We start from the raw sequence: 72,089 nt of genomic DNA on the forward strand, positions 1-72,089 counted from the left end.
TTTTCGAAGTCCTTCAATTTCCTAGTACATGCGGTTGGACAAGTCAACAATTCCTCTACCCCGAGGTGTCGTGGCAGCTCTGTCCGTTCTATTGAGCATGGCTGATGTTTATTATTTTTTGTCAGCATCGTCCCTATTTTTTTCTGTAGGACTGCTAAATCCGTGGTGGTCTAAGAGATGACACCGAATGAGTAGCTCAGCACCGAACAAGCGTAGGTATTAATAGCTTTTATCAGATTCTTGCTGTTAAGACCCATTATCCTTCTCAATCTTCGGGTGAACTCCTCCGTTAATTCTTTCTTCATCTGGCTCTATTGATTTTTCTTGCCTGTTTTATGCATAGATACTTGTATGTGTCTCCTTCCTTTAATGATTCAATTTCTGCACTTTCCTTGAGTTTGAACGTACCATCTTCTGTTTTCCCTCTCGTTTTGTTCACCAGTCGACATTTTTCTAGTCCAAACTTCATTTTGATGTCTTCCGAGAATCCTTCCACCATTTTCAGCATCAGTTGCATTTCTTTTTTGGTAGATTAAAGAGTTTCAAATCGTCCATGTAAAGGAGATGATTCAGTTTCATCATAGTTCTACTGCCGCTCTTGATGGCAAATCCGTAATCCGTAGAATTCAATCTATGAGACAAGAGATTCAGGGCCATGCAGAACCACAGAGGGCTCAGCGAATCTCCTTGGAAAATTCCGCGTCTTATTGGAATAGGTCCTGTTGTAATGGAGCCATCTGCTGCTTTCATTTGAAGACTAGTACGCCAGGTTGTCATGGCGTTTTTCAGGAACTTAACAATATTGGTATCCACCTTGTAAATGTTCAGGATAGTCAAGAGCCACTCGTGAGGTATGGAATCGAATGCTTATTATTATTAATATTAGATCTGAAAACCACTTATTTTTTTTATTTCGTCCTCTAGAGTCTGGATCAGGAGGAAAATGAGCGTAACGGAATAATTATGAAAGATATCATAACTGCATATGAGAGTTTCTACAGTTCTATTTCTGAAGCTCATCAACATTGATATTTTTAATTATCGGTCATTAGGAAGAATCGTAAAGTCGAAATGGAACCCACATGTATGAATGACGCAAACCTGAAATAATTAACAGAAGATCATTAGAATATTTTCGAGCTGCCAAATACTAAATTTCCTGCAGTCGGAAACTATTTTTATTTCTGCTTTTATACAGCTATCAAAGTATGAACTGGTTTATATTTAGACGAAGGCTGTAAAATACAGTAAAATACGCTAATTTTAATAACTTCGTCAGTATAATTGTTTTCCTGCTAGTTTTTACTGATTTCAACAGCTTTTCGAAAGCTTGTTTTCATTTAGTTGCCCTGTGCTTAATTAAGTTAGGGCAATTTTCTTGTGAAAGAAAGATGAATGCATTTGTATTTTCGATATGATATTATATATAATATTATATGATTCTCAAGAGACTGAAGTATAGGAAAAGTGAAGTTTTCGTCAATTTGCTGCCAGGGCTTATCTTTTGAGGACCAATAGTCCTCGGAATTTTTTCACGTTTCCAGTTTTTTCCCAATTTTCGATGGGGAGAGTGCAACAGATAAATTCGTTCCTACTTCTTATATAGAGAGAAATAGCCTTCTTAATGACATCAAGATCGTTCGAATTCTAGAAGTAGTTCAGCCACAATCGATTGCCAAAATCTGCTAATTTTTTCCTATTCGGTTTGAAAAACGGAAAAATCTCATCTATTTTCATCAACGCTTGAACATTTTTACAGCTTGGGCAATTCTATAGCCTAATTTAGTTCAAAATAGATTCCAAAAAAAATAAGTCAGGAAAAGAAGAGCTGAACACATGTGTTTACAGTTCAAACAAATACAAATTATTTCCTCACGCCTTCAGTGGGTGCTACAGCAGATTCCAGCAAAAAAGACTGAATAACATTCGACCGCAAATGTTAGAGAAGGTCCTCTCCAAAGCCAACTTTAACGTGGCAAGTATGCCTGCCGCCTACAGGATTAGCCACAAAAAAGCACTCCCTTAGGTCATACTTGCAGGTCACTTATTATGTATCTTCAATCCATTCTAGATTCAATATTGAAGTATATTATACAGGGTGTTACATTGGGAAACGGAAATACTTAACAGGCGAATAGGTGGCACCGAGGTGGTTCTGGAGATAGCACATTTATTGTCTCTTACTATCTTCGTAGCCCAGATACAAGACGTTTAATGAATTTTGCTCGTATCTTCCTGAGGCCATATCAGACGAACCAACAGGTATATTTTCTTCATATTTAGCAAACGTGTTTCTTATTCAAAGCTCAAAGGATCATGCTATAACCGCAAGAAAAATCCAGGTCCGGTCTAAAAAAAATGATGAATCGTTTGAATCCTCGAAAAAACACCCTGTAAATCGAAATTTCGAAAATCTGTTTCAATATTTGAAAAGGTCCCAAAAATTTAAACTGAGGCGTTTTAAATTTTCGCGCAGGTAGTTTTACTGCACAAGTTTTTAACGTAAAAGTTAAGCTTTTTAGAACTTGGATTCCTGACAGTTGTTTGGAGTGACTTTTTATGATACTCATCAAAACTATTGAATTCATAATTGTTTTATAATCACTTTATAATTACTTATTACATTGATTTTTCTTTTTATAGCTGCAGACCATTTCAGTTTGTATTTTTGAGTTCTCGTATTGTTTCGTCATTTCCAGAAAAAAAATTTAAGTCCTGTATGTACATAACGGATTATCGAAATTGATATTGCTTGGATATTTTTATTAAATGTTTCAGAGTTACAACATTATATAATTAAATCTGGCAAAATGGAAAATAAAACCAGCTCTGAAATTTACTGCAATATTCATTATTAAAAAATAATGACTGTCCTCTTAATGGAAACTCAGAAGTTCATAGAGTACAAAGAACCATGCATCGTAATTAGTCCTTTTAGAATTAATAGAGGTGTAATGATATATTTGTGCTCTTTCTTTGTATTTTAATGTTCTTAGATCATTAAACTCCGAAACAGCATTATGAATCTTGCAATTGGCTGCTATTTCATTAGAGAGTATTTCCCTCAACTCAATGAGAAAATTCATTGTGGGCAGAAAAGACGGAAAGCATTGATTTGAAGTGAGAAGCTTTTGCTCTCTTCTTCATATTCATAAAGAGAGCGCCCAGTGCATGAACTCGCCCATCACTGATGCTGGGCTTAGTTTCCCATAAACTACACTGCTACACTGCAAGTTTCACGAAAGATGTTTAAAGTAGCCACCATGAGCTCTAATATATGCTCTACACCAAAGATTGTAATTTCGGAATCTCAATAAAACAGGCATGTTTTTCTTGCTTTGGCACTCAGGTAAACATTTTATTCTTTATACAGAGAGAAATGGAATGACCATTTCGGTGAAATGATTCAATGAAACAGGCATGTTATTTTTGAGCAAAAGATAAAATTTGATTTAGATCTTTTTTTGAAAAAAAAACTATGCATCTGCCACAAAAATCACAACATTCGAGGATATATTGAAAAATTCTTAGCCTACTATAGAACCAAACAAAATTTCAATGTCAAAATATTTTATTACTCAACATATTCTCTTCTTGATTGGATACATTTATTACAGCGAACCTGCAACGTCTCTAGACCTTTCAGAAAAAAAGTTTCTTCTTGCTCTGCAAACCAGACCTACACAGCTTTTATTACCTCGTCGTTGGAAGAAAATTTACGACCTTTTAAACTTCTTTTCAGTTGAGAAAAGAGATGATAGTCGGATAGAACCGAATCTGGTGAATAAGGGGGGTGTTCTAGTAATTCAAATTCTGAATCACGAATTTTCTGCATGGCAACATGAGATTTGTGTGCAGGGGAGTTGTGCTGCAAAAACAAAAGACCTTTGGATAGCTTTCCGCGTTTTTTCTCCTTAATTTTTTCCCGTAAGGTAGTCAGTAAGGTCGAATGGTATTCTCCGGTTATCGTTCTACTCTTATCCAAAAAATCAGTCATGATTACTCCATGACAATGCCAAAAAACTGAAGCAAGAACTTTTCTAGCATTTTTTGGACACGAAACTTCTTAGGTCTTGGAGTGTCGCCATTCCATCGATTGTTGTTTTGTTTCTGGATCGTGGAAATGTACCCAAGTCTCATCCATAGTAACAATTAGGTTTATGGAGTCTACATCGTTTTCAAATCGAGCACAGATCGAACACAATGCGTCTGCCCTTTCACGCTTTTGGTCAACATTAAACATTTGGGGATCCATTTTGCAGCAATTTTTCTAATGGCCACATTGACGTGAACTATATGATGAACGCGTTCGTATGAAATATTCAGTGCTTCAGATAGCCCAATTCGACGGTCTGATAAAATCATGTCAGGAAACTGCATCGATATTTTCGGGGACTGACACAGAACCTGGCCTTCCCGATCGGTCATCATCTTCAATGGAAAATTCACCTCTTTTGAAGTTTGCAGTCAAACTTTCACGGTCACATACGAAGGACATTGATCACCAAGGGTATTAAGCATATCTTCGTAAATCTTCTTACCTCTTAACCCTCAGAAATACAGGTACTTGATGATACTCCAATTTTTCGATTTTCACAATATTGGTGAACATCGTTCTTTTGATTTATTGCGTATCTCTGGTTTATTTTTTTGAACTCAAACGTCACACTGACACTTCTAATGAGTTATTGTTCGTTGCTATGGTAACCCAATGCCAATATTTCTTTTATGCATGGAACTGGTCTAGGCTAACTAGATATCAATACATCCTCTTATATGCGATAGCTCATCTATCCGGGAATATTATCCACAGCAGATTGAAAAAATTCTTTCATTTGGAGTATTGCTTCCAAAACAAGGGTGCAAACAAACAAGGGGCAAAGGGTGTAATTTTCTTGAATTTTCGAAAATCTGCAATATCTCGAAAACCAAGGGACTTTTACTAATCATAAGACATATCTTTCTGAACCGCTACTATGTCCTCTACCTACAGGTGTCATATTATCTATTCATTACGCCACACCCTGTATGTGTGATCTTTCAAAATTCAACCAAACAAATTATTTAATGTAGAATGCTTCATTCTTTCGAAACGACCATAACTCAAAACAATGAAACATTGTTCCTTTTCAATTCATGTATCTAGCTTGTGTTGAAATATTCGTACAACGAAAACAATCAACCTGTATAGAGCGAGGTCTTTTAGCGATGGGTACGGCCGTAGTAGAACCGATTATTGCAAATAGCCCTGTTATGTCCGTTGAAGGATTGTTACTGTGAACATTGAATGAACGGATAAAAATTTCTATTTCCAGTGTAGCGATCGTTCAATATTGTTCTTCATCATTGAAATTAATTAGGACAGAGTATCCAGCTGCTTTAATAAATAGAGTTGATTTCATTTACTGTAGAGTAAAGACATCATGGGGAGTAAAAATTAGCTAGCCTATTCATTTGTTAGTTAGTGCATCTCATTCAACATTAACTTCGTATTCTTAGTTCATTATCTCCTCAATTGATTTTTCTCATATCTGTTCGACGCAATCAGTATGACCAATTCTATCTTCGTTAATTATTTGTACTTAGCAATCTCCATGCGGAAAAGGAACATATTTGCAAATAGAGCAAGAATTATTGGAGAATGTTCCATGGTAACTTGGAGTTTACATAAAAAGCTGTGAAATTAAGGAAGCACACATTCAATAATAATTGTCATTTATGTGATGAACTATGTACTTCAAAAATATTATATAAAAGTTTAATTTTTCTTACTATAAATGTATCCCCTCTAACTCTATTACAAAATGAAAAACATGAATTTCAAACAAAATTCTACGAAATCGAACGAATTTTTCAAAACGAATACGCAAGTTGAATTATATACAAGGTATGAGTCTTTGACCCGTACATATATTCTTGAGGTCAAACGAAACGCTTTTTTCCCATATAATTTTTTACGATTTGGTCCTGATCAAAAGATAGGTATAGCCATTTTAAGTTTGCATAATGAGCTGTGCCACACCTAGAAAAACAAAATTACCTTCAGAATAACTAGCTAAATCTGTGACACCACACATCTGTGGATCTCTTAAACTGAGTTGTATTCAGCCAGATTTATTACTGAAAAACGGCGAATTTACAGAACGTCCAAATACTAATTAGATAGCGTTCAACTTAGTTTCAAGAGTTGGGTTCTTAGAATTTCTGGTATTTTTATGGTACGTTAAGGTTATAATGAGAGAACTGGAACACGTGGGCGATATCTTGTGTTCGAAAAAGATTAATCAAACAAATGAAAAACCATATTCCAAAATTCATTCAATTCGATGAAACCGTTTGTCAGACAAAAAATAACATATTTTTATGGTTTTTCAACAGAGTGTATCTTTTAAACCAATTCTGAATAAATGGTAGAGGAAAAAAGTGTTTCTTTTGACCTCAAGAATCTATTGTTAAAATATTTGTACGAGTCAAAGAATCACCCTGTATATTATGGACAACATATCATTTTTTTTTTTGGCAAGTCCATTCCGCCTGCTCTCAAATATAGTATATATTATATAAAGAATGCATAGTTCCACAATTTTGAAATAAAAATACAGAATACAAGAAATATATTAAATCATCCTAAAATTCTTTATGCATATTAGAAAAATCAACTCAAAAGCATCATTGTTTCAATTAACACTAAACAATTACTAATAACAATGACAAAAAAAGTAAGTCAACTGAAGAACTTGCCCGAAATGGTCATCATTTATTTTGCACAAACAGTGCGCGTCAAAATTATGGAACAAATTCATTTTCTCGGAAGAAAAATATTTGGCAACAAAATCCTGAAACAGGTCAATTTTTGTTTCACTTGTATGCATGTTTGAAGGATTTTTGTTGCACTTTGTGCCATCCCCATCAACGCTTTAAATTTTTTGAATCTGGAAAGTGTGCCACTTTGTTGACAAGGTATATGTATCTTCTTTACAAGCGTGCAGAAATTTTCAAGAACAAAACTGTAATGGTCGACTATCATTCGGTGACAAATTTCATCAGGTACCATTGTCTCAAAGTAAATGAGCCATGACAAAGTGCACATACTGAAAACCTCTTTGAACTCACTAATTTTTCAAAAAAAAAATTGTTTTCTTGAAAATTTCTGCACGCCTGTAAAGAAGATACAAATACCTTGCCAAAAAAGTACCACATGACCCACTTTCCACATTCAAAAAAATTTATAGAGAGTTGATGGGTATGGCCCAGGGTGCAACAAAAATATTTAAAAAATGCAAAAAATTTGGTAAAAGTGAAACAAAAATTGACCTGTTTTATGATTTTGTTGCCAAATATTTTCCTTCCCAGAAAATGAATTTGTTCCATAATTTTGCGGCGCACTGTAATTAATGCCGTATTTTGTTGGCAAAACTATTTGAGAGAGCATTATTATGGTATATATTACTAGCTGACCCGGCAAACGTTGTTTTGCCATATAAATAATTTCCATGTTGTATCATAAAAAATATAAATTAAAAATTTTGTCTAAAAAATAAAAAAAAAATTTAGGGGTGGACTACCCCTAACATTTAGGGGGATGAAAAATAGATGTTGGCCGATTCTCATAGATAGCTGACCCGGCAAACGTTGTTTTGCCATATAAATGATTTCCTAATGATTAAATTACTAAAATGGCTATTAAAAAATAAGGGTTGATCGTAGAAGGGTGAAAATTGAGGATTGTATGTATTTTTGTATGTTGTATCATAAAAAAATAGAAATTAAAAATTTTGTCTAAAAAAAACAAAAAAAAATTTAGGGGTGGACTACCCCTAACATTTAGGGGGATGAAAAATAGATGTTGGCCGATTCTCATAGATAGCTGACCCGGCAAACGTTGTTTTGCCATATAAATAATTTCCTAATGATTAAATTACTAAAATGGCTATTAAAAAATAAGGGTTGATCGTAGAAGGGTGAAAATTGAGGATTGTATGTATTTTTGTATGTTGTATCATAAAAAAATAGAAATTAAAAATTTTGTCCAAAAAATGAAATAAAAAATTTAGGGGTGGACTACCCCTAACATTTAGGGGGATGAAAAATAGATGTTGGCCGATTCTCATAGATACCGGATAAGCACAAAAAATTTCATCAAAATCGGTCAAGCCGTTTCGGAGGAGTATGGTAACGAAAACTATGACACGAGAATTTTATATATTAGATGTTGCTTCAGGGCTAAACAGACATAAATCGTAATCATCATTCATAAAAATAAGGGACAAATAAAACATATAACAGATAACTGAAAAAACGAACATCAATCTAAACTCAACAAAATAGGCCATTACACAGAGTCCTGAAACTCACTCACCCAAGCCAAACTGTGCTACACACGAGGTGTTCAAAAATTGATCGCGAAAGATCCGTAGACACCAAAACATTGAAAATTTATTCTTTTCGTCGAAAATCAATGAATCAATTTTACGAACCGGAATCTAGTTTTTCTCTTCAATATTTTCATTTGTCCTTGATTTATGAATAAAGATAAGGATTTATATGTGATATGTGATTTGCAATTTCCCAATCTTTTCGACATATCTCCGGATTATTTTCCAGGGTACCTACCTTCGTTCATAACTTTATTCTAATGTGAAATGGAGGAATTGAGTTATCAGCTTTAATTAAATCTCTTCTTGAGACAATAAATCGTGTAGTTTTAATGACTGGAAGTATTTATGGGCTGCGTCCGTACATGCGGAAGTTGACCACATAACTTATAGAGGCACAGGCTCTGAACGTAATGAATTAATTCCCATTGTCGCGGATGGCGAGGAGGTTTCTTTTGTGACCCGAGGTTAGTAGATTGGGTGGGGGTGGTAATCAGGGAGTTCATTAGTCACTGGAGAAGAACGATGACTCTGACATTAATTAAGCACGTCTACGTTCTTAATAGAACTGGAGAATTGTAGATATAATCTCAGATGGATTAAGGGTTACAAGTGGAGGGTGGAGCAGAAATTGGAAAATACGCTGAGGAAATTATGCCCTGACTGTCATTAGAAGTTATGATTGCCAAATTTGTTTTGTTGTAGGATTAACATAGAATCCCGGAGAACGAGAATATTTCGGTTAGCCAGACGAAAATTAATATCATGAACCGAAGAAGTATTTTGAACGAATCAAATAATTGAAGTACTTACCAACCAATATAAGAGGGTAATGATATATACAAGTGTTCCAAAAGTTAACTTCCATACGTTAAAGTTGGATTCAAAATCGAAAAGTAAACCAATTTTTTCCGTGGGCGAACAGGTGCCCCATATCTGTACAATGACTTTACATTTTGGAAAGTTACTGAGGGACTCCTTATGATTTCCTGGGTCTTCCTATGACTTCTCATTGTTATACCTAGTCTAAGGCCCGTATTAATAGTCAGATCTCAAAACGGGTCTCAAGACCTATCTCAGTTGATACTTTTTCAAGATAGTGACAGCATCTCAAGATGACGGCTTATTAATAAACGCATATCAAGTCATTATCAGTTTGATACTATCTCAAGAATCGAGACTTGAAACTCAACTGATAAATGTCTCGAGTAATGGTCTTGAGATATACCTACTTGAGACTACAAAACGAAAAGAGAAATTAGTATTTTTATTTTTGCTTGATATTTTTCAATACTATGACTCACAATAAAATGTAACGAAGCAGGATTTTCGATTGCCCATCCAGTACACGTTGTGTGTACCTCTTGTGAACTCCTCTGGACATTTGAAAGATCCTGGAGTCGTGCATGCTTCCTGCCCATCTTGCCAAAAGTTCTCTATTAGGCCCAACAATGGCTTGGACATTAATTGAAAAGTCTGATTTTACGTTGCGATAAACTTCATGAAATAGATTTCGTCGTATATAGTAGACCACATCTTCCATGGATTCAATATTGACTTTAATAATGCCGATTTTTGGAAGCACAAAAGACAATTAAATTACTGTCAGTTCACAAAGCAAACCAACCCAACTTTCATTTCGTGATCATCTTGAGTCAGGGTTCGACCATACTCAAAATTTGAAGTTCCCAAAACCTATCTTGAGATCATTCGAGTACTTGAGTCACATTTATTAATAAGCGCCTACTCAAGTGAGATCGCCGATTGAGACGTCATCTTGACAGAGTCTCAAGTTAAATTTATCAATTAGACTGATGTCTCAAGAAGCTACTCAAGACATTCTCAATACTTGAGATCTGACTATTAATACGGGCCTTAGTTAGTCAGATTAACTTTCTTCATCAAAAATGAGGGACTATTGTCCAGTTGCAGGAAAGTTCGTTGAAATTTAATACTCGATCTGTTCAAAATCGGGGGTGTTATGATTTTGTAAAAAAGAGTAGTGGACTGTATGACAAGATAATTGAGTTGGAGATGGTATAAACATTTACTGAATTTCGTTCACAATCATAAAATGAATAATTTACCTGCATGAGGCTAATACCGTAATGAAAAAAATATTAACAACATCTATAGACTCAGAGAGACATTATTGAACTAAAAGCGGAGATAATCCAGAGCAGTTCAAATGAGAAGTCACTTGAGGTCAGACTTAGAGTTTGAGGAGTTCAATAAATTCAATATTAACACAACGTTCACACAGTAACAGGGCAATCAATGAAAATTGATTGCGAGAGCCTCTTTATTCCATCAGAAACAGAATTTTGATGAGAAGACCTAGTTGTAATCGTGAAAAAGGCCATGAAGTGAAACTAAATTTTCCAAGTCTGATCATCAATGGTAGATCAATACATTAAATATATACAATAATTTTAATTTAACTATGAGCAGAGCATGAATCAAGTTTAATAAGAAGAGCAAAATCAATCAATCTGAGAAGTGCTATGAAATCATAATTAAATGAGAAGATCAAGAATAATTAATTAAATTAGAAGATCAAGCATAATTAATCTGAGAAGAACAAGAATAGTATGATTAATATACATTACGTTGGTCTTGAAGAGTGCAAAAATTCCTCAATGAATACAACATATACAGAGAAGGACTGCTTACAAGTAAGATTATGAGAGGTACAAATCGATAGTACTACTGAGGGAATCCACTAATCGTTGGTTTCGAGAATTGCAGAAGGCTAAAAACTAACATGTATATCGAGCACGATGAATGAATATGAAAATGGATCAATGAGAGTACAATTCACAATGAGTATAAATCATACCAATTGAGTGTGCACGATTACCAGAGCAGGCCTTCCAGGGTGGAGACAAGGACGAGAGACTATCTACAAATATCATGGTTTACCATTGATCGTTGAACCATAGTTGAGAAGTTCACACTGTGTTCTGAAGGAACACTACTAAATCCAGGGTCCACCCTAGAGAACACAATGAACCAAAGTTGAGAAGTTCACATTGTGTTCTGAGGGAACACTACTAAATCAAGGGTCCACCCTGGAGAACATAATTCATTCATCTGAAACTCGACAACAGAAATCAGTTACGTAAGAGATGAACATCAGAGTTGTCTTGAAAAATGAAATGAACTGATTCAAATAAAAGAAAGGTTCATGAGAAGACAATAAATCACTATTCATTATCAATGAAATATAAAGATAATTATTTCTCTTCATTCCTCATAAGCATGGGCGTAGCCAGGATTTTTTCTGTGAAGCTCAATGTTTCATGTTTGCTTTCTCGAAAATTTAGTTGATTTTAGTAGCTAGAGTGAGGGGGGCTCCGATAATTCTTGGGAGGGAGGTGACCACCCTGGCCTATCTGCACCCATACTCATGAGTGTAGCTCTTATAACAACTCCCATCATTGCAAACGAGATTGCAAATGATGGTTGGCTCTCTTCCGTCACAGGAGGGCACACAGTCGCAATTAGACCTGAGAAATTATAGTCTGTTCCCAGGAAACCACCTTTCGTTTATTAAACATATATAAGTCAACTTATTCCGACGTATAAATACGGTTTCATTAGACCAAAATAAGAAGGACAAATGTCCGCGTGGTAGACGTATAAAATCAATCCTGGATATACGTCTCCTATTCGTATTTTATATACGTCTGATATTCGTATTTCATGTACGTCTTTTAGACTACTTAAGTAATTCAGAAATTACGTCGAAAACCAGTCGTCTATAAACGTTCACAACTCATATATTATAGACTATATTTCAACGACCAAAAATAGACGTTTAATAATCGTATTTTGCACTACAATTAAGTATCAGTAATAGACGTCTCTGAACAACGTTAGACCTACTGTTCATGTATACGATATCCGACGATACGATGATCCGAAATTGCATTAATATGTGTTGATCGATTATTTCGAATATAATAAATTAAAAGAACAATAAATGCACTTTGGGATCATCGTTCATACTGTCGAATATCGTATGAATGAACATTAGGCTTATTTGTTGTTAGATATTACTGTTCTGAATATAGTCAATCTTCAACATTTATTATAACAATCTTACCCTCTTTCATACTTATCCTTTTCATAGTTTCGAATAAGACATAACATAGTGTCAATCGGATTTTAGGAAAACTAAATTTTAAACTATTTAGGTCTCAAACCAATTTATTCAGAAAATAATAAAATAGTAGTTTTCAAAATTCAGGTATATACATTGAGCACACCTCTTCAAATAAATATAATGGTCTATTCCTATATTTTCAGATTGCTTCAATCAGATGTACCCACATCAGCAATACGACCTCTGTAAAATGTTATTTCAGTTAGTTTTAGGAGAAAAAAATATGTCGAACAAAATATACCAAATATCTTTTTCATCATATTAGTAGACTTGAAAGTGGAGAGCTTTCTTCAAAATCGGTTATGTCATTTTGTTTTTTAGCAGATGTTTAAACATGTCCATCACTATGTTGAATCAGAATCCATTTTAATCACTCATGACAAAGTACAATTAATTTCCTCCAGACAAAACAAACACAGTAAACACACACAGCTTACGAAACTATTTCAAGATGGACGACAAGGAGAACGAACTACGAACAGCGCATGCCGCATAGCATAGCATAGAAACACGGCCGTGACTGCCACATGCGTGTATTGTAACGATAACTAATTGCCTATTGGCCGGTCGGGCCTGCGTAGATCCTCAATCCTCTGCCTACGTAAACATGGCACCAACGTTGCCAGGCTACTAAAAATGTAGTAGATCTTGAAAATTCTCATAAATCTGCTAGGCTTGTTTGAATTAGAACTAGTAGACTACAATTATATCAAGTGAATAGTAATTGAAGAGGGCTCATTCAGTTTTCCAGATCACAAGATAGACATCAGAATCTTTGATGGTTGAAGCAATCAGTGTATGGACAGGACGTTATTTCATTTCATGTGACAACGCTGTGAATTGTCGAATTGGGGGACTTTTAATCAAAGATATTATATGTGTAATATTTTTGCTTTTAATTGGTTGACGACCATCAATCCGAATGAATTAAACTCCATTTGGCGAGGAAACTATAGAAAAATATGCAAATATGCATTTTTTTCGTTCAATGTATATATTTTTTTTTTCATTTATTGCACCTATGGTTGTACCCTCTATTCAAGAATATCTAGTATGAATGTTATACATATAAATTATTCCTGCCACGGCTCAACCATTTATATACAGCTATCATTTAAATGGTGATTTTTATGGAAAAAGATTAAGTTCGATGTGAGCCGATTAATTAGCTACCTGGTGAAATCAGTTCAAACAATTAAAGCACTTATATAAGCTGAATCGCTTTTTCAACTTCAAAAAACTTGTTTGGAACTATATGTACTAGGTGTATAAAACTCAGAAACATAGATATGACAATAATGAATAAAGGACCAGTATTTTTTTTCTCCCTGATAACTAGAAGTAATGTAGTAGGTATCTACATATGGCTTATAATAATAGTCATATTTGAAACCTTTCATATATTTGTCCAGTGTAGACCTCAATGATGAGTGTTAAAAAAATTCGCTAATAGACAGATTGAAAACCTACCATATATCCGTTTAATATACCTAAGTTCATGGAGTAGGAAGGTAGGTTGAAATATGTACGACTTATAGTCGTATAATTTGTGGAACTTTATAGACCTAGTTTATAAATTATGAAAAATTATTAAAGCTGGGAAATAAGCGATATATATTGTAGGATGCATATTGTTCCAATCGTAAAAACACAACTGGAAGACAAAATAGATCTCATTATGTACATATGACTTCCACTTATAGACATTTCAAAAACCTATCACATATTCGTTTAATATAGGTGTAGGAAGTACGTCGAAAAGTACAATATATTCGACGTATAATTCGGAGATCTTGTAGACTTCGTTAATAACTGATGAATATGACGAAGAGTTTAAAATAATTGAAGTATATAAACAAAAAATAATCTTCAGTTCTTGAAAAAACTATTGATAAGCAAAAAACATATATTGTGGTATATATAGCTAACGCTAAAAGACGTTTTATAAACCTACTACAGAAAAATGGTGTAATATAGACGTAAAATACTCGTACTGTGATAGACCAAAACGAAAAATATACCAACAGGATGAATATTAGACGTATACTAAACCAAGGTGTGTTTCCTGGGTTCGCACTGTTTTTTTGTGTCTTTTTGTAGATTTATTCCATGTGGCGGGATACGGCAAAGAATTAATGACTAATCACTGATTGTTAAATAAGGACAAAAATACAGTCCAGATTATTGTTATCGCGCCTGCTACCGTCCCTGATTGCTGTGCCTTCTTCTTATCCTTCTTATATCCAACATATGTTTCTAATCCTTATCTTACTCTACGTCCTTATCCTCTTCATGGCCACCATAGTGAAAACAGGGCATTTTCGTTCTCATTTCAAAAAATTCGTTTTGAGGTGTAGTTCACAAATCATGCAATGATCAACAGCAACCCTAACATCAATCATGCCATAAACGCTGTCTTTTAAAGTATTTTTCTCAACATCTCGAGTTTCATAATCCTCTAGAAACGAAAACTTTTCTAGTTTTTTTTTAGTTCTTTCATAAATTATGAAGAAATTTCCAGAACTTCCTCTTACATTCCATGACTTCCCAGGACTTCCTATGACTTTCTAGAACTTCCTCATGACTTCTCATGACTTCCTAGGACTTCCTAGGACTTCTCATGATTTCCCAAGACTTCCCAGAACTTTCAAAGACTCTCCAATGACTTCCCTTGGCCTTCTGTGATCAGAACACAGTATTAATGTAATGGGATTCTGAATGATTTATATCACATAATGAAATTGAGAAACATTAACTGAAAAGTTCAAATGAATTATACAGAAGTTGCCAAGAATTCATTTTACTTCCTATGCTTCCCAGGACTTCTCATGACTTTCCATAATTTCCTAGAACTTCCCAAGACTTCCCAATGACTTCCCTTGGCATTCTGCCAAATTCAGCAGAAGATAGTATAACTGTCAAGGATTTTTGAATAATAGCAGCTCAGAGGATCTACAGATAATGTTGGACACCTATAATACGAAGCTTTAGACCTTAGACTCAATATTGACAAAAGCAAAATCCTGGTAAGTCCTCCAGAAAGCCTTCAAACAGATATCAGCCTGGAGGATGAAACTCTAGAACAGGTTGAGCAGTTCGAATACTTGGGAAGCTTCATAAATACTAGGACTAACCTGGACACGGAAATACACAACCATATCTATTCGGCATCACAGGCATTCTGGAAGCTAAGGGTCAAAGTGTTTCAAAATCACCAAGACAGCTGTTTACTAAGCAGTGGTCCTCCCAACGCTTCTTTACGGAAGCGAAAGCTGGACGCCATACAGGCGACATATTAAATAGCTTGAACAAACACAACAACGTCATCTAAGACAAATAATGCACATCAGATGGTTCCACAAAGTTTCAAATGCAGAACCTTGCAGCGCGCGAGTTGTACAACAATTAAGACTCAAGTAACGAGGGCCCGACTCAGATATAAGCGGTTCAAGGATATACTGCATCAATCCCTAAAATCAGTTAATGCCAATCATAACTGGGAACAACTAGCCTTAGACAGATCAGAGTGAAGGTCTTTGGTCCACAGTTATAATAGAGACTCGAGAAGAATACAGCGGCGGCCAGATCTGGTTTGTGACTATCCATGCCCAGAGTGTAGAAGGATCTGTAGGTCATGGTTTGGTCTCTTCAGTTACAGGAGGGCACAAAGTCGCAAGTAAGAAATTATAAGTTTTATCGCACCGATAGTTTTGTCTTTTGTAGATTTATTCTCGGTAACGGGATACAGCAATGAAGGAATGAATGATTCCTTCTAATATGACACATCTGATTTCCTATTCATCTGCTCTAGATGACAATTTTGAAGTTATTTGCAAAGTTGTTTTCAATGAGATGTTCTTCATCTGTTTTTCGATGATTCATGAATATTTTATACGGAACTGATTTGTTAGGAAGAAGAAGGTTTCTATAAGCACCTCTTCGAAAATCCCTTGTCACCATATTTACTAGCAGAATATATGATATTAAAAAATTGCCATTTGAATATATCGAGTGAAGAAATTTGGAATAAATGAAATTTGATATATCGAGTGAAGAAATTTGGAATAAATGAAATTTGATCTTCAGTAACCTGTTTAAATGTTTCGAAATTTGTGAGATTTTTTTTGGAAAAGAAAGTATCATTGTCGAATTAAGATAAAAGGAAGAGATTTAAGTATACCATAGGTTGCTAACCCGCTAAATACGGGAAAGGCTAGTTTTCCTCCTAAATACAACATCAAAATTGAAAAATATTGCACAACAGAACAACTCTAGGACATATTATCGTTTAAAATCCATTCATTTTGGTAGAGGAAGGTTTAATAAGTACCTTTTTTATGAGATTATTTCAATACCTTCTGGTTGACTTCTAGAAACCATTGAGACATTTCCCTTTACCACTGAAACTTCCTGTTCCTAGCAAAATGAATTGATTCAAACGAGTTACTCTGCATATAAAAAAGAATTCCTAATACGAAGAAGAAGGAAAAGAAGCATTAGTACGGTCATTTACATGGTTGCCCCTTGTCTCGTTACACATAGTAATGAGGATAATTATCTTGTTTGAGGTACAATTATTTCTACATTAATTTTACAGAACAGTGAAAAATTAAATATATTTTACCGTCACGCTAAGTATCATGTTCAGCAATTAAGATGATCCGCCGGATAGTTCCAAATGGACAGACAACTGTCTTCTTACTTAAACGAATTAGCTCCCCACGTTCAATTACTTAACATAATGTGCTAATTTGCTTACGGTTTGCTTGACGCAATTCGCAGTGATTGTTGAACTGCAGGGTTGTCAAGCATTCTGAGTTTCATTCCGTGGAAATTCAGAATTCACCTACTTTGTTTTTCGAAAATATGTTGACAGTCAAGTTGTCATAATTATGTGTGATGTTTTTTAGTAGAACTTATCGTGGTTGTCACTGTATATCTTGAAATAAACGTTGGTGATATTAGAAGTAGATTTAGCCCTCAATTGTAAAAAGTACGAGGATGTATTGATATCTAGTTAACCTAGATCAGTTCCATGCATAAAGAAATATTGTTTTACCATTGCAACGAACAATAACTCATTAGAAGTGTTTTAACACTTCTAATGAGTTATTGTTAATAACACAGTTATTTGAAAAGATTTACGAAGATATGCTTAATACCCTTTATGATCAATGTCCTTGGTATGCCACAGTTAAAAATTTGGACTGCAATCTTCAAAAGAGGTAAATTTTCCATTGAAGATGTTGACCGATCGGAAAGGCGTTCAACATAAAATTAACGTCAATTTGGAAATGAGAAAAATTGCTCCAAAATGGATCGCCAAATGTTTGTATGTAGACCAAAAGCATGCAAGGATAAGATCATCGGGTTCGATCTGGGCTCGATTTTCAAACGAAGTAGACTTCTTAAACCGAATTGTTACTATGGATGAGACTTGGGTACCTACATATCTACGATCCAGAAACAAAGCAACAATCGATAGAATGGCGACACTGGTTCTGCAAGACCTAAGAAGTTTCGTGTCCAAAAATCTACTGGAAAAGTTCTTGCTTCAGTGTTTTGGGATTGCCATGGAGTAATAATGGTTGATTTTTTGGATGAGGGTAGAACAATAAGCGGAGAATACTATTCTATTAGCTGTATAGGTTTGGTTTGCAGAGCAATGAGAAACATTTTTTTTAAAGGTCTACCGACGTTGCAGGTTCGCTGTAATAAATGTATCCAATTATGAGGAAAATATGTTGAGTAATGAGATATTTTGGCATTGAAATTTTGTGTGGTTCTATAGTTGGCTAGGTATATCCTCGTACATCCATATTTGATAGTTAGGGAACTCCAGAATGAAGAAACATCAGTCTCAACATAATCTTTGAAATAAAGCTAACGGGGTGTATTTGTAAATGAGGATTTTTGTCAACAGAAGGTAGAACTGGTCAAAATGGAGCGTTTCACCAAAAATGATGAACAAAACTTTCAAAATGACAAAGTTGAAAAAAAAAATTCACAATGATTACTGAAATAGATCCTAATATGACCCTAGACCATTTGTTAGCTGAATTATCTCAAAGCAATGGAAAAAACTTATCGATTCGACCATGTGGTTTCGTTTAGGATATTGGCTCGTTCGATATTTACGTGGTGATGAAAATGCAAACTTAGGATTGCCGAATTGTTCCCATTATTTGTACCTTACACGATTTTATGAAATAACTCATTTCGATACCAACTGACAGAAAAGACTTGGGACACAAGTGAAAAAAATAGAATAATACTTCAAAATCTCACCAATGAAATTCATCTAAATTATTCACGAATTTTTTCACAATAGGAATCACAATCTTCTTGTTCGAACATTCCAACAATCGTCGCAAAAATGGGATGAAATCGGAAACATCATAGCACTTTTTCAACATAACTAACCTAAGCACTGATTTTTTACAATTTTTTTTCATCATAAATAGCACGATAAAACAATTATGATTCTTTTAAAAGTGACCTGATGCATCTAATCCGATGTACTTTGTACTGAACCATTCACTGTCCAGCTATATGTTTATGTTTTGTTTCGTTTTTGCTAACCGAAGTCACCTTCCACAGTCCATTACTTGAAATTCAATGAAATTTTGTCAAACTTCTAAGGGTTATATCTCAGCCATCTTGGATATTTCATACGGACAATTTTTGGTTAAACGACTTATTTTGATGAGTTATACCTTCTGTCAAAAAAAGCCTCACCTTTTAAAACACCTTGTATTCATATGATTAACTCATTCTCATAATATTAAAAAAAGTATTGTCTTTAACTAAGACATGTTGAAGTAGTAGCATTTCGAATAATGGAGAATCCGAGTAACTAGTAGGACATTAATCATGAAGTTCCTGCAATGCTTCCTGAACTGCAGAAAAATTAGTTTATAGTTTAACAAGACCACTGAGTGAAACAATGATCGCTGTCCAACAATGATTAATTTTCAGGCGACGACAAACAAACTGAGAAGCGTTAATTGGTAAAGTAGTTCTTAATTAAATTAGACCTTATTAGAAAAGTCCGCTCCGTGAGTCTGCCTTCCACACTAATACGAAGAAATGAGTATTTGTGGACAAACACGTTCGACGTCGACGTTAATTATTTTCTTCTCTGTTGCTCAGGGGTGGAGTGGATTTCTTGAAGATTCGAAATGATTGATCTGGTAGTTTTTCATCGAATGCAATGCAGTATATGCTAGAGAGCTTAGCAATGGATAAATCAAACTCCATTTTTTGGTTTGCAAACTTCACTATAATGAAATCAATAGCATAAGTGAGAGTGGAGCTTGAACTCAACAACAAAAAAAGCAGAAACTTGCCCAGCACAAGTGTTCTTGTCAGGAAATTTTCCATAATAAACAAGTAACACTGAAAAAACATAAGACCAGGAGTCAGTAAAATCGAATGGATTGTCATTATGTTGAGATATTCATTATTTTTATGTTGAACCAGTAAACCAGAAGATCCACCCTTTCGATACGCCATTCTGAACCATTTTCAATAAAATTAAATAAAATTAAAAAAACTTCCAGACTACATAAAAAAGGTCTCTATGAAAAATTAAGAAAGAAATAGGATTTAGCCAACATGCGTGGGGCTGTGAAAGAATGCCTCTAGCTCTGAACCATTTCAATATATACGCCACAACTTTGATTTTAAGGACTTATTAGACCGAGAAAAGAACTACATTAGAAGAAATATAAGAGAAATGATGCAAATTGAATCATATAAAACAAAAAATTTGCTTACAGCTCGGTTTGTCAAAACTTGTCAGATAAAACTGAAAAATGTATGTTTAGCGTCGGATTCTGTTTGACAAATGACAATAGTTGTGTTAAATGATGCATAGCGAGCATTTCCTTGAAGTTTTTTTTTGATTATTGGCTGATGTTAAGAGGAAGGTGGAACTTGAGATACCTTGTTCATCTCCATTTAGGGACCATAGGGTATAAATAATCCACTCGATTAAATTAGGTTAGTATGATAATGTAGCCGCCCTCAAGTTCTTTTGCTTCCTACTGCCATAGTTTTCATTTGACTTTTCTTAGTGTGTTACATTGTCAGTTTTTTATTGTCGATTTATTAGGCAGCATTTAACAATATTCGTAATTGTGAACGAGTGTATGTTGAAACGAGGATATATTGAAAAATTCTTAGCCAACTATAGAACCAAACAAAATTTCAATGTCAAAATATTTTATTACTCAAAATATTCTCCTCTCAATTGGATCCATTTATTACAGCGAACCTGCAACGTCTCTAGACCTTTCAACAAAAATTTTTCTTCTTGCTCTCCAAACCAGACCTCCACAGCTTTTATTACCTCTTCGTTGGAAGAAAATTTACGACCTTCTAATTTTTTTTCAGTTGAGGAAAGAGATGATAGTCAGATGAATCCAAACCTGGTGAGTAAGGGGGATGTTCTAGTAATTCAAACCCTAAATCAAGAATATTTTTTATGGCAACATGTGATTTGTGTGCAGGGGCGTTGACTTGCAAAAACAAAAGCTTTGGATAGCATTCTGCGTCTTCTCTCTTCAATTTTTTCCCGTAGAGTGGTCAGTAATATCGAATTGTAATCTCCGGTTATTGTTCTAACCTTGGTATTGGTATTGGAGAACCAGAGTGTCGCCATTCTATAGATTGTTGCTTTGTTTCTGGATTGTAGAAATGTACCCAAGTCTCATAGAAAGTAACAATTCGGTATAAGAAGTCTACATCGTTTTCAAATCGAACACAGATCGAACGCTTTTGGTCAACATTCAAACATTTGGGGATCCATTTTGCAGCAATTTCTCCCATGTCCAAATTGACGTGAACTATATAATGAACGCGTTCGTATGAAACATTCAGTGCTTCAGATATCCGTTTTAGCCCAATTCGACGGTCTGATAAAATCATGCCATGAACTGCATCGATATTTTCGGGGACTGACACAGAAACTGGCCTTCCCGATCGGTCATCATCTTCAATGGAAAATTTACCTCTTTTGAAGCTTGCAGTCCAATTTTTTACGGTTGCATACTAAGGACATTGATCACCAAGGGTATTAAGCATATCTTCGTAAATCTGCTCACCTCTTAACCTTTTTAAATACAGGTACTTGAGGATGGCTCGATACTCCAATTTTTCGATTGTCACAATTTCGTTGGTCATCTTTTTTCTTTTAATTATCGCGTAACTCTGGTTTACTTTTTTGACCTCAAACTTCACACTGACACTTCTAAATTAGTTAGTGTTCTTGCCTTCTTGCTATGGTAAAGCAATATTTTTTTTATGCATGGAACTGGTCTAGGCTAACTAGATATCAATACATCCTCGTAGTTTGTTATTAGTTGTTAACGTTTCCCAACTCATTTGGATATTTCCATTTCGTCGTTAAAACCCGAAAAATGTGTAACTCCATTTTAGCTGATTTTACAGGAGAGGCAAAAAACTTTTTACTATTACCCGTACTCCCTTAATATTTACCTTTGTTTTCACAGCAAAGCAGCACTATTTTTCTACTACTTCTTATGTTATCCACTGATGCGATGTGGATATATGCACTGACTATGTGCTGGTGTAAGGGAGGTACACGTATTTCTTTTAAACAATTTCAAGCACGGAGATACACATTATTCTATTTTGCGCGGGAAAAATAATTAACTGTTCGATGGAACTACGCAAATTTCTTAGCATGTAGATGTTGAAAACCGCTAAGGGATGGCATCAAAATCTCTTTTTTGATTAAATCGGGAGTTACACATTTTTCGGGTTTTAACGACGATTTGAAGTTGGAGATATTTTTTTTTAGTTACAGTTCCGCGCACTTATATGAATCATAGTACGTACAATTGAATATTCAAAATAAATGTACCTACTTGAATACGTTTCTACATGTTCCATTTATAAATTATTCGTTCATTAACAGTGCCATGAGTGAATAAAGTGAATTACGTCCAGTTGCAGGAAAGTCCATTAAAATTCAATACCTCATTAAAATCTTAACCCTCCATTTTCCCTGCAACTGGGCCTATAAGTTATAAAAATCTAAAGGTTTCACAATTACCTGGCGAAAACTCCTACTTCAATTTTTTTTCAATTTACATTTCACATTGTTCCTAACGATTAAGTACGTATTAAAACGAAATGCGCAATTACGAAATAATTTTGATCTTATTCAGTCCGTCATTACTTTCCAAATAACTTGTCCATTTTCATAAATTCCGATATACTTTATGGCCAGATGTTAGTTCAATCGAATTTTACTAGGCAGGTCCTGAATTTTAGGTTTCCATGCTATGTCAGTCGATGACGATATTCAATCACCACACTCTCCTTAAAATTGAATAGAATTTACCGAGTGGTTCCGAAGTTATGTATAGCCGCAGTTGAGTTACGTACACTTAACTATGAAACACCCTGCTTATACTCTTACTTTGTCTCTTGTTTATATAGATTGATATAAATGATGTTGAGTTCAGTCAATATATGCTAGAAAAGCAGTAGGCATTCAAATAATCCATAACTTTTTAGTAAAATATGAATTAAACAAAAAACTTCCTCTAAGTAGCCATATTCCCATTTAAAGCAAATTTTGTAATACTTACCAGTTTTTTCAATTGTGCAATATTCTAGAATCGCCAGTTATAGCATCTGGTATGTATATAGAACTTGGTACCAATGTGATTTTTAGACCAGGACATGAGCTGAGATATATCAAACGTATAAATAATTCGCCCAGAATAGAAAATAGTTATTGAAAACAATGAGGACATAGGTGAAATGGCTTGGGAATACCCAACAATATCGAAGAATAGTTCGGTAGTGTAATTCAATAAAACAAAAACTCCTGCTGCAGTAATAATAAATACTTGTATTAATAATAAATAACAATTTCCTAAAATCGGGCATAATCTCCCAAGGGTTCATAGTAATTAACAGTTTTACCATCTTTCAATTTGGAAGATTCTTGATGACTAAATTCTGGAAACGAGTTGATGTATACCGGCATCCTCATTAATGATCCTTCTTCATGAACAGGCTTCATTTTGACACCCACAGGTTGTCCGGTTGTCCTACTCAATGAAGATATCTGATTTTCTTGGTTACTTGATTTCGAAATTGATGAAGTTATTGGTCTTGGTCGTCCAGATTGGCCACCAGAAGTGATAGGTTTACTATTACGATGTCCATGAGCTACAGCTCGTACATTATTTATGGGTTTGATTCGATATGGATTCGAAATTTCGGGCCTTGAATTGATCGAAGGCTTCAGTCTCTGACTCTGAGGAACAGCAGGTTTGTTGCTTGAATTTCTTGAAGGGTACCTAGGGCCCAAGGGAAGATTTCCTGGCATTGGAACAAATGGGGATGGAACCCTCGGCTTCGACTGCCTCGATGTCAGATGAGGTCCATCATCTACATATTTTCTTCTAAGGTGAATGCCAGCAGTTTGTTGTGAAGCAGAAGCAATTATTCCCAATAATAATAAGAATGAAATCTGTAAATGAAATGTTCACAAGATTGACTCAGAATAGAAAATAAGGAAATATATTTCAATAGAAATGATCAAAAAGCAATACTTATATAGATGGAGTGGATAGCAGACAGAAGAAATAGAGGAATACTACCAACTTAATTGGCAGATGATTCAGTATGCATATATCATTTAATATTTGAGATCAAATATATTTTCAGTTGAGATTCGAAGCAATACATAGAATTAATCTTAACACTTATCATCTGAAGATAAGGGTGGACCCATTATACACTAGAACATATATGTATTTATAAGAGTACCTATCTGTTCAATATTTGATGTTTCTTTAGTGTGAAAGACGTCTATAAAAACTGTCTTAAAATAGTGGATCGTCGTAAAGGTTCATAACTCGGAACCCAGTAAAAATCTTGGAAAAAAATTTATTTCTGCGGCAAATTATTTCTTGTATGGGGAGTCCCTTTTCACTCCTAAGTTGTATCTATAAATGGTAGCAACTCATTTTTTTGGTTGAAGATATCATGCGCAAAAAGGTACCTATCTATAGATAATAATAGTAGAGTGATGGTGAGATGAATATTTTGAGTACAGCAATTCTTTTTTTAGGAACAAAAATTAGGTCATGTCCTCCTAAACCATGGGAGAGTGGAACAGTGGGCGAGAGAGACTCATTCATAAGTTTGTTCATCAGGAAAAACGATTTCCAATGACAAACACGATTGTTTATATGAAGGTTTTCATCATCAGATGTATCAGCGTATGAAATAAATATTTTCTATTTCAGAGTCACTTATTTCCGATGTTTTTTACTTTTTTGAACCTTTGTATATTTTTTTATATTTTTTCTTTTATTCAATTTTTGTTTTTTGAAGCAAACTATTATCTAAACTCAGTGCAGGAAACTTGGAACACTGATTATATCTCCCGACCATAGCATGGGTTAAGCTTCCCGCAGTCTATTCAATAGATGTTTTCTTGAATCTTTTACAACTATTATTAAAAAGACTTATCGTTTGTAAAACAATATCAATCGATGAAAGCAATAAAACTGAACACCTCGCAACTTTTCAAACAGTGTAACAAACAAAAATTATTAAATTTTCTACTTCCTAATAACAAAATAACGTTCAACCCTCTCAATCCCGAACTGTTCTGATGGCGTCCAAGATGGAGCCGCCACTAGTTGTGCCTTGTTACGAGTATGACGAAAGCTATTTACGATACCGGTAGTGCGAAATTTGAATTGAAATAATTTAGGTGGATCAAGTCTCCTACCTGAGCAAGTCTCCCCGACTCCCCCTACTTTATTCGACAAAGATTAACCGATAAAATTGTTGCTTCTCATTATTTATTTATTCATAAATAATCTGAATGACTGGATAATTGAACTCAAAATAACCCCAAAGTTTAGGGGGATTAAATTTGAGCAAAAATTCAATATAAAGTTGTTTTATAAAATCAATAGTTCTAGAGTGATTTACGATTGATTTTTCACAGAGAAAGTCACATTTTTGAACAGGTTTTCAGGAATAACCCAAAAATTACAGATTTTATAGAAAAATTTTAGCTTATCAGAAAACAAAACAAAGTGATTTTTGCACGAACTATCTGAGTGCAATGCGAACCGAGATTTGACATCTTTATTGAGTATGAATTCGCAAAGTAGGTATTAAATTTTAAACGTTCAACGTCAAATAGCAGGAGAAAAAAGACCAAAATCTGGAACAAATTTGTAGCACCTTTCTTGAAGTACTTGAAAAGAGCTTCAAAATAAGCAATAAGTGCGAATATTGATGAGGTTATGGTTTATGATATTCAATACTTCAGTATCATTCTGAGGTTCATACCATAAGCAAGTAATATGTCGAATTGTATGCACACATAGTGATACTCGTATAAAAGCACGAAGATAACAGGGTGTAATAAGCAACCAGGTCCTCTAAATTTGCTAAAAATCAGTTTTTGCAGTTGAAAATCAGGATCTTCCCGTTCACGTTGGTTTAGAAAAAGTGGCCTTAAACTCAGTTGATATTTACTGTAATGGTAATATCTGTACAAACTCTTCTACTTCAGTGCAAATTGTCGAGGTAAATACTGTTACTGTTACTTTTATGTTGCAAAAGTGCTAGAAAAGCTAAACAGCATTTAAGAAGTAGGTAAGTATAAATATACTCTATCTAAAATTATTTTCAACTTTTTCCTCGATCATCTTCAAGGTAAAAACCGCTCTTCTAAATGGGGCCCATTTCCTCTAATTCCAAAAAAAAAAATTGAAAATTCGATTTCTCTTGCCAAAATAATGAGAGCTCACTAAAAAAAAAGGCATTCGATCTAGAATGTCAGAGCCAAGTTTGAATTCATGGCATAGTCAAGATAAAATCCTGAAATTCTTGGGCAATATTGTTTTCGGAAATGGTCCGAAGTTTTTCTGCACTTCTGTTATTTTGCTTGGTTTAAATATGAGGGGGCCTCAAGGTCAGAAGGTAGTCATGACTGAAGGCCATATCTGAACGTGAAATTTCTCGGTATTTTCATTTTGGGCGTCCAACAGATAGGAAGAGTCTTCGACGGAAAAACGAATTTGATCCTGAATTGACCTTGAAGATCAAGGTCACCATCTGATAGCCAGACAAAAATCCCGAATATTTTGTACGTGAAATATTTCTCTTAAATGCTTTCCCGCAAAGATATTCTGACCATTCCGACACTTTTGTGATTCTCTGTATATTTAAAAAAAAATTCAGAAAGCAATATAAAGAATCTGATTCATGTATGTTCCGTGGGTTCCTACATTTTGTCATTTTTCAGTCTAACGACAATCCACTACTACACTGCAAGGGAAAATTTAGAGTAATTTCGTTTATCTCTTTCTTCAATTGCCTTAAAATTCTCAAAAAAAATCGTGACCCAAAGAGTCAAAAAAAGCGTTACCAATAATTCCTTTCAAACGTTTCCAATTTTACCATCCACCGGATGACACAAATGAAAACGACTTCCGTCAAAAGAAGGTCAATATTTTTTTTGGCGATATTTAGTTTTTTCTGTGAACTATGGTCATGTTTTTCACTCACCGTGGAACACATTTCTTCAATAGAGTAGCTGAATCTTCAGCATCCCGAATTGAACTGGATTCTGCATGACCTGAATATAAACATTTATACCATCTGGCGTTAACTAGATGCAGGAATGCCATTCATAAGAGGAAGAATCATTATTCCGACTGGTTTTCGAACAGTAAGCTTTTGGGAATCAAAATTATTCTATTTAATTATCGGCCTTTCACTTCTTCAAAGCATCAGCTCCTAGATTAAATTATTTGGAATGACTATGGGCATATACTCGAAAGGATTGACCAAACGGTTTATTTCATCTGTTATCAGTGTTACCTAGTGGCTAAATTGGCAAGAATTCCTTGTAAATTCTTGATCCCATTAACGACGTCTGCCATGGTAGTGCATTATACGAGAAAATATGAAGAATACTTGTATTTCACAAAGCGTTCAAATTCTCATTTGATAGTATCCAACTTATTTTCAAAAGTTGGATTCTTTGAATTTTTGGTATTTTCATGGTACGTAATGGTCATAATGAGAAAACTGGAAGACGTGTGTGATATCTTGTGTTCAGAAATGATTAATCAAATAAAGAAAAACTATATTCCGAAATTTATTTCATTCGATGAATCCGTTTGTGAGATTAAACAAAAAATAACATTTTTTATGGTTTTTTACCAGCCTGTATCTTTTAAAACGAGCCGATTCGAAAGAAATGGCAAAGGAGAGAAGTGCTTCTTTTGACCTCAACAATCTTCAATATTTGTACGAGTTAAAGATTCAGCCTGTATATAATTCGTAATAATTAATTATTCCCAGAATAACATGCAAATAAAGTTTACAGTTTGGCAAGCTGAACAATCAGTTTTAATAATTTGCACTCTGCACACTGCACAACTACTGAGCCATGACAGTGTTAATTTACTAGTATCATAAAAATAGCTCGTTCTCCTTCAGAATGAGAGAAAGTAATTAACATATTTCAATAAACTTAATATTCAACAGATGGTTTCTGAACAATATTTGAAAAAATTGGCCGTTTTGTTTTTCGTTAGGCCCCTCAGAAAGAAATGATGACATTTCTTCAATAAGTATGTTGTGGGAATGATGTGAAATTCGCTTGTTGCTTGATGTTAGTATACAGGATGTCTTGAATCGATAATAATTAGCTGCATCTTTTTGAGTACTCTGATTATAAATCTTACTTCTCTTTATCTAATTACGATTTTTCATCAATCCACTGGCCTGAGAAAATCGTAGATTTTAGTTAGGAAATTCAATGGAAAAAAAATAGAATAATATACAGGGTGCCCGGGAAATTGTGGGAAATCTCTCGGATTCAGATGAAAAATAAAAAATAGGAGGTCAAGTTCCTCCAAGATCCTCCTGGTCTCCTAAACGACGCCACTGGAAATCCATTTTACTGGTATAAATGTTAAACTATTTAATATAATTTGATGAAAATTTGATATGATAAACAGTAGAAAGGACCTCTTAAAATACTGCCCTTAAATTTAAATTAGCTTGTTTTGTTTACAGGGGCGGACTAGGTTGTACATTTTAATGCTTACATTTTTGACACCCTGTATGATAAGGAGTTAAAAAAAAACAAATTTGGATACCATGAACATGAGGCTAAAGAAAAGCTACCCTTGTCCATTGTCGATAGAAAGAACCGTTTTCGAAAAACAAAATAATAATAGAAGAAACTTTTTATTTCTATTGAAAAAAAAAACATGAATTCTATTTTTTTTGTCTGCAACAAAGTGTGATACGAAAGTTATTCAATGAGCAAAAAAGTTTTCATGTTATTGAATCCGACAAAATTACAAAGGTTTTTAACAATGCAGGTTTGGCCCAGAAAGGCACCTCAACAACATAGTCCGCCCCTGGTACTTGTCATCTTATTTTTTATGTTTTATCTGAATCTGAGAGATTTTCCACATTTTAGCGGACAACCCTGTATAATAAACTACCTCTGGCCGGTAGTAATGCTTTGATTCAATACATATTTACTATCTATATCTCACTCGAAATTCATTTTCCATATACAGAGTGTCCCAAAATCCGTGGTCAATAATTCGAATATTTTGCTTTTATACGGATCTACAGCCCTTGAAAGGTACAAATCTTAAATCATTTATTAATTACCTACCGCAGCAAAAAGTGAAATTTGGTATGACTCCTAGTACTAATACTGTGTAATTATATTATGAAAATTTCAATTTGTTGCGTCTTAAACAGAACTATTATACAGGGTGAGTCTTTGAGTTGTACACATATATAAGCAGTAGATTCTTGAAGTTTAAAGAAGAAACACTTTATATTTATAATTTTTTCCCAATCGGCTCGGTTTGAAAGATACAGACTGTTGAAAATCGTGAAAAAATGTTATTTTTGGTTCTATCTCATAAATAGTTTTATCGAATGAAATGAATTTCGGAATATAGTTTTTCATTTATTTGATAAATCTCCAAGTTTTCTCATTATGACAACTACGTGGCATAAAAATACCAAAAATTAAATGAACCCAACTCTTGAAACTAAGTTGAACGCTAGCTACTGAATATTTGAACGTTTTATGAAATAAAAGTATTCTTCATATTTTCTCATATAATGCGCCGTTGTCGAATAATTAATTCATTTAATTAAAGAGTATCTGTGAAATTTGCAAAACTGGGTACTTTGGCCCTGTTTGAAAAATCTACAGATGTTTAGCGTCACAGATTCAGCTAGTTATTCTGAAGGTAATTTTTTTTTCCAGGGGTGGTGGCACAGCTCATTAGGAAAACTCAAAATGGCTATATCTTTTTATAAGGGCCGAATCGGAAAAAATGGTATAAAAAAAGAGTGTTTACTTCGACCCCAAGAATCTACTGTTAATATTTGTACGAGTCAAGGACTCACCATGTATACAGCACACAAATTGATTCAGTAGTACCCTACAATTAAGTTTTCAAATCTATTTGTCTGAAGAACTGTGCATCTGATCGAAAAAGGAGAACAGCGTATTTGTTCGGTATAAGTATAAAATATTAGGTGTTCAAAATATTTCCCCAAAACTGGATAATACTGAGGTAAGAAAAGTTGTTATGAAATTTACCCTTGGAGCCCTCTTTGATACCTACGAACCCAAGTGAAAAAAATTCACAGAGAATAAAAATCCCATTTGAACATGAGAAATTTATTGATTCAATAAGTTTAATTCCAAATCAATACATGTTTCCGTAGATTTTCTAGTTTAAATCATAGCAGTTTTAGTCTTCGATCAAGAATGAAAGAAGAGAAACTTTTAGTGAATCTTAATTCATATTACAGATCACGTTCATGACTATTCAGAATACATTGATCTATAAATTGTATTACAATATTCCATTTTTTTATATGCTGGTCTGAAGATTATTAAGATATCATAAAATAACCAAGTATCACAATTATTGGTGTACGGGATTACATGGGACATCACAATCAATTATTCTGAATGCTGTTTTCAGATTTTGTGAATGGAAAATTTTCCACCTCTGGATTCACTGGTACTCGTAGCGGAAACTGCAGCATTTTCATGATTTGTTCGAATAAGATTTTCAGCCATTCCATACTCTGTAGAAATAGATGCTCTTTGGTATGATATTGCTCAGTTTGCACATGTTGTAGTTGAAAAGGTTCATCTTCGTTTGGTACTGGAGTTGCAGTGATTACAACGCCCAAAATCAGTAAAACGAAAACCTGAAGAAGAAATTCACTCTCAAAAATTTACATGAAATAAATGATCGAGAAATATGTATTGCCCAAAATAATTCATGATAGTAGTATTCTCACTGCTTGAGTTCAGCTCAACCAGTTGTTAAGGAAGTCTAGAAAACGAAGATCACCAGGTGACAGTGTGAGTTCGCCGAAGGATTTCTACCATTGGTTTATGTCAAGAAAGTATTGAGAATATATGAAATTTACTTCTATGCGAAAATCCAGAATTATGAAAAAATTATTCATTTGCACTAAGAAGTAGTGAGCTGAAACAAATCAACATTGAATTGCAAGGTTGAAACTTGATATTTTCAAACCCAATTATCAAGAAAAATGTGAGAAAAGTTGCCATATTTGGCACCATTTTCTTCACGGAATATTATTTTTTCGTATTCTTGTCGCAATAGTAGGTATACTGAAGTGTTCTCACAATCTCATTTGTTCAAGAAAAAAACTAAGAGATTAATTTTTTTGGCCCAAAAATTATAAAATAAATTACATTACATTACATACTTTAAGAAAATTAGATTGAAGTAATCATTTCTTCTGGATATTAGGTACACCTCTAATTTATTATACATTATTTCTACTCACCAGTTCAATATGCATTTTCAAGGTGTTCAGTCTTGGACAACTATTGGAGAACTTGAAATGATTTCGATTTTGCAGGCATTTTATAGAGAAAACAATATGACTATCTGAAATCTCACAAAACCACACGAAAAGGACACGAACAATTTTTTTTGTAGAAGAATGCATGAGTAATCGATTTAGTTAATGCACTTCCCCATTGATTACCACTCGTGGAGTTTCCACGTTATGATTTTTATCGATATTGAAATATGTTCGTGAAAGGAATTGTGACAAAAGCTGATTCATAATTTGAATGATATATAGATATTCAATTAAGTCCTCATTATGATTATCAATCAAGCTAATAGAATTCATGACAATTCAGAATTCAGTTAAAAATATCAAAAAAACAATTCGTCCGACGAATCCAACAGCACAATACATTCGAAAACATTTGAGAATCAGAGAACAGAGAAGGATGAAGAGACTCTTATAACACGAGGAATCAAAAGGGTCCTTTTCATTCCAAAAAGAAGATTATGTTTATATTATTCAAAAGAAATTATGTGCACACTCAAATTCTAGTCGAGAAATAATTATTGATGATTTAATAAGTTGTAACGAAAGTATTGAAGTGCCACAAAAAAAATTCTTAGTTTCGACAGAGTCGTATATTTGAAATCTGTGAAACAAACATAGACATAGAGACATGGACTGAGCAATGTCAGCATGAAATTGGCTTTTTTTATAGAAAGAGAGAAACGCACGTCGGGAATGCAGTTGTCTCTTTTTTGTTCACAATGTTCACATAGAGGTGAGTGTAGACCAATCAAAATTCTAGAAAGAGACAACTGCATTCCCGACGTGCGTTTCTCTTTGTCACTTTTTTTGACCGTATTTCATGCATAGATAGAAAGGAAAGGCAAAGTCCATGTATATATGTCTATGGAAACAAATCAGAATTCTAACCTTCAAGTCACAATAATTCTTACTTGTAAGTAGGAATTCTGAGATGCAAGTCAGAAATGTCAGAATTCTGACTCGCAAGTAGGAATTCTGTGATACAAAAATCAGAATTCCGACAATATGTAAGTCGGAAATCTAAGATGCAAGACAGGAGTAGGGCTAATATAGGTCTAAGGACTTTTTTTTTGCATCCGATCTGAGAATGTATTCTAGGCTTCTTGGAAGAATTTTGGATGAATGAAATGAGATTCTATTTTTCTCTAGGCTTGTACCAGAGCAGAGCTGTGCCAATACATGGTACTTAGTGTCTTCACTTGAGGTTTTTTCGTACTCCCGAGCACTTTTCAAAACCTCCGCTTAGGGCTTAGTGATTCGAGCAAGTCGGAATTACACGTTTGAAATTTTTTTGTAGCACTGCAACGCTTTCGTAGAAATTAGATCCGGAAGACAAAAAAAACGTTGCATCAATTTGTGAAAGAAAATGAACAATATTTCTACCTATTACACCATAGAAGAAATTAAATTGAAATTATATATTCCATTCAAGAATGATTGACATCTTGGGTGGCTATGAAAAATTGAATTTAAGTTGTTAATAGCCCATAAGTTAAGATTTTGTGTTGCGGAATTCAGGGTGGAATTGTAAATGAACAGTGATCTATTATAAGTGAATCTATGCACTGAACCACTGACTGACGATAATTTGAATTTTGTACTGCTGTTTGTGTCCTTAATTCATTCGTACGAATTGAAAACATTATTTTATCAATTCTGAATGCAGATTAATATGCTCTGAATTTGAATATTTCTTTTTTTCAAATGCTTTTCTAGGTTATATTCATTTATTCCAGTTTTGTGATTAAAACTACAGAAATTATTGAAGCTCTTTTATGATCAGATATTAAGCTGCGTCTGGACTTTCAAGTCCTACTGGGATGTCAATCATTCTTGAATGGACTATAGCAATATTCATTGGTGACTGTAATACAGAAATTTTCAACTATTTATTCCAGGACAATTTGAGATCAGTATTCCCAAATTTCTGTTTTTCCCATAGTACAGGGAAAAATTTCAAGATCTTTTGAATTGGAATCAATTAAAAATCACTGAAAATTGCAAGATCTTTTGAATTGAAATCAATTAAAAATCACCTAGGTTCATCATTGTCGTAAATTATTGATGAAAAAAACAATATAGAAACCAATAATACTGTAGAATTTCGAAAATGCGGAAGTGGAATTCTATATCGAATCAATGAAAATTTAAGAGGAAAATCTTTTGTTGAGCATTCAAAAGAACGTTACCTATATTTCAATTGAATAATCGCCGTCCAATCATTAATAAAAAAGTAATTCGTTCAATACTGCTTGGCTCCTCAAAAAAGTTCAATTTCGCCATATAGGAATCCAAAAATATGTAGCTCAAATATGTCGAACAGTTTCTGACATACCGAATTTTTTTATACTCGAGTCACTAGAGTGTAACGTTTTCAAATCTGTGGTAAGCAGCAGCTTCGAAATTTAATTTCGAAAACCAGTCAAAACTGCAATATTTTTCAATAGCTTTTTCTATAATGAATTTTTTTGCCCATGCTGTCTATTTTTTTGATAGAACATTCGAATAGCTCATTTTTCCCGTGGAATAAGTCAGATTTCAATGAACCTCTCACGTAAAAAACATGATACCTTTATTTCTTTATAGACCTATTCATAGATCGAATTGCAAATTAACCCCTTTTGATTTACCTAATATCATTATAATCCAAAATTTTTAATTTTTACGTCATAGGAGCCTTAATATTGGTATAATAAATAGCTTGGATAGGAAATTTCGATGTAAAACACGATCGGGTCCCTTGATAATGATATTCTGTTTCATATTATTTCTTTTGTTTTCCATTTTATAAAAAGGGTTAGCCATCCATACTGCTGATGTCAAATATTAGACGATCGAAAATTTGTATTAGTTCCTATTGTCTATAATATTCATGCTTGATTTTTCTCTTCAACGCTGTCGCCTGTCATGTTTTCTTTTGTTTTTAACCGAATACATTTTACTTTCAGTCATTCTTCATTTGGTGTATGGTAATTTGGCATTATTTTACCTTTTTGTTCCAACGAATTTGATGCAGGATTAACATTAAGGCTCACTCATTTCTTCGACTTCTATTGTACTTCTTCTGAGTAATTAAGCCTGCTTTGAATTCACTGATTCAAACGGCCATTACAACAACTGAGAAATTGATGGGGCAATCAAATTTTTGTGAAATAAACGCCCATTATAACTGATTCTATAGAAATTTTATGTTCATTTTTGGTATCGCATAGTTCAGGCTAGTCAGGACAAGTTTGAAATAGGTACTGATTGCAATCATACAAAAATATATATGCAAATTATTTCATTGTCTTCGTTATAGGATGAGCAACGTATGTCTCAATTGTCTCTCACAAACTTCAATAATCCGAGAGGTGGAAATCGTTCCCATGCCCTCCACAACAAAGCAAGCTAGAGCAAAAACTGGCCACCTTTTATTCAGGAACAACTCACTTGATCCTCTTCTGTGTTCTAACAATTCCCTGTACGTCTCATACATCAATCACAGGATAACGCGGTTTCCTGTAACCAGCTGACCCTCTGGACCTTGTGCCGTAACGATTTGTTCCAAGATTTACATTCCGTTTTTTTTTGCATGCAAAGGGTTGGGAGCCTCTTCCGGATGACAGCGCTCGTATTTCAAATTAATTATTTCATTAAGAAAGATTAATATGTTGAGGATTTGAGCATATACCGTTTGTATTTTTTCAAATTGTTCGCTTATCTTAATGAATCATCGTTTTTGTTTTTGACTGCGATTGTGGTTTCAATGTTTTTTTTATGGTAACCCTCTTTGTGTTGGACAGGGTGGAACAACGGTTGGGTAAATACCCAACCATGCAAAGTTGGTTTAATAATGTGTGAAAAACAATATTGCGTGTTTTTAAAAGTGAATATTTTTCAATATAAAGTAGAACTTAGCAAAGTACACGAACCGTTTCGCCAAATATCATCTATATTCCATTCATTTCTATAAGAGCAGTCGGCTGGCCATGGAATAATTTTCTCAAGATTGTGATCACAATTCTCATCCATATCCTTCGAAATAATGAAACATTTTTCGGGTATTTGGACAATTTTTATTCGTTATTCTTAATACATCATAGCACTGACGTTTGGGTAAGATTCTTCACGAAAACTCACATCATACTGTATCTACTATCTAATTTTAATCATTTTTGCAGTAATTGAGTCAAAATTTGTTAAAAAAAGTACTTGTACAGGGTGGGCAAAAATCGTTGTCTACTGAGGGGATCTCGAGAACAATAAGAGCTAGAAGAAAACGTATGGCACAATTCCGAACTCTTTTTCGGAGAAACAAAGAATGATGAAAACCGTAGCGTCTTACGGTTATTCGTTTTTGAGGATTTCGAAAAGTTCTCATAACTTTTTTTCCTTTGAAGTTACAGAACTGCAACTTGAATCTCCTTATGCACTCTTATCCGTAGAATCAAGTGATGGAAGATTTTTTCCGATTCAAAAATAACGAATTCAATAAAAGTTTGCGTTTAAAAAACGCAAGTTCGCCCAATGATTAGAAAAAAATATTTTGAACTCGTCAGTGGATTCTACGTGAAACAGTGCCTGCAGAATGTTCAAGATTCAGATCTGTAACTTTAAAGACAAAAAAATTATGAGAACTTTTCGAAATCATCAAAATCTCATTTTTCGCTAATATCTCAAAAATGAAGAATCGTAAGAGGCTACGGTTTTCCCAATCTTTGTTTCTCTAAAAAAGAGCTAGAAAATGTGTCATCGTTTTTCTCTTACAGTTCTCTAGATCCCCTCAGTAGACAACGAATTTTTCCCACCCTGTACATGAATCTGTGATAATGTGATATTTGAGGACGTTTTAGAACGTTTTTTCCATTTTATAAAATCGTATTTTCTTATAATATTTCTTTTCAGGACAATAATTATATAATATATAATATATTCTCAATTTGCATCTAAACTTCATGAACATTCTGTCACCAATTGAAATTAATGAAATCTATAAAAGTAAGCCTCTTTACAAATTCCTCGAAGCAAAAATTGAATTATATGTTAATTCAATTCGTGAGACAATTTGGCTATATGGTCTGTTGAAAGTTCTTGATATGTTCGCTTTTGTTTTGGTTTCGAGTTTTTTTCCGCATTAAATTATATCCTCTAACTCTGCTTACCTGAGTCAGTGACTCGTATATTTATTTTTTATTTGCTTCATTCATTTCCTAGGTAAAATGAGGAATTCTCCTCAATTTGGGTTATCACTTGGTTTAAACTGAACAATTATGAGTTCCATTCATGAATTTTTCAAATGCACCCCGGAAACTATTCAATACCATTCTTCAAATATGAGGTTTTAAAATTTAAATCGCTTTGTTTCTAGTTTACAATTTGGCAACAGCGCCCACTAGAAAATAAAAAGAGCAATGGCTTGTTTATAACATAACAGCTGTTGATCTACAGCCATCATAAAGCGCGTACTCACTGGCGAGCCTCAACAGCAACCGGCCATAAAAATCCCATAAAATTTTACGATCTTCCTCGTTCGTCGCAGACTTCATAGACAGCCATCTTTGTCTCTCATCAAGATAGATAGTGTATTTTTTGTCCTTTATTATCCACGAATATTTCAGTCCATGTTGTCAGTTTGTGCAATAGAAACGAAATGCTTCAAATTTTAAATACCCCTTATTATTTTTCATTTTTAAGGTACTTAAAATATTATTTTTTTTTTTGGAAACGGTTGAAATGGTTATTTCAAAATGTGACGTTTCAAAGATATTTCATGAAAAACATATCATTATCGTCAGAAGGATTATTCCCTATTTCCATTGTTAATTGAGCGCTCATAGCGAAACAAACAAAATTAATAAAATATCGGAAGTTTATTAACACAGAAATTATCGGTTTAAGTGACAAACTTGACACAACACAACAATGCATTTCAGTTATTTTACAGCGGATGTACGAAATATTGTTCAACTTTTGAATCTGGTTTTTCAGTGCCAGTCCTCTCTAATGTTACTTCGATTTCATAAGCAGTTGTTATCTTTATTGTTGTCAGCAGTTGTCATCATGGATCGGTTTACAAAGGAAGTGTAAGAATAAAATCGAATAGTTATTTTTCTTTGCAGAAATTCTTACACTATTTTATAATCTTCACAATATTGAATTTGCAATTTGACCCAATACTCAGAATATTTATTTCAAACTTAGAAATGTACCTAAGTAAGTTGATCAATGTTGTAAATTCATTGAAAAGTATCGGGAGAGATGTTCTGCTTCAAAAATAAATCCACGGGTCTCAGCTTTTTTCTGAAAGTGGTGAAACGTTGTTCTGTTTCGTTTCCAGTGGGCCATCGTGAATATGCAAGAAAGACTTACCTTGCGCAAAAAAATTAACGCATATTATGGAAATCTCAAATGTATTCTACAACTGAAGGTGTTCTCAATGATAATTATTTTTATCAGAATTATGCATGCATATGTTATCCACTTTCAACGGTTTTCTTCAATACAGATGTTTTTTTCCCAGCAGGAATAAAAAAAGATGATATTATCAGATTTTGAATGTATGCTCCATTCTAAAATCAGTTGTTCTCGATCAATTCTAGTGATCAATAGTTTTTCTTTCGTTTGACAGGGAGACAGGTATGAATGTCCGAAGACCAGGACAGGGTAGACCACGGGTAACAACTGCCATTCAAGAACGTTACTTGAGAGTTTCTTCGTTGAGACAACGGTTTGCAACCGCTCGCCTCCTTCAAATTTAGCTTAAGCAAACTCATGAGGTGCAAATTAGCACTCAGACAATAAGAAATCGCCTAAGAGAATATGATTTAAGGCCTCGTGTCGCGGCAAGAGGCCCATCTCTTACCCCAGCCCATCGAAGGGCGCATTTGGATTTTGCGAGAGAGCATATCCATTGGGAAGAGGCCGATTGGGAAAGAGTTCTCTTCACAGATGATTCTAGATTCTGCCTCTATCATTGTGATCGACGTTTCCTTGTGTACAGACGTCCACATGAAAGATATGCTCAGTGCAATTTCCTGAATACTACTGGTTTCGGGGGAGGATCGATTATGGTATGGGGTGGAGTATATTTGACTGCTCGCACAGACCTAGTGGTCGTTGATGATGGAGCTATGAATGCTGATAAGTATATAAAGAACATTCTTGAAGAGCATGTAGTGCCATTTGCCCCATACATTGTTGAAAATTTCATTTTTATGGACGATAATGCCTGACCCCATCGTGCGCGCATCGTTCAGGAGTACCTTGAAGAGGTTGGAGTCTCTCGAATGGAATGGCCAGCAAGAAGTCCAGATCTCAATCCGATTGAGCAGGTTTGGGACAACCTCAATAGAAGGCTGAGAAGTTCAGAATATCATCCAGCTACTCAATGACTTAGGAATCCAATTCGGAGAAATATGGGAAGGATTAGATCAGAACATTTTAAGATCACTCATTTTCAGTATGAACCGTCGTTGTCGAGCTGTAATTAACGCAAGGGGTGGAAATACCAAGTATTAAATAACTTATCAGCATTTCAGTATTTTGAAAATTTTTCATTTGTCTTCTTTCACATAAGATTCGGTGAAATCCTGAATTTTTCTTTCATTTAATGTGTCTTGTTTCGTTCAAAACCTTCCCGAGAGAACATAAAAAAGAAGTTACAAAGTCAATGTAGAGTTAACTTTCATTAAAATTGAGATTTTCAGAATGTGCGTTAATTTTTTTGCGCAGTGTATACTAGGACCTCTGAGATAACGTATGTATATTTTTCACCCGATGAAAAAGGCGAGACAGGATTAAAAACATGCAATGACCGTTAGGACTAATCCTTGAATCGTCCAAAGCCGAGCCAGATATCAACAATGAAGATCCTCAGTAACCATTTATAACAAGTGACGAAATATTGCCCTTCCAACTAATAAAACAATAGCGTACGGTCGGGCTTATCCAAAACCTGTTTAACATGTGTTTCTCAATAATCTGTTGGACAATCAAGAAGGGTTGGAGTCAAAGGGTTGGGTCTACTCCGGTATTTAATGCAAACAGGCACTTCACCGTACTTGAACGGAACACTTGGATCAATTACCATACCAGACAGGGCTGTATCTCAACGGATATTATGAAGCAATGAATTCGAGACTGATTGTTTTGCTTTGATATTCATGTAGATTTCAATTTGTTGTCTGAGAAAATATTTCACAGGCATTCGATAATTCAAAATGTATTTTGAACAACGTCCATTGTAATTAGGTACTTATGCAGAATACAATTTCAGTAAATTTTAATTTTAATTTACATCTTCTGAAGGTGAGTTTATACACCAAATAAAATGAATTACGGAACAAAATGAAAGGAAATAAAAATAAACATGTACAACATTATGGAAATGTTTGTGAAATATATAAGAAATAACAACAACAATGAAAAATAAGAATAAGATGGCCAACCTGTTTCATCTTTTAGTATTACTTTATTTTATTCCATAGGGAAGCTTGAATTATCAGCAGAAAAAGAAAAGAAAATCAACTTTGATCTTTTTGCACGGCAATATTTCATTAAGTCCTACTTGATCCATCTTCATATTTCGATTCAAATTATTATTCTTTAGGTAATGTCCCAATAGTAATGAAATATCCCGTATACCTACTGCTATTTCAAAAGACTCTATACATTGATGTATTATGTCAGGTGTCTCCTCTTCGACTAGTTTCCTCAAATTTCCCCAAATCATACAAATAGTTTATAACATGAGTGAATTTTGAATTAACTGTACTCTATTAACTTTAATATGAGTTTTGTTGAGTGATCGCATCCATATTCAGTATATTCAATAAATGATGACAGGAATTTGGAATTTTCAAAAGGTGTATACTTTAATTCTATAACATCTACAACTTTGCCAACGTTTCGGACATTATTTGTCCTTTCTCAAGGCTGTAATGATACAAATATATTAAATCAGGTACTCATCTAGACGAACAGACCTAACTTCCACCTCGTTATAACTCTTAAAAAATGTTCTATCTCTGCAGTGAATTTTGGTTTTGTATTTTCGATCGAAGGTTAATTGTTCATTCTTTATCTCATCTGTCAGTAACAATAATCAGTGAGCTGGTAAATCTGTTCTTTCCCAACAAGTGTTCTTAGCAGTTCACAACACTAAAAAAAATCTAAGTATACAAAACATAACATTTTAAAAAACAACAAAAGTTGATGAAGCATACAATCTGATTGATATCATGAATTAAAAATAATGTAAGTTAAAAATTGCAGGCTGAAAGTATCACCGGAATGAAATGGTAAAAAGATACTAAAAACAACTACAGTTTATTTTCGCTTTTCGATTAAACTCCCCTCTAAGTAACCCTATCGTTCCCTATTATTAAACTGTTATATATCACACTAAGATGTTGGGTGTCTTGGTGTCTTCTCTAGAATTCACAGTATTGTGGGTTTTGATGTGAATCATTTCACTTATCAGCCTTCTGTTGTAGTGTGACTCAGTGTCCAAAATGTTGACATCTTCAAAATTGAACTTGTATCCTTCCATGTGCGTATGCCTCTTGATTCATAGTATACATGTATGACAAATTTCATTGAAATATTTGGAGTGGTATTGTAGATTTTGATAATAAATGATTTATTTTTGAAAATTTTACTAACCTGTATTTCAAAAGGTAAGACGTTTAGGACATATGTTTATATAAAGTTTTTTTCTTAAAATGGGCTCAAAAATTACCCCCATAAGTATTGACATTCAATTAGGAAACACCCTGTACATACGATAGCGAACATATTCGATGTAAGTGAATTTATATAATGTTTCATCTGAATCTAAACGACTTATATTTTAGCTGAATCTTTCCACAATCAGAAAGATTGTGAGTGAAGAGGATGACAAAGAATTTCCTTCTATTGAGAGGCCCAAAAAAGTATTGCCATTTGAGAATTTTGTTTTATGGTAAACGAATTCAAAAAGTTACTACCTACAGGATTTTCGATGAATCTCATCGTAGAATAAGTTGCAGAAAATATTTTTTTTTATTTTTCATTTAACTTGTCCTATACATGTTGAATGTCTTAAGGTATTAATAAGTAGATATATAATTATTATTAGCATTATATTAAAGTATTATAAATGAGCAGCCATAAAACCAGCCAGTTGTCCTGTTAATTGTTAATTCATGTGAAATTTTTGTTTGAACGTGAAGTTCCCCTTGCCTAGAAACTTCCTTCAATTATTTGACTTCTATTGATGCAAGATGATTTTTGTTGAAGAATTTAACATTCTTGTAATTATCTGTTAATAACGAGGTTTATTCCGTCTATAGCAGGCATAGGCAAACTTTTTGAGGGGAGGGCCAGATAAAATGAAAAATTACATAGGCGGGCAAAAAAAAATACATGTTTTTACAAGTGATTAACTTTTCTTCGATTTTTACATCAAACATGACTAACATCCTAGAAAAGTAAAAAAAAATGACAAAAAATAATTATTGTTCGGTAGGATACGAAAGAGTATGTGAAAAATGAAACTGTGATTGAGCTTCTAAGAATTGTCCATACTCTGGTAGAAATTGGCCGTGATGATGCTAAAAGCTGGTCACTAAAGGTGCCAACAGATTACTCTGACGTGACGTGGGCCCATAATGCGCATTATTCGAAAATCTAATATAGGATTTTTGCGGAAGCGTTAAATTAGTCAGACGTGACGTTGACACGTGTATTCCCACGTTCCCACATTGAACGCTTACGCGCAAAATCCGATGTTAGATTTTTGAATCATGCGCTTTATGACATGGGCCCACGTCACGTTAGAGTAATCTGTAGGCACATTTATAGTCGGTTGCTTACGCTGCTATTCATAGTTTCATAGTGGAAAACACCTGTTCACATAACAATATGCAGTTGTTCCCGAGATATTATGATTATTCATTAAATATGCCCACGATACCAGATTCCGGCCGTCATATTTGGTGCTCCTCCCTCCAGTAGTAATGTTGTAAATATTAGTCAAAGGTACTTTGAAGGACGTGATTGTTTGTTTCTTGAAATTTTTGAAAAATATGTGATATTTTTGTTGCTCTCATCAATGAAAATCAAAAGGTCAAAAATACTTCGAATTACACAGACGTTGACAACGAACCAAACGAAAATTTTAATGCTTGATTCGTTACTAACCACCACGAGCATAATATCATCATCTCAGTAACCGTGCTGTTGACTGCTATAACTCGAGGTCCCAAGACTCCCAAGCAAATCCAAAATAATTTAGTTTAGAATTGAGAGAACTAGAACACTACACCTATGCTAAGTTGCGAGCAAACTTTGCTAAACTAAAATTAATGTTAGATCCAATAATTAATACCCTTCTTAAAGCTCAAAAATTTTCATTTAGAAGGAAACCGTTACTTGATCGAGTCAAACTACGCAGAATAGAATAATTGAATAAATTTTCATGTATTAATCACACTTGAATACTGCCTTCATGTTTGGAGCTCAGCAACAAGCCGTTCGTTGGAAGTTTTGGATTCCATGCAACACTATTTGTGTTCTGTGATGCAACCGTTGGAACATCGAAGGAGATTTGGCGACTTTTGCTTTTTCTGGGGATTACAAGAAATAATGCCAGCCGCTGCCAGATGCACACGCAGTACTAAGGCTGAGCCTCGAGCACAACTCTATGCAATTTGAATAACAAATTGGTGGACTTTTATTTGAGGGATTCAGGGCTGAAGTGAACCCAGTCCATGCAGCCTAGTTTTGAGATGACATAGAAGTTGTTTATAACCAATGAATTCAAAAGTGACTTCTTTAGATTTGTGTAAAGTGAATGTAAGCATATGCTTATATTCTAACCTAAGTCATGTATCCCAAAACTAGGCTGCATGGACTTGATTCACTTCATCAGCTATGAAGCCTCCATTTATCAGTCCTTCTTCCACCTAATACGTTTCCAGCTAATTTGTCGTCTTCGATGTATAATCTTCAACATTTTAAGATGATAATAAACAGTACGCAACTTACGCTTTGAGACAACTCGGTATTAGGTGACATTGCTTTTCCTTATCAGGTGGTCAAACTTAGAAAACAAAAACACTGGTGATTGTTTCAAAATCTTGACGCGGGCCGGATTAGACTTTCACGTGGGCCGGACCTGGCCCGCGGGCCGTAGTTTGCCCATGCTTAGTCTATCTATAGAAACCCATTCCCAACCACTGCATCATATTCGTTTCATCTTCGGGTTGATTTTTTCGAAATCTACAACTGATGTAACAACCTTCAGTCAAAGAAGCTAACCAATATTAACTCTCCTACAACATATTGGGTGTCAATAATTCAATTTTCTTCCAAAGCGAAATAAATATATTTAAAAACTAATCTCTTGTATTTTACATGTGAATAACTAGATTTGGCATGCCTTCAATCAGTTTGCATAAACGTCAATTATGTTCGTTACATACATATATTCGACTTAATATTTTCCGCAGTGATTCGACATTGTGATAAGATACCTTTTTAGGAAGACTTTCATGTAGAACGGAGTGAACGGACAACATAGCGCTGATTTAAAACCCCAAAAATGTTTTGACAAGCATCATAACCCCACATTTTCATACTATACAGAGTGGAATGTGTCAAATTTCCATGGCCAACCGAATGCTAAAGTAAAAGTGAATGGAGAATACTGTCTTTTTGGCGAGACGACACGAAACTTTACTAAAGTCTCATCTCGTTGGTCTCGTGGGCAACAGTATTCAGGTTGCAGCTAACAAAAAATTATAGTTACTACACTGCACAAAAAAATTAACGCACATTCTGAAAATTTCAATTTTAATGAAAGTTAACTCTACATTGACTTTATAACTTATTTTTTATGTTCTCTCGGGAAGGTTTTGAACGAAACAAGACACATTAAATAGAAGAAAAATTCAGGATTTCACCGAATCTTATGTGAAAGAAGAGAAATGAACAATTTTCAAAATACTGAAATGCTGATAAGTGATTTAATACTTGGTATTTCCACCCCTTGCGTTAACTACAGCTCGGCAACGACGGTTCATACTCAAAATGAGTGATCTTAAAATGTTCTGATCTAATCCTTCCCAGATTTCTCCGAGTTGGATTCCTAAGTCATTAAGAGTAGCTGGATGATTTCCGGAACTTCTCAGCCTTCTATTGAAGTTGTCCCAAACCTGCTCAATCGGATTGAGATCTGGACTTCTTGCTGGCCATTCCATTCGAGAGACTTCAACCTCTTCAAGGTACTCCTGAACGATGCGCGCACGAGGGGGTCTGGCATTATCGTCCATAAAAATGAAATTTTCACCAATGTATGGGGCAAATGCTCTTCAAGAATGTTCCTTATATACTTATCAGCATTCATAGCTCCATTATCAACGACCACTAGGTCTGTGCGAGCAGTCAAAGATATTCCACCCCATACCATAATCGATCCTCCACCGGAACCAGTAGTATTCAGGAAATTGCACTGAGCATATCTTTCATGTGGACGTCTGTATACAAGGGAACGTCGATCACAATGGTAGAGGCAGAATCTAGACTCAACTGTGAAGAGAACTCTTTCCCAATTGGCCTCTTCCCAATGGATATGCTCTCTCGCAAAATCCAAACGCGCCCTTCGATGGGCTGGGGTAAGAGCCTGGGCCTCTTGCCGCGACACGAAGCCTTAAATCATATTCTCTGAGGCGATTTTTTATTGTCTGAGTGCTAATTTGCACCTCATGAGTTTGCTCAAGCTGAATTTGAAGGAGGCGAGCGGTTGCAAACCGTTGTCTCAACGAAGAAACTCTCAAGTAACGTTCTTGAATGGCAGTTATTACCCGTGGTCTACCCTGTCCTGGTCTTCGGACATTCATACCTGTCTCCCTGAATCGCTGTAACATTCTGGACACACTTGTATGGGAAACTCCAAACCTTTTTGCAATTCTTGTGTATGTCCACCCTTCTTCGCGCAAAACTACCGCTTGGGCACATTCCTTTTGGGTCAAATTGCGTGTTTCGCGTTGCATAGCGATCGAGTGTAGGAAATCAAACGAAAGAGAAACTATTGATCACTAGAATTGATCGAGAACAACTGATTTTAGAATGGAGCCAATACATTCAAAATCTGATAATATCATCTTTTTTTATTCCTGCTGGGAAAAAATATCTGTATTGAAGAAAACCGTTGAAAGTGGATAACATATGCATGCATAATTCTGATAAAAATAATTATCACTGAGAACACCTTCAGTTGTAGAATAAATTTGAGATTTCCATAATGTGCGTTAATTTTTTTGCTCAGTGTATTTCTCTCAGTCCACAATCAATATTCCTACAAGAAAGATGTGAAATGTAAACTGCGAATCCGTGCACGATTGATCCCTAATGCTAAATTAGTCTTGAGATCGACGTCCCTCTCATTATGTTTGAGTAATCGAGTGTATACAAATGCGTTGGCATCCATGGAAATTCGTCATGGGCCGTTGAAATCTGGCCGCTTCACTATTTATTAAATGTACCAAATCCGTTTTAATATAAACAGGAACATAACGCAGAACTTATGTCCCTATATTCAGACCGAATGGATTTAATTCCCGCTGAATTATTAACAAAGTCAAGTCTCGGCGTTAATTACGTCACACACCCGCATAATTAATGAGCGACTAAAATTAAAACAATCTGGATGGACTAACCTAACAACCGAGTATGTTTGTGTAGGGGTATACAGAAATAGAATTGTGAGATTTCTCTCATTTTTTTTGCAAGCGAATGCTTCACCATTGGCGTAGGAAGATTCGATAAGTTTTCCACATCTTTGAGAAAAATTGTTTAATTATACTATGTTTTCGTGAAATTAATTAATTTATCCTGTTTTTCGTTTCATGACAGTATTCAAGTGGATCACAATTGAATGAAACTCATAATACGAGGATATATTGAAAAATATATGGAACCCAACAAAATTTCAATGTCAAAATATTTTTTTACTCAACATATTCTTCTCTTAATTGGGTACATTTATTACAGCGGGCTCGCAACGTCTCTAGACCTTTTCAAAAAAATGTTTCTTCTTGCTATGCAAACCAGACCTCCACAGCTTTTATTACCACCTCGCTGCAAGATAATTTACGACCTTTTAAACTTTTTTTCAGTTGAGGAAAGAGATGATAGTCGGATGGAGCCAAATCTGGCGAATAAGGGGGTTGTTCTAGTAATTCAAACCCTAAATCACGAATTCTTTGCATAGCAATATGAGATTTGTGTGCAGGAGCGTTGTCCTGCAGAAACAAAACACCTGTGGATAGCTTTCCGCGTCTTTTCTCTTCAATTTTTTTCCCGTAGCGTGGTCAGTAATGTCGAATAGTAGTCTCTGATTATTGTTCTACCCTTATCCAAAAAATCAATCATGATTACTCCATGACAATCCCAAAAAACGGAAGCAAGAACTTCTCCAGCAGATTTTTGGACACGAAACTTCTTAGGTCTTGGAGAACCAGCGTGTCCTCATTCCATAGATTTTTGCTTTGGTTCTGGATCGTAGAAATGTACCAAAGTCTCATCCATAGTAACAATTCTGCAGACTTCTTAGTCTACATCGTTTTCAAATCGAACGCGATGCTTCTACTCGCACGCTTTTGCAGCAATTTTTCTCATGTCCAAATTGACTTGAACTATATGATGAACACGTTCGTATGAAACATTCAGTGCTTCAGATAACCGTATCATCCCAATTCGATGGTCTGATAAAATCATGTCATGAACTGCATCGATATTTTCGGGGACTGACACAGAAACTGGCCTTCTCGATCGGTCATCATCCTCAATGGAAGATTTACCTCTTTGGAAGCTTGCAGTACACTTTTTCAATGTTGCATACGAAGGACATTGATCACCAAGGGTATTAAGCATATCTTCATAAATCTGCTTACCTCTTAACCCTTTTAAATAGAGGTACTTGATAATGGCTCGATACTCCAATTTTTCGATTTTCACATTTTGGGTAGACATCTCCTTATTTTTTAATAAACTCTTACTTTTTTGGTCTCAAACTCCACACTGATACTTTTAATGAGTTATTGTTCGTTGCAATGGTAACGCAATATTTTTTTATGCATGGAACTGGTCGGCTAACTAGATATCAATTCATCTTCGTATGCTAGTAAAATACTCTACTTCATACGAGATCGCGAAAAGATCATTTTTAAAACATCTCAACCTATTTTCAATGATAAATGTTTTATCTTCAATATCTTAATACTTGTTACGAAAACTTCTGACAGTAGAAGTGTAGAAGTGTTCTTTGTAGAAAGAAATTGAAAAATGTGAATTGCTAAGTATTAACCCAAAATATCTATAGCTGAGCTTTCTTATTCATTCAAATTTAATGCAAATCCAACACTAATTTCGTTCAGGTATTCATTACGTTTGATCAAATGCCATGCAGACTATGATTCAGAATAATTATACGTTATACGGCGACCATAATGCATTCGAAACCGGATGGCAATTCATTAGGGATGAGTACCCTGAGTTACTATGTAACACAGGTTCCCATACTTTTTGTCTCATATACTCATTGCCAAGTTTTCCGGTAAAGGACACAAGTGTTTCTTCTGACCTCAAAAATCTACTGTTTTAATATTTGTACGAATCAAAGACTCACCCTGTATATTTGAAATGCAATTTATATCAAAACAAACAATAATGAAATTTTATACAACATATGGGTACGGAAACAGTTTAATCGATTAATTTTTCGCAATAGCTTGTTTAACAATATCCCCTTGTCACATTTCCCCAACGAATACTTTTGTCTGAACCTTCTCTCAACTGGTCTATAAAAAGTCCAGCCTGAGAAGCTTATTATAATGTAATTACTGAATTAATTAAAGTTTATTATCTACTGAACATATTTTTGGAGCTTCTAAGGTAGAAGAAATGAAAATAATATGCCATCATATACAAAAACAATATACAGGGTGGCCATTTGAAAACGAAACAGACGAGATTACAGACGAAATAAATTTTTTCGATAGAAATGCTCGTACAGGTCGATTTCTGTTTCGAGGGGGACAACTTAAGATGTAGGTTACGGACGCATAGCGCTTCAACCCTTGCTACTACAACCCTCACCCCCAATTTTTGAATAGGGAAGATGGGGTGAGTGATACCTCATTTGAAAGGTATTTTTATACTGATTTCAGCACAGTAATTGTTTTTTCATTTTATGCATTAGTTATCGAAATATTCTTAACTAAGTATTTGAAAATGAAGTGGTGTTTTCATGGCACTTGTAGTGTTTTTTTGTGAAAAATCGACATTTTGAGCTTCAAAACAACCATGACTGTGGCTTCCTTCCTCCAATCCAATGGTTTTTGAGACATAGAGTCCACGGCTGTTTGGCTGCTTCAATGAGATCTACCGGTGTAGTCCTCCGAAATAATTTTTTCTCTCATATGGATCCCTTGTATGTTATCTGTGTGTCGATATAGACTACTTTGGGAATCACTGCTGTAGAATCAGAAGCTGTCAAAAGGATAACAACCAATATTTACCTTATTCAACAAGACCAAAAGTATCAGCTATAATGCCCAAGAAACATTCGACAGAGCTGCCGTTATTTGCAATGTTTCGAACACCTCCTTATGAAATATATACCTACTTATGTATCTACTTTCTGTGAAACTAACGCTCTTCAGTTTAAGGAAAATGCGTAACTGCTCAGATACGCAATTAGCAAGCTAGAATCTCATCAGAGATGGACAATAATATGTTTCCCTGAATCTGAAAATGTTCAAAATTTTTTTGCACAGTAGGTAATTCACAACTATTATCGTCCTATTCGGCAAGAATTACAGGTGAATTATGTTGAATGCTGCTTCTGGCTTCTATCATTGGTATACGATATGGACATATGACTGTTTAAAACCCCTCAAATTCTACTCCACTGGCGGAATTTCATCACTATTTTTCGATTCTCCAATACTGTATGCAAAAATATCATCCTTCTCTTTCATAATGATAAAGTAGGTAGTTAGTTTGAATTGCAAAATTATTTTGATGATGTGTATGAAGCTTTTTCGCATCAATTTTACACAAATAGAATTCTAAGCAGTATCTACAAAAAACGATATTCGTCGACATTCTTGAAAAAAATGGATGCATCAGGCAATTTTAAAAACTTAGATCCCTCATATTTTGAGCTCAGAATTCTGTGGTTGCAATATTTCCAAATATGGTCCATTCAGGAACGATGGACTTCTCAGGTGGCTATGGCAAATCGAATTTAAGTTGGTAATAACCATTAAGTTGATAATTTGTGTTGCGGAATTCAGGTTGGTATTGAGAATAAACAATTCCATAGACCTATGGAACCTATTATATGTTAATCTATGCACTGATCGAAGATAATTTGAATTTTGCACTATCTTGTTCTTAATTCCATCGAACAAATTGGAAAGATAATTGTATCAATTTCGATTGCTGATTAATGAATTTTGTATTTAAATATTCATTCCTTTTAAATACTTTTCTAGGTTATATTTATATATTCCAGTTCTGTGATTGAAACTACAGAAATTATTGAAGATGTTCTGTGGCCAGATATTAAGCTGCGTCTGGACATCTGTTTTATACCTTATTCTATAGTCCATTCAAGAATGATTGACATCCCAGTAGGTCTTGAAAGTCCAGGCGCAGCTTAATATCTGGTCACACAAGATTTCTAAAAATTTCTGTACTCTCAATCACAGAACTGGAATATAGCAATATAACCTAGAAAAGTATATGAAAATAAGAAATATTCAAATTTGCAGAATATTAATTAGCATTCAAAATTGACTCAACTATGTTTCCAATTTGTACGATTAAATGAAGAACATAAACAGCTGTACGAAATCCAAATAACTGTCGTTAAGTGCATAGATTCACAATACCAACCTGAATTCCGCAACACAAAATCTCAACTTATGGACTATTACCAACTTAAATTCGATTTTCCATAGCCACCCGAGATGTTGAATGGACGATATGTCCTTGTATTAGTAACTGAAATTATAAGTGCAGTCAAAATTAGGTGTTTCATAGGAATGTTTTAAAACTTTTAGTGTGGTCACGCAGAGTTCATTTGATGTAAAGAAAGAGACAGGAACTTTTTCTCTGAACAAAGACTCTAGCTCTTAAGTTTGGAAAGTGGATTTGCACCTATTTCTATCTGGCTTTCAATATCAGTTCATTCTGATGGTTTTACAGAATCCAACTGATTGATGTTTCAAATTTTCTGAGATACTGTTCACTTAATAGAATCTGGATAAATACTTTTTATTATAATTTATAGTATCAAATAAAAATGAAATTAATTTTATATTTCCAAAAATCTCGGTTTAACAATCCAACGTTAATCGTAAACCTTTTTACGAGAAAATATGGTACGTCCATGTATTATATATCGTATGGCGTCGAAATATTGAACGAAATATTTGGAGGATGATTATATTCCATCCCGAAATGATTCAGTTTTAATTAAGATGAGGATGAAAATAGATCGAAATAAACACATATTCATGGAAACACATGTTACTTGATTGAATAATTCCTACCTCAAAACTTCGATTTTACGAAAACATAGCCTAGTCTAATTAAAATTCGGCAGACTAAATTTGAATTGTGGAATACATGTGGGATTTTTTCAAAAGAATTTTAATTTAATTTTTGAGTCATAATTTGTAAAATTTTATATTCAGTTATGCCTGAGTTCGCGAATTCAAACCCTAGACTGCTTGACAACTTGACATTGAGAAAAACACTAAAATATATACCAACTTTCGATTTGAGTTTTCCTCAAAAACTTCCTTATTTCAAATCAGAACCCATATTTGTTTCATCAAATTATGATTAAAATCAAGTAAATGATATCCCATTAATCATATGCCTAAAATTGACAAGCTATTTCAGGATGGGGATTCCGCTAATTTGGAAAAGGTGAATTTCATAAGAAGAACGGAGTTTAATTAAACGGTACTGCTATTTTCATAGCTGTGCCGATTTTGACGATTTCGAAAACTTTTCATAATTTTTTTTCTGAAGTTATAGATCTGAAACTTGAACCTTCTACAGGCACTTTTTTACGTAGAATCCACTGACGAGCTCAAAATATTCTTTCATTTTTCTTCTTTCGTTTTTTTGAAGGCAATCTCTTATTGAATTTGTTATTTTTGAATTGGAAAAAAATCTTTTGGTGGTAGATTCTACGTATAAGAGTGCCTAAGAAAGTTCAAGTTTCAGATCTGTACATTCGAAGACAAAAAAATTATGAGAACTTTTCGAAATCGTCAAAATCTCATTTTTTGCTAATAACTCAAAAACGTAGAATCGTAGGAGGCTAAGGTTTTCACCATTCTTTTTTCTCTGAAAGAGACTCAGGAAATGTGTCATCCGCTTTCTTCTATCTCTCAAAGTTCTCGAGATCCCCTCAGTAGACAACGAATTTTGCCCACCCTGTACATAATCAAAAGTGATTATGAACGTAATAATGGTCAAGGAAACGGACAGATATTGATGATCACTCATTGTATACCAGATCGTTGATAAAAAAAATTTAAAGCCTCTCTGTTTCCAAATGCTAGACGAAAAAACGAAAGATTGAAAAAAAATTCCCTGGGCTGGGGTATGAGACAGGCATAATGCTTTGATTTCTGAAAATCCAACATCGCCAAGATTATGTCGAAGTTATATACTTCGACACTTAGTTTAGATATGTTATGATGCTAGAAGCTGATTAGGCTTCTTTCAGTACTTCGAAGGGGGGAAAGGGGAGGGGGAATTACCCCTTTATCACTCCTCAAAATCACTAGCAGATTCTAGTGATTTTGGAGTTCCGAAAAAACAAAATTATACGCCACTGATGCATTAAAAATACTAATTAGGTACATATTTCAGAATTACTGTTTGTCCAGTTCGAAAAGTAAACGTATATATCTCCTTCATCATAATTAAACCATTATTTTCACCTCTGAAACTCCGCGTCACTGAAAAAAAAATCGATCAAGTGGAGAATTCTGAGACATTTAATTTATGAGAGGACCATTGACGTACCATTTCTATATTATTCGTGGAATATTTTCTATGGCATATTCCCTCGGATCGAAGAGCATTCTATACAGGGCGAGTCTTTGACTCGTACAAATATTTTAACAGTAGATTTTTGAGGTCAAAAGAAACACTTTTTTTCATTATCATTTTTTCCGAATTTTTTCATTTATTCGATGAATCTTTTTCGAACACAGGACGACCATTACGTACCATAAAAATGTCAAAAATTTGAAGAACCCAACCCTTGAAACTAAGTTGGACGCTATCCAATGAATATTTGAATGTTTTGTTAATTAAAAGTATTCCTCATAATTTCCCGTATAATGAGCCATTTTCGAGTAATTTGATCAAAAATTAAAAAGTATCTCTGAAATTCGAAAAATTAGGAACTTTGCCTGAATACAACTCTGTTTAAAAACCACAAATGTGTACTGTCACATATTTAGCCAGTTATTCGAAAGGTTATTTTGTTCTTCCAGGGGTGGCACAACTCATTGTGAAAACTCAAAATATTTTTTTATCAGAGCCGAATCTGAAAAAATGTTATAGGAAAAATGTATTTCTTTTAACCTCAAGAATCTACTGTTGAAATATTTGTATGAGTCAAAGACTCACCCTGTATATTTATCATGAATGGACTAATGATTCTTGTAATGAACACAATAAATGAAAATTTAAGGTTTCTACCTTGTAAAAGAAGTCTTCTGCTCGAAATTTTCTGAAGATGCACTTCACGCAGACACTTTCATCACCTTAGTTGTGATCGGACAAGTTTACCCACATTCAGGGAATCAACAATATACGTACACACAATTCGGTAATAGACCGAATATATCCATAATGAACATAATTAGTCCAAAACATAGGCACACAAATGTCTGGTAATTTGATCTTTTATTAATAGCCGAAATATTTTACAATTCCACACGCTTCGCGGACTTGAAATAATGTGAAATTGCATTAAAACATTTCAGTAACTATGGCAAGTTAATCCGTGTCTAAATTTACGTTTTCCCTCCCTCACACAATATGATCATCTGTGAATTTGTGTGATGAGTTTCATTATTACACCTCGGGAACTGAATGTAACATCGTTTTCCTTAGGATTCGGAATGATCTATCGTGGTCCAATAATAAATACAAAATGTTGATTGAACCACTATTTTTTAAAGTAATCAGTGGGTATTCCAGCCTTTCAACTTGCAAGAAATGAACAACTAGGCAATGAAAATGATCGTGGAGATGTTATTGAATATGGTTTTTTCCCATTCTTTAATTAGCAAACAGAAAATATACCATTTTATAAGAAATTAACTATCAACTCTACCAATACTATACTGTTAAAAATAGACGAATGAGAGCTTGTTAGTTCGATTGGTCTAATTTTCTTTAATCTTTTATTGGTAATTGGTAGGCTCCATATGCTGGTATCGATGTGTTTCCAATTTTTGGTGGTAATTTTCAATATTTTGGATGATCTATGGATTGTTGGGATGATTAAATCCCACATTCATAAATCAAGGTTTTTTTCATAATGTGTTGCTTCCAAGTCAGTTTTTCTTCTAGAGTATTCTTAGATGTTCAACTGACTCCATGCTTGGTATATGGACATTGTTTATGTACAGGATGGGCAAAATTGGTGATACCGGAACTACAACTTTTTCAACCCAACGAGATGGGGGAAAATGCATGGCACATTACTGCCGTCTTTTTCCAGAAAATAATAATGCCATCGACTTCATTCCTCTATCTTCTTTTGTTTTCGAGTTATTGACCAGCATAAATATTTGGGTGATTTTAACTTTGGTCATTATCTCCGTTTCTGTTTGTGCTAAGATGTTGAAATGAAAACATTATTGAGAAAATTTTTGATAGCAATACAGTGGCGCACTATGATTTTTTCCAACAGGTATATTTGCTGAGCTATAACATGAAGATATGTCTTTTCTCATGAAAACAGTGTTTTAAAATGACAAAGAAAGACTATGCGCGATATATGATATATTTCTGAAATGGAAAAAAATGGCAATTCTTTCTAAGTCATTAAACTACTGTTTTCATAAGAAAAACACAACTTTATATCATAGCTCAGCAAATAAACCTGTAGGAAATAATCATAGTACGCCACTGGATTGCTATCAAGAAGTGTCTCAATAGTGATTTCATTTCAACATTTCAGCACACACAGAAACGGAGATAATGACCAAAGTTGAAATCGCCCAAATTTGAATTTTGGCCTATAACTCTAAAACAAAAGAAGAAGTTGTAGTTCAGGTATCTTCAATTTTGCCCCGTATAATGGAGGACAAACATGTTTTTTGAGATTGAACATTATTAATTTCATTGTTACTCACGATAACGCCAGTCCCCAAATCAGCATATAAATCGTAGTTTTGTTTCTGTTTCCTAATTTTGCCGATGTGCGTATTTCCCAAACTGAATTGAATAGGAATGAAGGAATATACCTACATGGGATTTCTAGAGGTGTTATTATTTAAATTAAATCATCAAACTGATGAACAGTTTCATCAAAAAGCAAAAATTACTCATAGAAACTTCAAGAAAAGTTGGAAAACCACCGATAGAATAAATCCATAAAGGATTTCAGATCGTTTCTGTCTGCTTTATAGGATAGAGACGAAAAATATGTAAATTCGAGGGAATCGTGATCACTAAATGAACCATAATATGAGGATCTATTGATATTTAGTTAGCCTAGACCAGTTCCATGCATAAAAAAAATATTGCGTTACCATAGCAACGAACAATAACTCATTAGAAGTGTCAGTCTGAAGTTGGAGGTCGAAAAAGAAAACCACAGCTACGCAATAAATTAAATGAAAGAATATGTCCACCGAAATTGTGAAAATAGAAAAGTTGGAGTATCGAGCCATCATCAAGTACCTGTGTTTAAAAGAGTTAAGAGGTTAACAGATTTACGAAGATATGCTTAATACCCTTGGTGATCAATGTCCTTCGTATGCGACCGTGAAAAATTGGACTGCGAGCTTTAAAAGAGGTAAATTTTCCATTGAAGATGTTGACCGATCGGGAAGGCCAGTTTCTCTGTCAGACCCCGAAAATATCGATGCAGTTCATGACGTGATTTTATCAGACCGTCGAATTGGGCTAAAACGGATATCTGAAGCACTGAATGTTTCACACGAACGCGTTCATCATATAGTTCATGTCAATTTGGACATGAGAGAAAATGCTGCAAAATGGATTCCCAAATGTTTGAATGTTGTCCAAAAGCGTGCAAGGGTAGAAGCATTGCGTTCGATCTGTGCTCGATTTGAAAACGATGTAGACTTCTTAAACCGAATTGTTAATATGGATGAGACTTGGGTACATTTCTACGATCCAGAAACAAAGCAACAAGATCTAAGATGTTTCGTGTTCGAAAATCTGCTGGAAAAGTTCTTGCTTCAGTTCTTTGGGATAGCCATGGAGTAATCATGATTGATTTTTCGACATTACTGACAACTCTAGGGGAAAAAATTAAAAAGAAAAGACGCGGAAAGCTATACAAAGGTGTTTTCTTTTTGCAGGACAATGCAGCTGCACACAAATTTCATGTTGCCATGCAAAAAATTCGTTATTTAGGGTTCGGATTATTAGAACACTCCCCTCATTCACCAGATTTGACTCATCCGACTATCTCTTTCTTCAACTGATAAAAAGTTTAAAAGGTTGTGAATTTTCTTCCAATGAGGAGGTAATGGAAGCTGTGGAGGTCTGGTTTGCAGAGCAAGAAGAAACATTTTTTTTTTGAAAGGTCTGGAGACATTGCAGGTTCGCTGTAATAAATGTATTCATTTAAGAGGAAAATATGTTGAGTAATAAAATATTTTGACATTGAAATTTTGTAAGCTAAGAATTTTTCAATATATCCTCGTATATGTTTCGCTCAGAAAATTGACAGAAAATAAGTATGAACGGGCAACATAGTTTGTTTCTACATTTCTAATTTTCTTGGTGAATTCACATGGAATGTTCTATTTCGTAAGCTTCTAACCCCTGACAGAAAAATAACCTTCGGAAAACACCAGTGCGCAATGAATTGAGTAGAAGCGTACAACAGGATGAGTTGAAAATATGAACAAGATATTTCCACAGAAATAAATTCAATCATTCATTGGATAAGGTGCAGAGTTAGTTCAACCGTAAAAATTAGAAGTATAGATTGGATTCCAGTTGGTAATGCCCTATAGTGCTCAATATGTTAGGTTTAATGAGAAGTGATAAGTCGAAAGAACGAATGAAAAGGGCATGAGACAATTTGAGGATTAACCACCAGTTTGTTACGTTTAGGTGGATTTTCCGGCTTATTCAGGGACGTTATTTCACCTTCGAATTCACGTCCTGTAGTGTCACTTTGGCTTTATTAGCTGAAACTTATTTGAGAAACTGGAACAATCGAGCTCAGACACTCCGATTCATTATCTTTGTGGGACTACGTACACTAACTGAAATATCCCACAAATTGATACTGGGATAATGCTTTCTTAATTTTAAATTTGATTATCGGGAGAAAAATAACGCAGAATGTAGATTGCATCGATAGTTTCATGAAAATAATAAGAGGGTCTACTCATATAGGTACACTTCATTCACTTTTATTTCAATAATAACTTATATCAATTAATGTTAAATACAAAAATGTCGAAAGTGATTGGAAAAGCGAGAAGACAGTGCTATTTAGTTCCGCTCATTCAAATAGTAGGTAACCCTGATTTTCTAATATCTACGATATATCAGAGGGTAGCAAACATAATCAATGTAAGTGAATTTATATAATGTTTCATCTGAATCTAAATGACTTATATTTTAGCTGAATGTTTCCACAATGAGAAAGATTATGAATGAAGAGGATGACAAAGAATTTCCTTCTATTGGGAAGCCCAGAAAAGTATTGGCATTTGAGAATTTTATTTTATGGTGAACAAATGCGAAAAGTTACTACCTACAGGATTTTCGATGAATCTCATCGTAGAACAAGTTCCAAAAAATTAATGCTTCTATTTTTCATTTGACCTGTCCCATACATTGTAAATGTCTTAAGGGAGTAATAGATCTACAGGGTTTTTCCTATTTGAATGTCAATATTTATGGGGGTGACTTTTGGGCCCATTTAAAAAAAAAAACTTTATTTGAACATTATGCTAAACGTCTTACCTTTTGAGATACAGGGTGATGAAGTTTTCAAAAATAAATCATTTATTATCATTATCTACAATACCACTTCAAATATTTTGATAAAACTTGTCATACATGTATACTATGAATCAAGAGGCATTTTTTAATGTATCACTTTTTTCTGAATTTCCACCAGTGGCGTTCGTACGTAATTTGATCTACCTCTTTTGGCAGACATTGATGGTACGCCACAGATTTCTCCTGAAATTAAAATTATTTTTGAAATTCCCAACCATTTCTCACCAAAGCTGATCACTTGACTTTTTTCAATCCGATTCACAGTTTCCGCTTAAAAAAATAAAAACCGTTTCTCTGCATGATCATAACAATATCCTTAATACATACCGAGATACATACATATGGCAATCCCACATAGCATGGTATATTTGTCAAATATTTATGAAATATTTGTACGCAAGGTTTTGAATATTTAATAAATCTTTCGTTGAAATATTCATGAAATAAAGTTATGTCCGACTTTTTCTCACATTGAAATATTTCATGGAATATTTCATATAGATTTTTGAAATATTTTCTACAACATTATGTGAAATCTTCTCTAAAGATCAAAGTAATATTACATGGAATATTTACGCAAGATTTCTTCTAATTGAAGAAAATGTTTCCTGAAATCTTCAGAAGAGGTTTTCGAAATCTTCCAACGAGGGGTTCTGAAATGTTACGAAATATATTTCTGCGATGTTTGTGTAAAGTTGCTGGAATCTTTCTAGAAATATTTTTGTATGATTTAAATGCAATAATAGGAAATATTTTCATAAAAATTTAGGAAATGTTTTGAATTATATTAAGCGTTATCTGCATTTCTGCAATAATATGCAAAAAAATATCTTGCAAATTCTCTGAACAACATTTCGCCAGGGTAGCTGAGTAACTTCATAAAATACATGTTCCCGAAGAATTGAGCAATACTTTGAACACATATCTTCAAAGTAATACCAAATTTTTGAGGATTTGTATTTTATGAAGTCCCTTGCTAAATATTGTTCAAAGATCTCGCAAGATATTTTTTTGAGGAACATTATATTTATATATATAAGGTTTTCCTGAAATAGTATAACCAGGTTATATTTGTATTGAATAGATCAAAATCAGTTAAAAGAATTTATTCATTTTCCATTAACTACATTAAAATATGTATCAATGAAACCTTTATCTTCGTCATCAGGATCTGCAGATAATTGAAACGGAAATTGTCGTTGGCTACTGGCATTCCTGCAATAAATATATTTTTATGATTTTTCAGAAACAGAAAGTTTCATATTTTGTCAATTTAGGGTCATGAAAGTTCTTTTATGAAGAATTGGGGTAATTATCGCAAAATTGGAGGAAAAATAATTAATATGTACTTTTCAGAAAATTAATTCAGCAGCAGTAAATACGGGGTCTTTATTAAATATTGTTAGATAGCATTTGGCTTCGAATGATGCTCCTTACTAGAGGGTTTTGAACTGAATAACATCAGTTTCGAAATTGACTCCAACTGATGTAAAAATTATTTATAAAGCACCAGTCAGTACTAGATGATACTACATTGGTGGTATGGAATATTTATAGTACTGAAAAGATACACTTTACTGACATATATTTTCTTCAACAAATTCCTGATCGGTGTGATTTTTGCTATTAGAACAAATAGATGGTAACAGAAGATTATATAGTGCAAGTCTCTAACTTTGAACAAATTCAGTATATCGGAGGTAGTTTTTTCTGTAAATATGCCCGGACAGAGCGATCGGAGGTTTAAGTTGCGCACAATTGTGATTTTTTTATTACTACTCTTAAGTTACACATACGCACCCAAATATCAAGTTTTTACTTAATATTCTTTTGTTCGATCTTTCAACAAACGTTGTGACCCACAGAACGACAAACTAATGAATATCCTCGTTAATCTTCGCTGCTACTCTCATTAATCAGTTTTATTCAACTTTTTATTTGACAGAAAATGATTATCAAGAACCTCGTGACATTCAATTTTTGAAATAACCGAGTTATTTCTTCGAGTTGAATCAGATTCCCTCGTTTTCGAATTAATCGATGTTTGTTGAATATCTTTTCAACGACAAGAAATAAGACTTTGATATTTGGTACATACTTAAGTGTAACTTGATAAAACATTCAGAAATGGACTTAAAAAATCGAGAGGATAACCACTATGTGAAAAATGTACATTGATTTCGGAAATCAAGATGATTTCGACGATGATTTCGGGATTTCGAATGATGATTTCGGGATTTCGGATGATGATTTCGGTCTTCAAAAGTACATCGATTTCGGAAGAGGTTACCCTCTCGGAAAAAATCAAAAAAATTTCGATAATGTATCAAATTACAGTATCATATTATTTCACTTAAGAAAGCGCCATTTAGAAATACTAATTCAACCTGTGCTAGTATATTTACAACAAAAAAACTGCCCTTTTTCACAGAATTTGTTTGAAGTTAGACTCTCACACTCTATAAAGTCATCATTTACAAAACAATAAAAGCCCTAAAAAAATTCACATCACGAGAACAATTTTAGTGCAGATTCTATTTTGAAAGCAACTCGCACAGCAAGTACTCGAGTAGTGAAAAGAAACACAAAATTCATTATATTCTGAGGGTGAACTGAAGAAAAGCAAAAAATCTCAGGATATGAAAAAATTATAAAACTCACTTTTTATTCCGTCCACCATCTGAAGTCATCCAACCATATCCGTATGGGTAACACTGAATTGTTTCGGCATCTGTCGCTTCTTCATATTTTGTCCTTACACCAAAAGCTACTGCAAAACATTCAAAGTATGAAGTATATACCAACTTCAATCAAATGATATAATTTGCATAAATATGTAAACAAATAACAAAAAATAAAAATACGAGTAGAAATGCGTAAAATATGGAATTCATTAGCTCACAATCACATGTTAAAATAGATATTATAAAAAGAATAAAGATTAATTCGAAAATTCCATTGAATAGATTCAACCTCTCGTTCAACCTGGTTGTGGTAAGGTAAGACCTAGGGTGAAACAGTTGAATTGTGATGAAAAATAATAAAAATGAACATATACAAATATTTCGGTGACATTATGGCACAAATGGATAGATTTGATAACACGTGCAAGTAGATGGAAAACGTTAAAGAGGAAATAAGTTACTTACCAAGAATCAAGTGGTAATCAAACTGGAATTTATTTCGTTCCATATCAATACACACGTTAGTCTCACACAAACACACAAAACGATCGAGCCAACGCGCAAACGACAAAATCAAAATGGCACCAATGAATGCTTCCTTGTTCGGCTTGCGCTTCTTCGAATGAAACCCAAATCTCACGGTACTGCCGTTTCTTGTTTCTGCACTAAGCAGGTGGCTAGAGTGGCTAGTGATCAGCGTTGCCGGGTCAAGAAATTTTATTCCCCAGTATACGGTATCCAGAGTAGAGTAAATCTTTACTATGTTGAATTACCTAGATTCTTGATTTTCATTTTTATCAAGCCTTGAGAAGAACGGATAGAGATATAGAGAATATCGACTTCTTTAAGTAGTACTTGTTAAGTTCATTTGTATCCAAGGAATAAAATTATTTATTTTAAGTCAGTTCCTAAGACAATATGATTGAAAATAATTCATCTACTTCACAAATTATTTATTAGGTACTTATAATGATTGAATGCCGGTTATACAGTTACAGATAAAAGCTGAATCCAACGTTGAACCCAATTCAACTGACTGCCTGACAATGACAAAATAGAACTGAACTGTCCAAAATTACAATGGATTCAACTTTTAACTCGGTTTGAACCTGAACTGTAGAATGTTAAACCGTGGCTTAGAGTAATTGAAGATAGTGTAATATATGAAATAGAACAGATTTCTGGACATCGGAAAATAAATCTTAGGAAAATTTCTCCAACCTGGCATCGCTGCTGATTCTATCGAGGGGGACTGTGAATGCCGCGTCGACGCACACTAGTCTAGTCGAGAGAAGAGCGCGTTATTTGAAAGTTAATTAGGATACGACGAAAATTTAAAGATGAATTTAATATACATAAAGGGGTGGTAGGTAATTGAGTATCTCCGAAGTAATTCAAGGGATAAAATTAAATATAAATTAATGCTACTCTATGCAATATAGTTTCAATAGAAAATCTACAGACGAAATTATGAATTGTTGAAGAAACAAGGTATAGACTATAACGTCAAATATATTCATACAGATAGATATTTTGTTGTTGTTATTTGCTCTTTCGACGTACTATAATGACTACCCAGTGCGAAAAGAATAAAAGCATATTCACACATTAAAAAGACAGTAACTTTAGACAAGAGGGATGCTAACGACAAAACATTAAATAAAAAGTCAGTAGAATATTTCACGGATATAACATATAACCCAAAATATTCCGCACAAAAATCCGGAGATGTGTTGAAATATTACCCGCAGTATTTCTTATATATTTATTTAAATATATGAATTCTTATATGAAAACGTTTCAGTGAAATCAAAATATCATTTCCTGAAATATTTCATGAAATATTAACAATTTATTTGGGCTTCCACTTCATCTTTCAGAAATATTGCAAAGAAATATTTTGGAGCGATTCTGAAATATTTATTGTAGTATTACTTGAAACGTTAATGAAATGTTCAGTTGCATTATAGGTACTTTGGAAGACGAAATATTTCATACATATTGGCGATCTTTATACAAATTATTGGCCAGCCAATCTTTCAAAGAGCATTCAGTAAGATTTCGGGAATGAAAATTGATATAATTTTTACACTTTCAGCTTTTCATCGAAAATCTTCCACTGAAATATTACTTTAAGGTTTTTTTCAATGTATTATGTAGACGAAATAGAAATATTTAGTTTATATTCCTGCAAATATTTTTTGAAAAATTTAAGAAATATTTCTCACAAATATTCTGATTCCTATGGATATTTATTTTCCTGAAATATTGCAAAATCTGTCATAAAAATTTCGTAGAATATTTCATGAAATATTAATGAATCTTATGAAGTCATATTTCATGAAACATTTATTACATATCATGGAAATATTCTGCCAATCTTGCGAAAACTTTCTTGCCGTAAATATTTTCGAAACCTTTCATAAATATTTCAAAGAAATCTTTCTTGAGAATATTTTGAAATTTTTCACTGCAATTTTTTCAGATAAAACTGAAAAAATTCAAGAGATCAAATTTGCTCATAGTTGGATACAGTCAGTGGCGTACTGCTGACTATCTAAATAATACCACCCTGTATCTCGAAAGGTAAGACGTTTAGGACATATGTTAATATGAAGTTTTTTTCTTAAAATGGGCCCAAAAATCACCCCCATAAATATTGACATTCAATTAGGAAACACGCTGTATAATTATTATCATTATATCAAAGTATTGAAATCAAACAGCCATAAATACGAGCCAGTTGAACTATTAATTGTTAATTCATGTGAAAATTTTTGTTCCTCTTGCCTTGAAACTTCCTTTAATTCTTTTGTTTTCCATTGATGCAAGATGGTTTTTGTTGAAGAATTTAACATTCTTCTAATTTTTCGTTAATTCCTTCTAGAGATATCCATTTCCAACCACTGCATCATATGCATTTCATCTTCGGGTTGATTTTTTTGAAGTCTTCAACTGATGTAACGTGTTCGCAACCTTTATTCCAAGAAGATAACCAACATTAACACTCCTTAAACTACTGCATATTATGTCATTAATTCAATTTTCTTCCATAGCAAAAATAAATATATTTAAAAACTGATCTCTTGTATTTTCTATGCGAATAACTAAATTTGATATGCCTTCAATCAGTTTGTATAAACGTAACAATGATTCGACATTGTGATAAAATACGTAATTACTGAGACTTTTACGTAGAACGGAGATAGCGCCGATTTATAACCCAAAAATATATTTTTGCAAGCGTCATAACCCCACATGTTCGTACTATACAGAGTGGAATGTGTCAAATTTCCATGGCCAACCGAGTGCGAAAATAAAATTGAATGGAGTATACCATTAGAATAGATCGGTTATACAGGGTGAGTCTTTGACTCGTATAAATATTTCAACAGTTGATTCTTGAGGTCAAAAGCAAAACTTTTTTCTTATACCATTTTTTCCGATTCGGTCCTGAAAATAAGATATAGCCATTTTGAATTTTCATAATGAGCTGTGCCACATCTGGAAAAATAAAATTACCTAACTAACTGAATCGGTGCTACTTCACATCCATGGATTCTTTGAACAGAGTTGTACTCAGCCAAAGTGCCCAATTTTTTTTGATTTTTGAAAATAAAATTACTCTAAAACGGCGCATTATACGAGAAAATATGAGGAATACTTTTATGGTTTTGTTTTTTCAACAGCCTGTATCTTTTAAACCGAGCTGATTCGGAAAGAATGGTAAGGGAAAAAAGTGTTTCTTTTTTGACCTCAAGAATCCACTGTTGAAATATTTGTACGGTACGAGTTAAAGACTCAACCTGTATAAAGAGAATGCAGTCTCAATGAAAAAAGCCATTCAAGATATTTCTAATATTCTAATGAAAAAAAAAAAAAACAAAATGATGAAGATTTGCAGTGGGCATAAAACCTTAAAAATTTCAACAGTGATATCAGATTTCGAAGGCTTCTGAATTTCCTTAACAGAAATGTCAGTTTTTAAGAACAGTAGTTAGGGTACCAACCAAACTAGAATTCACAGACTTCAATATTAATATTAATTTAATATTAATATTAAGCATGTCTGGGTATGGAATTGAATATTCACTAAGATACTTCAGCAATATTAGGAGTCGCAGAAAATGGAGAAAGATCTAATACCTTTCATAGCCCACACTATAGCTAGAGTAGCTAAGTGAATGAACGAGCATAATACGTAATTTGCCATCAGTACCTAATTTTCCTATATCTCAAATTGTTGAAGACATCATTAATATGTTTGGTAAGAGATGCTGAAAATTATCTATTCATACAAGAAATGAATGCGATGCACCAATGAAAGAGGAAATATTCTATTAATGATCATAACAAATAATCCTTGTAAATTTTCTTCAAGCAAGCCATGCAATTGTGTCTCCCTACAATCTAAGAGGCCATTAAGTAATTACGAATCGAAATTATCATTACTAAAGTGTTTTTGATTAAAATTTCCGTCGTAGGCAATAAAAATCAGAACTAGCATTTACCAATTAATTAAAGCGTCCAGTAATAGCGTCGTGATTAATTGTCACTTGAGATGATAAGCCAGCTGACCAACGAAGCAACTGACTGAATGAAACGTCATCCATTCCGACGATGGCAATGGTCCACTTGATACCCTTATCAGAACCAATTATACAATATATTCGTTTAAGTGACACTATATATATTATTATGAATATTACGCCAGTATTCCAATGACGGATTACATTTGAATTCTTAATTGATAAATTGTGTGACTGTAAGTGTGGGGAGATGTGTCCATCTTATTCTCTTCTCATAAGATGAAATTAGTGGATCGGCTTGCACAGTACGAAGAATAAATTAAAAGTATTCAACAATTCCATCGAAAATTGATGAGGTTTCGTTGTCAACAGAAATATTTTTACTAACAAATGTGCCACGCTTCAAACCATCGTTATTTTTTTAGTGAATAGGAATATGTGAAATATCGCTCAAATTAGGAGATCAGATGGAGAAACAAAAGCATATAATTTCAGTTAATGCTGGCCAACAAGATCCATTGATAACGATTTGTTTTCCCCAAAAGTTGTTAATCTTATATATACTCCATTCACTTTTATTTTAGCACTCGGTTGGCCATGAAATAATTTTTTCAAGTTTTTGTAACTAGAAGAGAGTAAGGTTGGCACTCATGAAATGTCGTTAATGTCATAACGCCGTTGCTACAATTCATTTTACAAAAATATTATGGTGAACGAATGCAAAAAGTTACTACACTCCATTCAGATTTATTTTAGCAGTCGGTTGGCCATGAAATAATTTTCTCAAGTTTTTGTAACTAGAACGGAGTAAGGTTGGCACTCATGAAATGTCATTAATGTCATAACGCCGTTGCCACAACTAATATCAATTTTTATTACGAAAATGCCGAAACTGATTGAAAAAAGAGACGGGGTTTCAGGAAGTGCTATTTAGAATTCAGGTCCGCTCATTAAAATAGTTATACCCTGATATTCTGAAATCCACAATACTTCAGACGGTAGCGAACATATTCAATGTAGGATGTAAAAGAATTTATATAATGTTTCATCTGAATCTAAACGACTTATATTTCAGCTGAATATTTACACAATCAGAACGATTGTAAATGAAGAGGATGACAATGAATTTCCTTCTATTGGGAGACCCAAAAAGTGGTGGCATTTGAGAATTTTATGTTTGAGTGAATTGATGCGAAAAGTAAACTACAGGATTTTCGATGAATGTCATCGTAGAATGAGTTCCCGAAAATTGATTTTTCTATTTTTCATTCGACTTGTCCCATACACTGTAAATGTCTTAAGGTACCAATAAATACCCAATTATTATTATTATATCAATGTATTTAGATGAACAGCCACAAATAAGCGCCAGTTGTCCTGTTAATTGTTTATTCGTGTGAAATTTTTGTTGAAAGGTGAAGTTCATCTTGACTTGAAACTTCCCTTAAGTCCTTCTACTTATTTTGATGCAAGATGATTTTTGTAGAAGAATTTAACATTGTAATTATCTGTTAATTCATTCGGGAGATACCCATTCCCAACCACTGCATCATATGCATTTCATCTCCGGGTTAATATTTTTGAAATCTACAACTGATGTAACGTATTCAAACTTCAGCCAAAGAAGATAAAGAACATTAACTCTCCTCAAGCTTGTGCATATTATGATATTATACTGATCTCTTGTATTTTCCATGCAAACAACTGGATTTGGTATGCCTTCAATCAGTTTGTATAAACTTCAATTATGTTCGTCACATATTTTCCGAAGAGATTCGACATTGTGATAAAATACGTAATAACAGAAACTTTTACTTAGAATGGGCAACCAACGTAGCGTTGATTTTAAACCCAAAAATGTTTTGACAAGCGTCATAACCCCACATTTTCGTACTATACAGAGTGAAATCTGTCAAATTTACATGGCCAACCGATAGCTAAAATAAATGTGAATGGAGTATACCTACAGGATTTTCGATGAATATCATCGTAGAACAACCAAAAAATTAATGTTTCTATTTTTAATTCGACTTGTCCTATACACTGTAAATGTCTTGATGGAGTAATAGATCTATAATTATTATTATCATTGTATCAAAGTATTAAAATCAAACAGCCATTAATACGAGCCAGTTGTACTGTTAATTGTTAATTCATGTGAAAATTTTTATTCAGAGCTGAAGTTCCTCTTGCCATAAAACTTCCTTTAATTCTTTTGACTTCCATTGATGCAAGATGATTTTTGTTGAAGAATTTAACATTCTTGTAATTATCCGTTAATTCCTTCAAGAGATACCATTCCCTACCACTGCATCAGATGCATTTCACCTCCGGGTTGATTTTTTTAAATTCTTCAACTGATGTAACATCTTCAGCCTTCAGCGAAAGAAGATAACCAACATTAACTCCCATGAAGCTTCTGCATATTATGTGTAAATAATTCAATAGCAAAAATAAAAAATATATTTAAAAACTGATCTCTTGTATTTTCCATGCAAATATCTGGATTTGGTATGCCTTCAATCAGCTTGTATAAGCGTCAATTATGTTCGTCACATATTTTCGACTTCATATTTTCCGAAGTGATTCGACATTGTGATGAAATACGTAAATACTGAGACTTTTAAGTAAAACGGACAACATAGCGATGATTTAAAACTCAAAAATGTTTTGACAAGCGTCATACCCCTCCTTTTCGTACAATACAGAGTGGAATGTGTCAAATTTCCATGGCCAACCGAGTGCTAAAATAAAAGTTCATGGATGATATGCAGATCAATACTTCTCATCGCAAGGAGTTTGTGAATGTTGAAATTTCGAATCCTACTTTTATGGATGTCTATATTTTTGGCACTTGTTGCATGTATCACCTGATTATAGGCCTCACCTAACTGAGAAGATTGTAGGACTAGAAGGTCCAAATCCACGAGCCCCGATGTTCCAAGAATAATGCAGCATTAACCGAATCAACGAGACTGACAATTCTACAAATTCCTTGATGCATGAATAATATTCAATTCAACGAATAAGTGCAAAAGCTTGAGAACTTGTTGTAACTATACAGTGGAACTCACGTTTATCCGATAGATTATAAAAATTACCTTCGCTAACTCGATTTAATGAGCGTATTTTTGTAATTAGATATGCGACTCCCTCATTTTCCTCTCGAGAAAATATTTGCATACCTTATCCACTGAATAGAAAAATTAAATACAATTATGTTATTGTGTGGTTCACTGAATACAGATTCATCTTCATGAAGAGGGGAATAAAACCGTAGCTTCTGAAACGAAATCTGAGGTATATGTGGGACAACGCTGATTTGCAAATTGCAACTTTTGGATGAAATGTGAGTTTAATGTTAAGGGGAAGCAGTACATACGATTCGAGATCAAGACGATCGACATTGGTTTCGTTACGGATGCTACACCAAATACGAAACTGTGTCACATCTTTGAGCAATAGCCTGAATTACGTACTGAGTCAGTTGAAAAGTAGAAATTACCACGTCAGTGGTAATATTAGGAATATTGAATAATTTTCAGTTATTCCTGAATTTCAGCGTAATTTTGGCATATATCGCTATAAAAATCTTTGCAATATATAAACAATTGAATCGCCGATGTCACCCCGTCGTTATTTTTATCGAAATATGTCGAAAAACCGTCGAAAAATGATTGTGAAAACAAGTTTTATTGACACTTAAATTCAAGTTGTTTTATTCTCATAAAATGCAACTAAATTGGAAAAAAGAGACGGGGTGGCATCAAGACGTTCTTTAACTTAAATAAAAAGAAAAATCAAGGCTACAAGTAAGAAATTGACAGCGTAAATTAGGAACTGGTGAATGCCGTTTTTGAATGAATATTCTTTAGGTAATACTTCCCCTTAAGGAAAATTTAATTTTTCTACAAGCGTGCGCGTTCAACCTTTTTCCCGCACCCATTCCAAGTTGCAAAGAGTCACTTTCCCAAAACGTGCGGGAAAGAAATAGCAGGCGTTTTTCCCGCACGCAAATATTATAGAGTAAATTAAATTCTATCATGTTTCTATGCATAGAACGTCAACGATGAGAAACCCATAGTAATGACATGCAGAATTACGTCTGTCATTATATATGAATTAATCAAATGAGATATGATCTGTTTCGTGAAATGGATATATTATTTATATATTTCAAGCGCTTGTAGAAAAAATATTGTTCCTAACTCTTGCGTAAAGTGTCTTGCCCGCACTTGATAGGAAAATAACTATTTTCAGGTTTTGAATCTGCTAAAACATTCTTGAAAATGTAGAAGAATATTTCAGATACATAACATCCATAACATGTTTTCCCAAGGTAGCACAGCTCATTATGAAAAGTTAAAATGGCTGTACATATCTTTTTATCATGGCCGAATCGGAAAAAATGGTATGGAAAAGAAGTGTTTCTATTGAATTCAAGAATATAGTGTTGAAATATTTGTACGAGTCAAAGACTCACCCTCATCATCAAAATAAGTCATTTCACCAAAAAATATTCGACAAAATTTCATTAAATTTCAAGTACGTTACTATGAAAAGTGACTACGACATTAGTAAAACGGAACAAAACATAAAAATATGGGTGGACAATTAATGATTCAGTATCACGTTCATCGGATTAAATGCATCAGGTCACTTAAACAATTTATTGTATCGTACGATTTAAGGTGACAAAGGTGTAGAAAATTGACACAGTTTAGTAAAAGTGTTTATGTTGACAAAATTCTATTATTGTTACCCTATTTCATCCAATTTTTACGACCATGATGGAAAACGATCATTGTGAAAAAATTCGTGAATAATTTGAACAAATTTATGGGTGAGATTCTCATATAATATCCTAAACGAAATCATATGGCGGATTCAGTCATCACAAGATAAGTTTTTCCCATTGCATTGCAACAATTCACATAACCAATGATCTAGCGTCTTTTTATAATCCATTTCAGTAATAATTTTCAATTTTCTCACAACTTTGTTATACTAACTGACAAAGAAACTGCAACATCCGAAAGGAGCTGTTGAAATTTTAAATTTCTTTTGGTAAAACATAGAAAGTACAGCAAAAAGTAAACGATTAAAATTTGGAGAAAAAATCGTGAAGGTTTTTTCATATAAACATTTTTTGTTACTCAAATATTGTAGTCGTTTTTTGCAAATTTTTTAAATTTTACAACGAACCAGCTATTCGAGGAGATCCAAAGTCGATGTTTAGTTGTGGTTAAAATGACCAGAGACGTCTACGCGGAATTTATCGCTATCTGAGTGAATTTGAATCTAGTCCCTAATAAGCTATTAGGTGTAGACAACGATCAGATTCAAATGGTGCATAGCTACATATCTATATCTAGGCCATGAAGTGAGGATTGATAGAGACAACCAAACAGCAGAACTGCTCAGAAGAACAACATTGGGATGGGCAACATATGGCAAGCTTCGTGATGTCTTCAAGAGCGATATTCCGATTAAACTGAAAAAGGAGGCTTTTAACATGTGTGTCTTACCAGTTCTCACCAATGGGCTAGAGACTTTAACCCTGACCAAAGCATCGGCACGAAAACTACAAAAAACGCAACGCAAGATGGAACGATCGATGTTGGGGATAAGTCTGAGAGACAAAGTTCGAAACGAGCAGATTCGCAGGAGAACGGGTGTGGAAGATGTTCTGGAGAGGATAACAAGAGCTAAGTGGAGTTGGGCGGGACATTATGCAGGATGAAACGACGGCAAGTGGACGAGGAAAATTCTAGAATGGCGACCAAGAGCAGATTAGCGATGCCGAGGCCGACCTTCAACCAGATGGACGGATGACCTGAAAAGAATTAACACCAATTGGATGGCAACCGCACAGGACAGAGAAAGATGGAAATGCCTTGGGGAGGCATATGTTCAGCAATGGACGTTTCAAGGATGATGATGATGATGAAGTGAATTTGAAAGAGGTCGAATTATTGGTCTACGGAATTTTGGACTGCAGCAATATCGACCACATCTTGAGTTACCTTTTACGGTTGAGCCACAGCCCTCTTAAACAGAGTTAAGAGGGCTGTGGTTGTGTATCGCGGGTAACGAATAGGGTGACCGGCCACCGAATGCGAAGTTGAGCGAAGCTGAGTGTTTTCAATGCTAATATAATGGACAAGCTACGAATCGAGTGACGTAGCTGGTCATTTAGCATTGAAAACGCTGAGCTTCGCTCAACTTCGCATTCGGTGGCCGATCACAATTACAGTGGTGCAGAGAACGACAACATACGAATGTGGAATGGCATCAGGTCGTCTTTTCTGATGAATCTCGATTCTCCTTGGGTGCACATGATGGCCGAAGAAGGGTTTGACGACGCCGAGGAGAAGGACGTGAACCTCATTTTGGTATTGAGCGTCATGAACACCAGACAGTAGGCGTTATGGTATGAGGAAATTGTACATGGAAGTAGGTCACCTTTAGTCTTTATTCGAGGTAACATGAAAGCGTTGCGTTACCTTCACAAAATAGTGGAGCCATATGCTCTCCCTTACCTTAACCGGCTCGAGAATCCAATATTTCAGCAAGATAATGCTCGACCTCATGTTGCCATGAGTTAGTTTCAACTTTTTTGAAACGACCCATATGAATCTTTTGCCATGGCCGCCCAGATCCCCCGACCTTTCGCTCATAGAGCATGTTTGGGGCATGATGGGTAGAAGGTTTGGAAATTAACCCCAACCCCCACGGACTTTGGCAGCTCTGAGACATGAAGTACAGATAGATCGGGATAGTATCCCTCAAGAAGAAATAGACCATCTTCTATCATCAATGCCAAAACATGTTGGGGAGTGTATAGATAACCGCGGTGGACAAACAAATTATTAGCAAATTCTTTAAAAAAATTGTAAACCATTGTTTTTTCTCCGAATTTCAATAATTTACTCGTTGCTATACTATCTATGTTTTACCAAAAAAAATTAAAATTTCAACAGCTCTTTCTGGCTGTTGCAGTTTCTTTGTCAGTTCTGCGAACTTGACAGTGACGCAGAGTTGTTTTGTCGAATGCATCGATTTTCATAAAATA

The 72,089-nt window shown here is 34.1% G+C and overlaps 2 protein-coding genes across 2 annotated transcripts; both read right to left on the reverse strand.

Moving 5' to 3' along the window:
- Nucleotides 1-23,416: 23,416 nt before the first annotated feature.
- LOC123317332 lies at nucleotides 23,417-53,523 on the reverse strand. The gene is made up of 2 exons (XM_044903808.1): nucleotides 53,272-53,523; nucleotides 23,417-24,058 (listed from the first exon to the last, which is right to left on the reverse strand). Exon 2 carries the CDS (start codon nucleotides 23,912-23,914, stop codon nucleotides 23,456-23,458), a length of 459 nt encoding a protein of 152 aa, XP_044759743.1. The 5' UTR covers nucleotides 23,915-24,058; nucleotides 53,272-53,523; the 3' UTR covers nucleotides 23,417-23,455.
- On the reverse strand, nucleotides 30,395-31,646 carry LOC123317333. The gene is made up of 2 exons (XM_044903809.1): nucleotides 31,447-31,646; nucleotides 30,395-30,834 (listed from the first exon to the last, which is right to left on the reverse strand). The coding sequence occupies exons 1-2, from the start codon at nucleotides 31,609-31,611 to the stop codon at nucleotides 30,577-30,579; spliced, it is 423 nt and encodes a 140-aa protein (XP_044759744.1). The 5' UTR covers nucleotides 31,612-31,646; the 3' UTR covers nucleotides 30,395-30,576.
- Nucleotides 53,524-72,089: the final 18,566 nt, after the last annotated feature.

This window comes from Coccinella septempunctata, chromosome 1 (assembly GCF_907165205.1).
Source record: "Coccinella septempunctata chromosome 1, icCocSept1.1, whole genome shotgun sequence".
NCBI lineage: Eukaryota > Metazoa > Arthropoda > Insecta > Coleoptera > Coccinellidae > Coccinella > Coccinella septempunctata.

What these genes read in the sequence shown, in the direction of transcription:
- LOC123317332 (XM_044903808.1), bottom strand. Translation starts at nt 23,914, where the DNA reads ATGCCAGGAAATCTTCCCTTGGGCCCTAGGTACCCTTCAAGAAATTCA.
- LOC123317333 (XM_044903809.1), bottom strand. Translation starts at nt 31,611, where the DNA reads ATGCATTCTTCTACAAAAAAAATTGTTCGTGTCCTTTTCGTGTGGTTT. An exon ending in TGAAAATGCATATTGAACTG is followed by an intron (nt 30,835 to 31,446) that starts GTGAGTAGAAAT and finishes TTTCTTCTTCAG; the next exon opens with GTTTTCGTTTTACTGATTTT.